Genomic DNA, 72,089 nt, shown 5'->3' on the forward strand with positions numbered 1-72,089 from the left:
TTTTACATGCAATCACCAGAATAATTTGGCTGTATATCATGTTCCCACAACTTAATATTCTACCTACAGATACATGATCAAGAAGAGATTCCTTAACTTTGACAGGGCACATCACATTATACTCACTTTATTATTGGAAATGATCACCCCAGGGTGTAAAAGGAAGCAAAGGCATAGTTTCATCATAGGATTATTTTTTTCCTTAAGCCACATTTACTGCAGTGTGGGGTATTCCAAAGGTACAGAGCGCCACTTGCCAGTGGACACGTGGCTACATTTTACCTGGGTTGTGCAAGAAAGAAATAACTGCTTAATGTAATGCTGTGCTGTGGAAAATTCAACTTCTGGGCACACAGTTCACATCCTCAGTAAGTCACTTTTGGTAGTGAAGTATCATGCTGTAAATACTATACCCATAAATGTACCCAAAACCTCTCCTAGCTATGGTTACACATCCTCCTTGAGACTCAGGAGAGGGTCTGATTCTGGACTCCTGACCTAACATTAAGTACATGAGGAAGCCTTGACAGTTTAGATGCTTGCTAGGAGCAATAAGAAGTTTTTCCCCTGCTTTGATGGTTATTACAGTCTATTAATGTTTCCTATTCTCTAACTCTGCAAAGACTTGAATGCACTCCCAGTTGAGCAGACCAGAAAAATATACTCCTGAATCTCAACAAGCACTTGATACAGTACATTTATCTGGCAACTGATTGATATCACATCTATTTTGGCATTATGATTATTTTTTGTTATCCTCCATATAAATACCCTATTTCACAATCTGGAAGGAAAATGAGCAAGTGATAGCCCATAGCTATTTAACAGCTATAAAGAAAACCTATAAAATAAAAGTGAAATGAATTATCAAACCATAAACTAAAGTTCGGTGTTTAAAATGGGCCAGGGCTTTAAAAATTCAATTATAGCTTTAATAGAAACAAGTTTACTCAATATATTAATGACCTTCTCTCATAACATCTTTTTTCTTGCTTTGCAACACCTGGCATTACTAAGAATGCATGGCAAGCCTGCCTTTCCTCTAACTGCTTTAAGATTGATTAGGAAACAGAAATATTGATGCATTTATCCAAAATAACTTAATTAAAAGAGGCAAAAAATAGCACACGGGAACACATCTCAGTAGAAAACTGAAGTTGATCAAGATTAAGAAAGGTTACATTTAATGTCCCTGGATTTAAGACATTAGGACCGTTAATTGAATATCAGCAATGATGAATACTCCAACTAGGAAAGTTGGTTATTGTTTTCTTAACCAAATGGTGGGCTATTTCCCAAGGTTGAGGTTAGGTAACTTCTGCACTTAGGCTTCCTACCAACACTCAGAGGGGTCCTACAGGGCATCTCGGCTGAGAATATCAGATGAAGTAGTCATCTCAATAGTAATCTGCATTATCTTTGTTGAAGCGCAGATATAAAGCCAGGCTTCTGTTTGCTTGGGTTTGGGGATACATTTAGCAATGGGCTGCCAGCAAAGCTGGTTTCTTATACTCGTTGAGGCTGAATCTACCTCAGTCCTAGCTCTTTCTAGTTTCAAGGAGAGTTTAAGTGAGAAAAACCCTAAAGAACAAGACTGAAGGGGAAGTTATTTCAAGCAACAGCAGCTTTCAGAGCTCTGGGTTTGGAGGGAGTTTTCTTGTCTATTTTACTTTCTTTGGGAGAAATTAGGATTCTGACAAATTCTCTAGAAAAACAGGGAGGTGGGGCCAAATGAACTAGAGAAAGATGGTTTTTTTGCTAGTTTGTTTTGAAAACAACCCATATCTTCATTTTAAACAGCGCTTCTGAAGTGCACAGTAGCACCAGGTCCAAGTCACAATCACATACGTCTAGATGGATCTATGTGGAGCCTAGCTGATTTTATTAGGACACAGCAGGAGCTCTATAGCCTGCCCTGACAAATCCAGCTGAAGAATCAACACCAAAGATTAAATTTAAAGCATTGCAGGTGTAACAACATGGAAAAAAATAAGTGTTTCTGGGAAAAGAGAGGAGCTGCAATTGAAGATACACAATTCTCAAAGCTACATCCAAGGGGAATGGAAAAAAGGTCTTAAAATATTACCCCTAGACGTTTTCCCCCTGTGGTTGCAATTATTCCCAAAGTACCCTGCTTAAAATAGGTTTTCAAACCATGCAAGACTAATCATTGCAATTTGGAGATGTAAGTAGGCACTTACCATGCAATTCACAATTAGCTAAAGATGGTAGAAGAATCTCAGTTATGTTGGCACAGGAGATTAAAAAAAAAAGAGAAAAACATTTCTTTCTTGCAAGAATGACATGTGATGGGAGAGTAGACGAAGATAATTGTCATAACAGAGGGAGTATGTTATTATTTATTGGCCACACTTAAGCACTGGGATCTTGGATTATAGTATCTAGTGACAAATGCTGCTTGAAATTTTGTAAATATTGCTTAAAAAGTAAGATAACGGAGTAATTCTGTATGTGCTCTGCAACCACCATTTTCAAAATCCAGTTCTGGGAAGCAGAGTGTTATTTTCCTCTTGCCCTATAGAAAAAGTAAGATGCAACATTTGAACATCCTAAAATCTTGCTCTCTTTAGGCTTCACCCTACTCCTACTAACTTTGCAGCGATAGTGCTGCTAACTACAGCAAGAGAATTTTTAATGCCAACTACTAACCTTAAATTTTTGGTGCCTTCAATGTATGGAGTACTCTGGACTTTCCCCTTGCCCTCTGTGCTGCTTACTGACAAGCCCACCCAGCACAAGGGCTTGTCTCCACTATGGACCACCCAACCTTGTCGCAAGGGAGATAATGACTGTTCATCTCTGCAGACCTGCCCTCCTAGGTGATGATGAATTTCACCCTGCTGAGCTCAGAAGCATCACAGCACTGAGCTCCTCACAGGATGAGACCATTTCTTTGTCAAAGTGCCAGCTGTAAATAGGCATTCAGGGTATAATTTTCTACATACTTTCTAATAACTTCAGTATTTTAAACTTAAATTTAGCCAAAACATTGACACATTTTACTGATTTGTTGCTATTAATTTCCTGGTTCCCTTTTTACTTTCTTCCTCTTCTTGCAGATTCACTGGGTTATGAACTGCAGTAATAACCTTTCTAAACCGATTTCTCTTCTTGCAAAGCTTTGGAAGGTTTTTTTTAATCCCTCCACTAATGTTAGAATGCTGATTACCCCCCTCCTTTCCTACCCGACACAGCAAACAAAAAGGGGAAAAAAAAAGAAAACCCTCAGCAATAAGTTGTCTGATTCTGGCAGCAAGACAAATCTAGCACCACACAGCAGGCAGGCAGAGAGTGCACTGCTCATCCTTTCAGTTTTGTCAGTGTATGGGAATGCTGGACATCAACACACAGCGAGGGATTCGGCCGAAAGCACTCCTCCTTGGCGTCTGATCCCTGCTGCTTTCACCCCTGGTTGGGAGATACAGGTAAAAATAGAGGAATGCTTTTGCTAACTGGATTCAATGAAAATATAAAGCAGTTAGAAGAAGCCTGGACAGTCTAATCTTATTCTTAGCAGGCAATGGAAGTAAACCACAGTGTACGGGCTGATAGCTACTGTATACATAATACCCTCAGGTACTGTAACTTGCATGAGATTCTTTGCATTACAGCAAATAAATTGTCACAAGTGGCAGTAAAGATCTCTTTTTTGGATACACTTTGTTCAAGTTATCTTTATAAATATTTACCATTATTTATATAATTATACCTCTCTGACAGCAGGCTTTACAGCACCTTTGAACCACAATAAACAGCAGCCTGGATGGCTCTTTTTTTTTTTAGCCAGACTGAATCTATGTGTTATATGTACATCTATTACCAGCATTCTATAAGCATATCACTCATTCATTTCATAAGGTAAATTATGGTTACATTACAAAAGAATCTGTCTGCAAACAGCAACATTGTAATATTGATAAAGCATTTAGGAACAGAACATAAATTTAATGACTCAGATATTACCTAGTATCAATAATCTGCAGGAAAAAGTGTGTCTGTATAAGTAAGCACGATTTATAATAGCTGAAACCTAAAGAGAGAACATATACATTTCTTCATCAGAAACTTTCTTTAAAACAACTTGTCATCCCAAAATTCTTTTCTCCCCCATAGATGTCAGAAGCCAATACAGACAAGGTAAAAATCAAACCAGCAGAAAGTTTTGAACATGACAAGCAAAATATTTCTTGGCTGAAGAAAGGTAAGTTGCATTCCTTGGTTCTTAGTTATTGGTTTGAGTTCAGAGATATTTCTCATTTATTAAAAATTCTTATTTGAAGAAAAAGGCTTATAAGAATACCTTAAAGCTTAAATATGGCCAGGAATTCCTACCACACAAATTCCATAACTTGACTTCTATGAAACAAGCATGTACATTTGCTTACAGTGCAGGAAGGCCTAAATGACCAAATTTTAAAGTAATGTGAAAGCTCATTTTTCTGATATTCTTGCATTCCTGGGAAAGCTTTATTTACCTGAACTACAAACCACTAGAAAGTATGGATCATCTTAATTTTGATGGAAAATTTTTATTAAGTCAGGCTATTACTGACTTGGATTATTTGTTTGATTTTCTCAAACACAAATAAAGATCAACCCTGAATCTATGGATTTGGTAGTGTATTATCCTAGAATAAACCAGCATCCATCAGTTGTCAGCAGTTTATGAAGTACAGACCCTCAGAGGTAGAGAAGTTCTAGAAAACATGCATAGAGTTTTAAAGGCTGAAAAATGACAGGTATTAAGTAACTCATTTGCACCAAAATACTGGTATTTCAAATATTACATTCCATTGATTAAAATACTTTAGAAGAGAAAGACATACGATTGTAAGGGCTTTCTTAGTGCATATCCCTGTGCACATAAAGAGGAAAGGTTCTTAAATATATCTCTCTCTAAAAAAAAATCATTTAATGAGTTAGTACACAGATTATTACACCTTTATGTTTGCTCATCATAGCAGTCACTTTACTGTATTTCATACACACACAAAAAAACAACATGAATTAGAGGCTTAAAGCACAGACTTCCAAGATGCACATGATAAAAACTGAGTATCTGTGATTAAATGTAAATTATAGTTTTTAATGAGAACAGCTATATTCTAATCCTAACAAAAGTATTTTGGGAAGATTCAACAAGTGACCTCATATTATGAAAACATTCAGTAGCGGGGTATTGCGAAAGAGGCCCATTTATAGCTACTATTATGTCATCTGTAAGATGTGCATCACTATTTTAAGCTCATGTAGTACGTTAGATCTTTTAGTTGCAAAAGAGTTTGCAATAAAGTAGATCTAAATTAATGTCTCTGCCTTGCAGTCTTCATTGTTTATGCAGCATTTCCGCAGAATGGAAATCATGCTCAGGCAGAGCTGACTGGCCAACATGCAGACTTTGTTTGGCTGACCACCCAAAATCCTCTGCTTGCAAGGTGTCAGCTAACCTCAGTAAAAACTCTGCAAGCGGATGATTTGCAGTTTGAGCATTACAGAGGGTGATACAACTGAGTGAGATCCAGGTTTGATCCTACAGTATAACATTGCACTTTAACTTGTAAATAGCAAACACCTAACTGAACTGCATCTTTACCCCATCAGAAGAGAGACAAGAGATTTTTGCCTTAGAAAAGGGGTGTAAATGTAGGGAGGATTTTAACTGGTCCACGTCTCTGGGCAGGATAAGACCGATGACATGGGCCCTCAGAGCCCCATATGGTTATTTATCGCCTGGTCCAGACCTACTCCAATAGCCAGGTGGCATCTCTCACACCTGCAAGTTCCTGAGTTCATCTCCCTTAGTGATGCTAATCCACAAAGTTTTCTTTCTCCCCTTCCTAAGGAGAGACACTATCCAGAGTTTCTGCATCATTAGTAATGTTTTGATTGTTTTCTTCTTGGAGCAGCCATAATCTCTTTCAGAAAGAGCCAAACATTGTCTGTTGGCATTTCTTCTCTCTAAAGTACCACAGAGCAGAATTGGGCCTTGAAGGTTTAGTACAGCAGCTGAGTCAATAAATAGCTGAATGTGTCTCATAAGTATATTTTCCTTGAGATAAGAATATTGACATTGTTTTATCATATATTGAAGTTTGCTTTTAAAAAAAAATTGTTATTGTTTCTTTGCTTGAAGCACTTCTGTGGTACACAGTGGATTTCTAGAATATGGTGAACCAAATTGTCTGGAACAGAAGCTTAACTTCTATGTTTAAATATTTTAAAAATACCTCATGTATAGATTTCAGGCATTCCAATAAACAACGAATTGTGGAGAACAGACTTGTACTGTTTCCATCAGGCACAGTAAGAAGACTATATGTTCTTTTAGCATCCAGTGTTAAAGAAAAGTTATTTTTATTCATGGTTTTGTATTGATTATTTGTTCCTTCTAAAAGAAAGAACGATGAACCACATAGTATCAGAAATAAACAAAAAATATAGACTAGGCTGCAGCTTTAGTACCTTTCCTAGACTTCACTTTTTTTAACCAATGCATTGCTAAGTAATAGGTCATGGACTGGTAGTGCAATGGGTCAACATCAAAATAATGTGCCTATTACTACTTTTTTGGTTTTCAATGGTAGAAGCTGTTTAATCATGGCAGGGAGAGGGGATTTTAATCTGGCTGCCAGTTATTTATCTTTCGGAAGAAGATGTTTTGCTTCTGTCTCAAAGCCTCTAAAAGCAGAAAGCAAAGCCTCATTCTGAGGGAAATTTTTTTCCACAAAGCAAAACAGAAAACAAACCAGCCTTGTGGTAAGTATTACAGAAAAACTTGAGGCTGCATGTATAGGATTGTATCTTATTGTGTCAGCAGGAAGAGCATAAGTAGTCCTACTCATGCCTCTACCTCTCAGTAAGTCATTTGCACCCACTGCCACTCTCCCACACCCTGCCATGAGTGCACCAGAAGACTGAGGAGTGTTAAAGGAAAATGGGAAAAAATAATGTTGCATAAGCCAGTACAGTCTTGGAGAGAAAAATCTACATAATCATGGCCCTAGACTCTGTATTTTTTTTAAATGAGCAACAGCATATTTGTCCTCTCCTTTTATTTCTTGCATATCCCACAAGCTTTTTGTTTGGTGAAGGGCCTGAGTTCCTCCACAGCACCTAACAGATTGTAGAACTATAATGGCATAAACAAAATGTAAACAGGGAAGCAGACTAGTAAATGCGTGCTCCAGGTTTGCTAGACTTTAAGTTCTAAACATCTCTGTACCTCCTAAGGCACTTCACACTTAAGTGTGGACAGTGAGATATACCCTGTGCTGAGAGAGTGAACAAGGATGGTAAATCATCACAGACCTATCCCAAGATGTGTCAAGGTGAAGGATATATACCAGCAATCTTTTCTGATAGTATAGCATGTTTCTCAGGACTATTATCTCTAAAGATCACACTACAGAAGAGAAAATCCGTGTTTGGAGGGTATGCATCCGACCATCAAGCGCAAATGAACCAGAACTGGTATGAACGACCACTAGGAAAAGGTAGTTCCGTTTTTCTGACCTTAGCATTGATGAGAACCAACTCAAGGGAAGCCAGGGACATAGGAGTAAAGCCAGACAATGACTCCTATTTTGTGTAGGAGTGGAGCCAGTTATCTCAGCTTGTTTCTTCCCATGGGAACAAGCTTGTCTTTGGAGATGGGAGGCAGTTTTGGATGGAGATAGACTGATCTCCATGCCAAAGTCTACAAAATATTTTGCAAAGAAATTAACCTTGCAGATGATGATGCAGAATCTTCATTTCTGCCCTAAAACACTAAAGCAGAAATCCCCAGCACATGCACTATCCCCACCTATATACCTTTGGCTGACATGCACAAAATGACATAAGTGACAAAGTATATAAAATATGAATATACGTGTATAAGAACGACCAATGCAGCTTGAAGGTAATAAAGAAATGTCCTCTTCGTGGGCATGTGTTCTCACTTGTTTCATGTATTTGCAAGATGTGCAAAAGCAGACCGTCACACCCCAAACGAGAAATCTCTCCAGGCTCCTAACCAAGCATAATTATTAAGAAGGTACTGTGAAATCTGGAAGCTACACAAGTCAAGCCTTTAGAAATGCAGAACCCTGTGATGAGGAACACTCCCAAGGGCTGACTCAGAGATGCTCCCACCTTACACAGACAGCTACCAGCACAAAGCTGCTTCTTCCACATGGACCAGGGCCTCTTTCCACCATGGTGGTGATTTAGTGCCAGATTAGCAGCCATCTGGAGGGAAGAGAGGTCAAAGCAGAGCTAAATTCACACCAGCCTCAGCATGTGGCTTTTGGAGTTCCCTACAAACGAATCTCTTGGTATCACTTGATGATTACAGCCATATGGATACGTGGGAGCAGGCAGGAGCTTATCTGACTGACATAAAGCTGTAAAAGGTGACACTGATTTTGCACAGGGACCAGCAGTGGTCTGTTCACTATTTCTACATCAACTGCAAAAGAAAATGTGTGAGGGCCTAACACTGCCCTCCTACGGCTTCATCCAAAACCAGCCACAGCAGCCCAGGAACTGCAGATCCAAGTTGCACAGAAATGAAATTTCATTTCAGGATATTTTCACACAAAGCCCTCCTGTTTTATGCTGCCCAGCTGTGTACACAAATGCCCTCCATATATAACTTCCAGTGAAAAGTTAATGAAATGCCTTCCTTGCTCTCCTGCCAAAAATATAACTGAAATTCTAATCTCAAGACTTTCTCCGAAGTAGCCCCTTTCTGCAGTAAAATTCTCATAAATTAGAAACATTTTTTTGTCTAAAATAAGCATGTTTTCATTGTCTTGAAAATAGTAAAAAGTCTAGCCCCAATTTCTTCAATCCACTGCTCTAGCCAGCAGATTTTTGCTGTAGGGTGAAATTCAGCCCTGTACTGAGGGTCAATACAAGGTCAGCATTTAAACCATAAAATAGGGCTTAAGTGGTAAATAGAGCCTCTGTTCAGGATTATATTTCTCCATTTCAGTTCATACGAAAAGGAAGATCTACTCGTATCATAGAGCTGGCCATAGTGACATTATTCACATTACTCAATATCTCATTCCAGAAGTAATTCCATTGGGTGAGGTTGTGCCACATTTCTTAGTGGCACCTCCCAGAAATCCAATACAGGGGGCTATTCCTAACTGCACCATACCAAAACATCCCACCGCTTGGTTCTTCAGTTATATTCTCGGGGGTAATGGCAAAACCTGTACTTCAGCACTCAGAAATGTCTTTTCCCCAATACGCCCCTCTCACTGGTTACTCAGGGGCTTTAAGATACTTTTACAAGTAGTAATAAAACAGGAAGGACATGATGCCGTGAGGCTGGTTTTGCAGGAGAGTTGTCCTGGAGACACGCAGGGCATTTCCCAGTTCTCACAACCTGACAGTGTTTTACCCGGTTTGTAGATGCTGATGTAAAAGTACAAGGCTTGTACTTATGAGATTATTCTCAGGTGAGAGTTCTGATCCAGCTTTCAGCCCTACATTAAGGGAGCTAAATGCCATTTTTAGAATTCCTTTGTAAAAACTCCAAAGGCAGTGAATGCAGTTTTACATACACATTTGGACACTTGCTTCCTGAATTTTGCTTTTTTCACTGTTTTTCCAGCCTGAAATAAGTCATTGGATTGAAATGCTTTATAGAGGACTGATAACAAAGAAATACCTCTCAGCTTCATGTAACAGAAAATGCCAAAATGCTTTTAAGATGAATGCTGAAATCCAAGCAGACTGCTTCCAGATAAGAACACCACACACACATACAAAAAAAAAAAAACATTCAAAAACTGATGACAAGGATCCCAGGGGGCTCAAATTCCTGGAAGATGCCCTGTCAGCTTCAGGACTATGACCAAATGAATTAATCAAGACAACCCTTCCTTTAAGTTGTAAACCAGCAGATTTAAAGACTCTCTTCCAATGCAGAGGGAGTATATGAAATCTGCAATGGTCCCAGCTCACCACTCCTAATTATAGTTTTATAAGCTGAGTGGTCCTTGATCTTTGAACTGGAGGGCCCTTGGAGATATAAGACTTTGAATACTGCCACAAAAGTGGAATGGATGTACAGTAAAGACAGTGATACTTCTCTGGGTGATAGGGTTAAGTTTAAAGTTATACTTCTCTGCTAGATATCGACTGCAAAAATTTAAGTGAAGGTTTATTTAGCTTTGATTGCCTTAAGTAAATTTGTTCCGCAAAGGAAGAAGAAAGTCTATTTCATTCAAGTGCCAATGCTGGGGAAGACCTGTTTCATTCACCCCTGGAAGCATTCCAGACCAATTCTATTCTTTACTGTAGTTGGGCAAAAATTCAGAAATTTGCCCTCAGTTGCATCAGTAGAGAAAAGATGGAACAACAGTATAGACCCTCATTAGTAGTTGACTTTCACAGCAATAGACATGCTAGAACAGAATATACATATCCAAGGGCTTCCACAACTGTTCCTACTTATGATGGCAAACTGTGGTGCACAGAAAATCTTAGCCTAAGGGTCAGTATCAAAGCAGTGATTAATTCCATTAAAGCTTAATTAACAGAGCTGCATTGGCTTGCAAAAGGTTTCATTTGTCCCACTATGTTTAAGAGAGATACCTGTAATCATCTTAGGGCATCAATGAGGCAGAAGCAATGAAACCACATGCCTTATTTTAACCACTTCAATTCATAAAGGGAAGGGTCAAATGCCAAATTGGTCTCCTAGATATAAGGTGTCACAAGCCAGAAAGCTGCCTGTACTGAATAGAATAAAGTAACCTGGATGGTAAAGAAAATTCAGTACTAATAAAAGCTATTAAGTATTTCAGAAGCTTCATAGTTTTCAATGTTTGACTGTATGTATAACTGCTCCCCATTAAGGCTGTTGTTGGCTTTAGATTCCAACACATGTATTCCCTTCTCAGAGTGGTTTACCTGTCTTCAAGGTAAATGGAGCCCAACATTGTTTTTTTTTTAGTGAACTTTACCCTGAATTTCTGGAAGCTCAAAAAAATTTGTTATTATTAGTATTCTGTCTAATCTGGAGTAGTAATACAAATGTCCTCTGTGTTATAACCAGTTTCTTCTGGAGGGAGACAGTAAGACCTTTGTGTCTAATTTTGTATTAGATATTTAAAAACTATGAAAAAACAGACATTAAAAACCCATTAATGAGCATTTAGGTCATTTATAAAACTTAATTCCTTGATAGAAATCCCATCAAGACCACCACTGTGCAGGCCTGATTTACCCTGAGCTTGAAGGCAGGATAAAGATGGGTGTGAGCAGTTCAGTGCCATTTTCATGACATTTTCAGAAGGTGTTTTATAGGCCTGTAAGATTATATATACACTGATACACATATCCAGACTGACAGTCACAGAGGTGTGAGAAAGCCCTTACTATTGAAGAGGTTCAATTAAATATTTAGACTAAGAATAATTAAGTTATGAAAAAATAGGCATCCCCTCATCTCATTGAATATTTGCCATCATTCTCCAAAATACAACTGCTTATAAGTACTCAAAACAAAACACAGTGGGATGGGCTAAACCCTGGCCATGCTGGTTGTCTATTGCTGATGGAAGATATTACAGGAAAAGTTGAGAGGAAGATCAAAAGTGGAATTAGTTTTAATGTTCATTGTTAGCTGAGATTCAAAGGAATTATTTTTCCATCTATTTTTGAAATAACTGTTTAGAATTAAATCCAAATGAGAGGACATTTAGACATTAGGAGTGACTACCCTAAATGTCTAATAATAAAATACTGGACATAAACTCCTTATCAGAACAGTTTAGTGATTAGTAAGTAGTTCTTGTGACTTCGTATCTGTGCTGAGAACAAATGGTTGCTTGAAAAGACTCCAATTCACACCTTCCAGAAGGAAACTCTCAACCCCAGCTATCAGATACTCTATGTAATATTGTGGTTAGGAGATTCCTAAATGCCTATGGGTGGACTACTTAAAGCTGGTTGGTCCAGAGAGAAAAAAGCACACTATAGCCCAACAGGCAAGACACCTGCATGAAGGGCAGGAAATTGGCTCTAGCTCCTGCTAGAGATTCAACTATCCAGTAAAAGGTAGAAACCCTTTGACAAGTGGTCTCAACACACTGCTGAGAGCAGCCAGAGAGGGTTTTGAGACTGGGCTATGCTCAATCCACCAGCTGCTCCCACCAGCAGCTATCTCGCTCAGAGGCAGGAAAAGACTAGAGCATCTCCTGCTCTGCCTCAGGAGCAGCTGTTGGAAGTCCCCAATGCAAGTGGGAAAGCCATACGTACATTGGGGTGGTCCCTTCTCCCTATTTCATCTAATAGTTTTCCCACTTAAATTCTTCATGTTTCCTCAACTCTTCCATTAGCTTATTGCTCCTAGTTACCCAATCCTCTACATGGGCTATACAGAAAGTTGGATCTGGGAGTCTGGTGCCTGATGGGCAGAAGGGCATATGCAAAAATTAGGTGCTGAAGCCCTCAATGTCACATGAGTTTCTTGATGGCTCTTTCTACAACTGAGATTCATCTCTTTGAAGAGAATTGCACAAGGCCTCTTTACCATCTAAGCGACATTTAAGTGTTGCAGAGATCTTTGCTATCCCCCTAAACTAAATTAATTTTTATTTTATGGGAATCACACAGTCTCTTAAGGTCTCTTAATTATATAGTCTCATTCTAATTTCAGTCTTTAATCTGAATAAACATGTTAGAAAAACACAGACAATTAACTTAATCATAAATTCAGATGGATTGTTTATTATCTGTCTACTTAATGTGCTTATGATTGTAGCAGTTAAACATGATAATATTTTCTTCTCTCACACATAAACGAATATACACAGTACTGAAATATGTGCAGGAAAAAATTCTGCCTGAAAACATCAGTAGGATCCAGAGATAGAGAAATAGATGCACTGCTGACTGTTGTGCTCTACAGAAAAACACAAACATTGCCATCGTAGTGTTGAGACATCCGAGAACTGATTACTGACAAATTATGTTCTTCTTGCTGAAATATGTTTGCATGCAGTATTGAAAGAAAGAAAATGTTATTGCATTAGAGATGCAGATAGGAATACAATTTGGCTATACCACTGCACCTGTAATTTAAAAGCAGAAGCGCATATTTTGAGTAAATAAGATCACTTGAGTTTTTTAAATGCAGGTCAAATCAATATCTTCCTACCGAAGCAAAATCATCAGGCAGCAGATTTACAGAGAAGAGTTTTCAGCTGTGTGATTGTAAAGATAGTTGTCTTTAAAAAGGGGTTAAGCCCTTTTAACACCTAATTGTCTGTTTTGATACATGACCACGGCAACTAACATGTTGCTATCATGTATCCACAAATACTTTGATGCCAAAATTAGAGTTGGATTATGATTTTTCCTGTTTCCACAACGTATTGAAAATAAATATAATTTCAAGCGTGCATTCAGTTAGAAGAGTGATTATTACTCAGACATTTCTCTTTCATTAGACTAATTTTTTTTTTATGGCCATATATTATGGCATGATGAAGTTATATTTGGCTTTGAAATAATCAAGTTTCAGCTAAATTTAAAATGTACTTCACTCCCCCCCCCCAAACAGGAATCATTTATTTTTGTTGCCTCGCTCTTGGTTCTCAGATAAAGAAGCCCCAACCACATGTTCTTATTATGCACCATTAAAGCTAAATTCAGACTGATATTTCCTATCTCTAGCCTTCCTAGGGTTTCAGAGTTGTGTGTCGACAGTCAGAAAAATGGTCTTCAAGGTTAACTTTACTCTCTTAACCCACACTTCATGCTCGCTTTCTGCATGAGACTCACTCTTACTAAATAGGCCTTAGGAATAAATTTAGAGGAAAAACACCAGAGTACATCCTCAGATAATTTCAGTTTTGTAGGGCTTCTTCATGTAACACACTTCTATCAGATGCTGATCCTGCAGCCTTCCACCCTGCTGCATTTGCTCTGTACACTCATTGAATCCAAAGTAGTAAATACTAAACCAAATCACAACTTCTCTCTTATTGGTTAACAGAAGCTTAATAAGCTGGGCAATACATGCTATTACATGTATATCAATTCTGAATTTGACTCAAATCAAGCTGAATCTTAATGCTTCTTAGGACTATCATATAGACATGTCATCTGTGTCAACTGCTGGTCCTAAACTTACATCATGGCTGACAAATTAGTCAGTATTCCTGACAGAAAAGAGTTCACAGCAAAGAGAAAGAAGGGAAAGATAAAAGAATGGAAATCCAAAAGTCAATTTGAGCTCCGTTTCGCTTTGCTTCTCAACAATTTCCCTCACATACTACGAAGCTAAATAAAATTATGCAATAACCTTCCCCCCCCCCCCCCCCATTAAAAGAAAAATAGAGGTTGTATGTTACTGGAATTTTAAATCTCTGAAATACACGTTTATATTCCAAGAGTGGGCAAAACAATAGATGAGATAGTGAGGGGCAGAAGTCAGTAGAAACATAATAAAAGCAACTATGGCACCTGGTAGTCATTCTGATTAGATGAAGTTGCGACCAAATGCATTGCCTTCAGATAGTTTAAATGCTTATTATTTAAAACAAATACTATTGCTATTATGAGACATTTTAAAAAAATCTAGCATAAGGTATTTGAAATACACCCATTTCAGCTTTCAGTAAGCAATGATTTTTTTTTCTAGTTTATTTATGATTTAAATAGTCTGTGAGCTTCAGGTAGATATTCACTTGACTCACACACTTGGTCCTAACTTTGTTATCAGCCATGCTATGTCACTGAACAAAGAGTCCAAACACCAGAGGAAGCTGCCCCACCTCTCACTTGGAGAAATCACCAACAGTTGTAGAGGGATAGAACAGTCTCCATGCCTTTTTTTTTCCATGAAAAATAAATAAAATATAAAACTAAGCAGCAGTTTTTACAGCATGACACAGCAGTATTACTTGCATTAGGCCAATTTACCACTTATGATAGCAGTAATAGCACTAAAAGGCAATAAAAGCGGTCTGTTCGTTCAGAGATTGGCTTTTATGGCTTATTCTAAATATTATCAAGTGAATCAAAAGCTGTCATTATAGTGTCTAAAAAGCCTTCGTACCTTGTAAGCAAACAGTGTGACTTTGACAAATAATCATTAATATGCCTGTGTGAGACCAGGCTAAAAGAGAAAAAAAAGGAAAACCCAACATTTCACTTTACATAAATCATTAAGATCATTTCAGTTAAATTTCACACAAAATAAAACAGTTTTATATGTAAAATGTCATAGTTTTCCCAATTTGTTTTTCTTTTAATCTGTGAACATTTTCATAAAACAAAATCTTGTCAGATAAGTGAGCAACGAATGACTGAACTGTAATAGTAGATTCTTATCAACATTCTGAAAACAAAATGCACGTGTCTTGGTAGCTCCTTTTGGACCAGGATCTAACCTGATCTTCCCTTGGCTTCCATCTGCCTTCCAGAAGCCTCAGCAAACACAGCACCACTCCTCCACTTCTTCACCAAAGGTATGTTCCTATAGAGCTAGAAAGGCGTAATTATCTTCTGTCTTATGCCTGGCCAGTTACTCTTACAAGAAGCTCAGGGGAGAAGATCCAAGGCTCTGGCAGATTTTAGTTGTACTCCACCTACCTCCTGCCCACTTGGATGTGGAGTGTCCAGAAAGAGACCTGTACTCTCTATTGTATGCAGGGCAGACACTGGATACATAGGATTTTCCTCTTCCCAGCATTTCTTATTGCTGACCAGCAATACTAGGGCAAGTCCTCTTCAAAGTTGCACAGACCAAGTCACTACCATTTGCCATTTCTTATCTTTGAACACCTTTAACAGCACCGGCCAGAGTGCAGTCACCCAAAGAGGTTCAGGTTGAAGATTTGGGTCTACTGCTGGCTAAGACAACTACTACTGGAAACACTGGAGTGATTCACATGCAACTTTCTGAAGCTGAGTTTGAGGAAGGGCAGAGGCAAAGGGACAGACAGGAGAGCACATCCTTATTTGTATCCTAGTACTGATGTAAATCAGTGTCCAACATTTCTTCTTCCTGCTTTCCTGCTTCATAACCTGGTGAACCTTACAGAAGTGTTGGTCAAGTGTTACACCTCCCACAGCTAGATAGCTCTCCTGGCTCTATAGAAGGGCCCTCATCTGGTTTTTATCACTGTGGGTAGGTATTACCTGGGCTACCTAGTGACAGGGTAAGATGGACAAGGTAGAAACACAGCAGGAGCTTCAGGATGTCATGCGGCATGGGACATCACATGTGGGCAGGGTGAGCTCACACCACCACGTAGGAGGGTAGGTACTGGGAAGGTTGAGCATGGATCATACAACAGTTCTGACTAGGTAGTCATGGCTTTTCTCAATTAAAGAGTTTGGGCCATTAAAACTTTATCAGAACTAACAATAAAACCTTCACTGTGCACGCAGTACATCCCTTCAGCCTGTAGAGAGATCTTTCAGTGCAATGTCAGAAAGAGGATTTGGGAACCCCAATTGTTCTCAGCACATTGCAAAGAGCCTGGCCTTAGGTCTGCAGGATGCAGCACTTCTTCAGCCCCCACATAAGCCGCAGCAACCTCTTAGCCATGATGGCAGACATTCAGGCTCTCGGCTCAAGACCAGGCTATGCAATAACAGCAAAAGCCTGAGACAAACCAAGTGCCCTGGGCCAGGCATGGCCACCTGTCAAGTTTCCTGCACTGACTGCAAGGCTTGGGCAGTTGGCTCCAGCATTCATGGTCCCACAGAGAGTGCTGTGTCTCAGGGAGTTTTCTTGCCTATTGCTATTTACATTTTTGGGAGCCCCACTGGAATGGCAAGCTAGTGTGCTTGCAGTTGACGGTGTTATGTGATACATCGTGCAGCTGCACAGAGTGCATGGGCTAGCAGAAACATGTGGTGCTGTGTTGCCAGGGGAATTATTCCCACAACACAGCCCTTTAAGGGCCAAGTGTGTTTTGCAGGTAATTTATGTGAGCAGAAAACCAACAGACCTCCCATTCCAAGTTTATAATTTCTTTGGCTATTTTTTTTCCAGAGATTAAAGAACTTTCCAGAAACACTACATTAATAGTGAGGTAAAAAGATCCCAGGTAGACTGAATGGTAGGAAACCTGCTTGGATCCTCCACATGCTTGCATTTATCAAAAAAAAAAAAAGGTGTATACAATTCTATAAATCTACACCCAGTAGAGCTGCTTTCATAAAAAAAAAAAATCCCACTGAATTATGGTTTTGATTATTTCAGCCCAAGGAGTGAAAGAGTAGATAAAAGTTGTTTATTTACTCACAAGAATGAAAGGACTTTGGTTCTCTTGGATCTCCTCTTTTAGGCAGAGTGTATAGCAACTACCAAGCTCCCTCCTAGACCCAGTATACAAACCGAACATCTGCTTTTCTGTGTCCAAGCATAAGATGGTTCAAGAGAGGGTGAGCATTGAAGACAGAGAGAGCATAAGCTGCTCACTGAAATCAACAATGCCAGTGTTTCTCTTCCATTTACACCAATGGTATTTTGCAGTATTAATTTCTCTCTCAAGCATTCCTATAAAACGGTAAGAAAAGATTATGTCACACAAAGGTTCGAGTGGTTCAGCCTGTTTGCTTTCCATGTCATGGGTCTGCAATGCATGTATTCATCACATACTGTTTTCCTGTATTATTTTTCCCAAGGGTTCAATCCCCCCATATTTTAGCCCCACCTTCATCTCTTGTCACACACAAGTTATTACTGTTGAAGAAAATCAGAGCACAAAACTTTATGGGTTGCTGTGCAACCTGAAACAACCTGTGCAACACTGACAAAAGAAAACCCTTGGATATGATTCTTTTGACCAAGATTTCAAGAACAAAGTCACTAGAATTACTCATATGCTTGAAGTTAGGCCTGTGCTTAGGCATATTGCTGAATCTGCTTCTGATAGAAGAGAAAGATGAAGTATCCTTTGGCCTAGATTAGAGGCCACATCTTGGATATAGTGTTGCCTTGCTTCTAATTGCTAGTGTAGCCAAGAAACTTTATCCTTCCCTCCACTTGAGACACCACCTGGAGAAATACATTTTTCCCCTCAAACTTTGCACAAGAGCCCAAAACTTGGCTTTAATACGATACATATTTTCCATTCTCCCCCCTCTTTTTAATGAGATGCACTGATTTTTACCTGCATGTACTGTGTTTTGTTAATGGGAAATGTTTCAAACACTGTGTGGTAATGGACTGTGGGATATGGGATTATATAGTTATTAATCTCAAGAGCACCATGTATACTGTACCAGTATGTTACAAGCAGACTGGCAGAACAGGGTTTGAATTCTGGCAGGAGATCTCTTCCAAGTTTGCCTGTGCTTTAAAACTTTATACTGAGCTATAGTTACTTTGGTAAAAAGTGCTACAAACAGGCTGTGCTGAGCACCCTGCTGGTCACACATGTCAAAACTAGGTGACCTGGCAGCCAAGAAGATGTGCCTTGTGCAGCTGACCACTGCTATTTGTTGCACAATACAGAGAACACTGTTATACCCTGACATAACAGCAAGAAGCATTAGGGGGAAAAAGCCCTCTCCATCCATGGAGATCATATTTATACACAGTAATGTCTAAATCTATTGTATGCAAGTTTACACAAGCATGCTACAAGTTAAATACACCCTCACCTTCTCTCCTGCCACAATAAGTCAGACTAGATTTTACAATGTGGTGGCTTTTATAGAAATGAAAGGCAGTTTTTGCACAACTGAAAAACTGTCATTTTAAGATGAAAAAGTCTGCTTTACTCCTTGAGGGAAAGTTGGGAAAAGTTTCATGGATTTGCCCTTTGTAATATTCTGGTCTGTCTGCAGCAAGAGGAGGAAATAAAAACTAATGGAAAGAGACAATTCGTCTTGGATCAAAGCTGAACACTTCCAAGAATGCATTCTCAGACTATACTCAAATACTTAGAGGAAACAGTTGCTAGATCAAATAATTCACAATGTCCAGCTCTGCTCAGGCGCTTTATCAGGTTAAAAAATATCTGACAATTTTTACTTTATTTGGGAATCTCAAAACCCTTTCAGCCATTAACCACTAAACTGGAACCTATTTGCTCCATGAAAGGGATTTTTAAACTTCGGAACAGTTCAGTTCCCAACTTTCCAGGTTTGCTTCATCTTCCCCTACACCATCACTTACCCTGAGGAACTGAGGCAGATTGAGACAGTAACAAAGCAAACTTCTATACCCAATGCTAAATTAGATATACACATTAGATATATCTCATGATCAGATATTCAGCTTTCCCACTAGCTGAGACCCTTGACTGCAATTGCCAGTGCCCAGCACTTAATGAAGATGAGCTCTGCAGCTTTCCAAGAAATAAACAGAAGTAACTGTAGTACCCAAAATTAGTAGCTGTAGATGAGGTAAAGATCATAAAGGGCTGCCATTGATTTTAATGACAGAAAGGTTGAGCCCTTGATAAAAATGCCAGAACTGAATTATTGGAATCTGTCTTTCCCTGATTCTCATTTTCTAGTATTTGTTTTATTACTCTTCCAATTCTCTTACAAAAAAAAAAAAAGAAAAACAACTGGAAGCACCTTCTTTTTGGCCTTTGATAACCTAGTTTGTACAATGCCAGCCTGCTCAAAATCTTCCATTTAATTTTATGAGCTCTGGACTGTGGCCCTAGAGTTGGCTTTAAAACAACTAAACTTTCCCTCCAGAAAACACAACATTTTTGAGACAGCAATGCTTACAGCCTCGTACATCAGATTTAAGAGGTCTTTTTGGCCACACCGACCTCCTTCTCCCATTGGTGTCCCACTGGAATGCAAGTTGCATGTAAAATTAGAACCAGATCCTGCAAATATCTCTGAGTCCTCAACTCCCTTGACTGCCAGGAAAATGACATTAGTGATCATCAGCCAGGTACAACACTTGAGGTATTAACATGGAACTAGCCTTGAAATGTATGTAAATTTACTCTAAAGTTATTTAGACAACTTATTTGCAGCTAATTTCTTTATCTACATTGTTCATAACGTACATAATAAAATCTTTCTTTGCCCTGTTGTGAACAGTACCTAAACTATGGCTGGATAAGAAGTCTGTTTGCTTTGTCTAAATAGTGAAAGCTCTCCCACATCCAATGCCTATTGGAATTATCCTGTGATCTTTCAGCTTCTAATACATATTAATTTGTATTATACAAAACCATTCAAATAAATAATCGTGAAGACTGAATAAAAAAGCAATTTAAACTCCCCCCCCCCCCCCCCCCCCCCGAACTGGAGACATTTTTTACAAATAGTTCTTTTAAGTAGTCTGAATAGTATCTCTTTAATATTGCCATTAAAATTCACCAGAGTTCAAGAGCAGAGCAAATTTACATCTGTTAAAATAATGGAATTGACACTGATATTACATCATTGCTATTTTAAATAATCATTCTTCATAATTCTAACCTACTTGCTTTAGGTTGTAAAAAAGGGCTTGTTCCTACTTTCATCAAAGTCGGTGGCAAAACTCCCTTTAGCTTTCAGGGAGCAGCACCTATCTTTAAAGATTGGGTGCCACTCCTGATATGCAGTGGCTTTTGACTGCATTCAGTAATGCAGCAGAGAATAAATCCCTCTGAAAGAACAATTACTGACGGCTGTTCTATGAGCTCCAGTCAGACAGGATAATTGTACTGGACAAGCCTGTTCTCCAAAATCACAAAACTCTATAGACTATTCTGAATACCAAAGTAGTTACAATTCTTCTGCTTACTTTCACGAGAACGCAACATTTTATATAGGTGGGTTTTGCCAGTTTAGTGCAATTTTGTGGTTTTCCTTCCTTAATATTTTGGGAGAGATTGTTTGAAGAGACGCATAATGGCAACCCTCACAAATTCACCTTCTCTTGGGAGAAGGTTAGAAGTTTCACTAAAATTACTAAGTGTTATTTCATGAACAATTCAAACTGAGCCTAAAGGACTTAAAGAGATACACTATACACAGCTGGAAAGCCACCTAGAAAGTGAATCAATGCAGTTATCTCCCTGGTTACAGAAGAAAACAAAACAAGGATTTTTAAGACATAGAAGTGATAAAGGTTAAAACTAAGACTATTTAAAACTGGAGAAAAATACTTTTTTTACTATCCATCTAATACTCAAAAGAGCAAAGCTTGGTACCTGGCTATTCCTAGGCTTCCTCTTCAGAAAAAAAAAACAAACCAACCCAAAAAGCCATGTCCACACAGCAGCTTATCATCCATAAAATCACCTTGATTCAGCTACCTACACAGACCTCAAGTTTTCAGGGACAGGAACACTTCAACTCTATCTGCACTGAGCATCTAGTTTGACAGATTTATGGTCAGGTCAGAAATCACCAGTCACTACAGTTAACTTTTGACTAACATGCTACTAAAATACGTTGGATGCTTACTGGACAATAACCACCAGCTGAGTCTTAACCATAATTGTAGTGCAGTATAGGGCCTGTTAGATGTTATCTGGGAGCCAGAGAACTTTATTAGTGCTGTCATAAAAGCTAAAGCAGAATTTATCCCTTGTTCTATCACTGACACTACCTATTATAAATAAAATGTCTATCAAATCTTAGCAAATTTAGATGCTAACTAAAATGGCAGTTACTGTGGTGTCTTTAAGAGCAATTTGACTTTAGAAAAACACAACGTAGAATGAAATGCTATCCTGTACTGTGAAGAAAAGCGTAAATAAGCAGCACGACCAAGACTGGGTGGGAAGCAAATTATTCCACAAAAAAATCAAGTTTTGAAGAACCTGCAGTGCTAACTGCTTTACTTCACTTGGAATTACCCTATTACGTATCTTTCCACTTCCACAGCAGGACACCTGCCCTCATACTTACTTGGGAAAAGAAAAAAAACATAACTTGGATGGTAGGGAAATATCTTCCAAGCAAGGATGATTAGGCAATGCTCTGCCTCAGGAAACGTTTCAGGCACTGTCACTTGATGGTGTCTAAGAAGAAATGAGAGGGAAAACACCTAAGGGGTTAGCCTACAGAGATATTCTTGTTATGCAGGCTGGGACTAGTTGAATTAGGAGGTCTTTTCCAGATGCATCATCTGTAATCCTTTCTGGCACCGTTCCTTCTCTTTAAAAGATTTCATCTTCCCCCATGCTAGTGGCACTAAAACAACATGATATCTAGTGCAACTAAGCCTTCAGGATAGCCTTGAATCACACAGCAAACTAGTGCTATGCAATTAAATAAGCTACAAATACGGCTTTTGTAAGCAATTTACTGTTTTGTAGCTTTCCAACCACACTAAAAGAAGGAAACAGCATATACCTACCATGAAGGATCAGTTGCTGGTACATGTTTTCATCACTCAGGGAATGATGATTATTCAGATATGTCTATCTATCCCTTTCTAATCAAACATATACATTAGACTATTTTTCTATTATAGTCTAGATTCTTCATTCCAACACTATTCATTTCTAACATTAGAACCTGCTTATCTGAAGACTTCACATAGCTGCAGAAATCTTCATGGGAATAAATACATTATCATGTCATCTATTTTTGGCTTTCCATGCCATGACAACAGAGGCTGGCCTGGTGTTTCTATATATGAATGCCTTTCAGGTAGCAGAACAGTTACTGCAGATTGATTGGCACCTGCTCGAGGATGAGGTGAATGGAAAGTAAAGCAAAAGTATTTTTATTTCATCAAGAACATCTTGGCCAAGCCCTTTTAGTAGAAGGTGAAAACTGAGAAAACTGCAAACCAAAGGTACTGTTATCTTAATATTTTGGGAGCATGAAATAGTGAAATCAGAGTTCTGAACTTGAAAAGGTTTAAGATGGAGTGTAACAAAAATAGCCTTCTCAGAATAAGCATTTTCAAGACCTGGTAGTTACATTTTGTTAGTTCTAATCTTCTTTTAGTAAAATAACTTCTGAAAAGAGAATATAAAAATCAGGAACCTGAGTGCCAATAGAAACATATTGTAAGTATGATACATCACCAACAAGTCTACCGTTGCTGGGTTAAGAAAAAGCCTGATGCACTTAAAAGTATCTTCTTTTGCTTTCTAATATAATTTTTGGAAGATCTCAGCTTTTTTTTTTTTTTAATAAAGCTGCTATTAAGAGAAACTAATTATGATTTGATTTTTGAGGGCCTGGATTTTCTCTCACATGTATCATTCTAACTCAGGAGTAAGCCCATTCAAGCAAATGAGATGAGGTTGGTGTGAACAAATTTAAATGCGATCAGACACAGGCCCCAAGATATTTATGGATAGAATGAGTCATTCCTGTTCTGGTTGGGTGATTACATCAGTGGAGAATTTCATCACACAGGGCCTGAGCCTCCTTTCTTACATCACCATACATCAAGCAGCACTGTGTGGAGCTCATCAGTATTTCACTAGCCTAAAAATCAACAAGATGAAAGAACTGAGCCCACAGACCCAGTCCCCTGTACTAGTTTTGCATCGGCTACAAAGACATTGTCCCCGTTTAAATCAGCAGATCATCTGGTCTTTCTTCCTTGGTCTGCTTACCTACTAAAGCTTTCATACAAGTTATTTTAAGACCTGTTTCTCATTTAAAATATTAAGTAACTGTGGTCATAAAAGAGCACATATTCTTTTTCTGGCAACATATTCAAGGAGTAACTTCTCTTCCATTGGTCTCCAGTGACACATCTATAGGGATGGTAAGGAGAAATTGAGCAGATAATGTAAATTTGACTACTCAGACTCCCTCTACACCAAATGCAGTTCTGTGAGAAATCTTTAGCAGTTCAAGTCTGACAGAAATTCCTGCAAAATGCTCAAAGTAAAACAACTATGCCAGACCTGACAGTAATATTCCATTTTTAGGCACACAACAGGTTTGGTGGTGCTAGAACAGCATGTGATCAACCTCTCTTATTCTAAGAATAGGCAATACCAGCTATTAAAGAAGCTAGCTCAGGAAATGCTGTGGTGGACTGCTGTATCCAGAACAGATTAGGGGGATGGGGGGGCGAAGCTGGAATGCCTCCAGCAACCTTTGGAGTATCTGGGAAGTTTTTCCCTCATGGCAATGACTTTAAGGCTAAGTAGAGGCAGAAAACCAAAACGGCAGCCTAAAAAATCCCCAGACATCAGGTGTTTACCAGAAAAATCTGTTCCCCAGCCACACACTGTCCCTGATCTCAATGGTTTCATGGGCTTCTTCCTTCTGCCTTCCCAGTACATCTGCACAATGTCTCACTTCTGGGAAATCGGGGGGATTAAAACCACCTTCGAAGTGGAGAAAACCCAAGTGTGATCGCTTCTTGGATGCGGCTCAGCAACCCCAGAAACTGAGAACCACAATGATGCTTTACACCAGCTTCTCCATTCGTAGGCAACTGCAGAGCATTATGTTTTGCTGCTATCCCATCCCTGGCCAGTCAGTGGCCCACCAAGGACACTAAGCTGGAGAATACTGGGTTTAATTAATTTCCAGTGCAGTTTTACTTCCTACCATTACACCTTTTTCTCAAGATATTTAAGCAGCATTTCAGGCATCACGGTTTCATATTCATGTTATACTTTGCTAATACCATGTAGAATTTCTCTGCATCAAGTGGTGTAATTTATCTTTTCCCACAAATGAGAAATGTCTGCACCATAACATATCCTATCTGCAGCTCTTTCATACCTAAATCCCAAGGATTTGGGGGCAAAAAAAAGAAGATTATGTATTTATTCAGAAATTAAATGAGATTAATAATTTTGAAAGTAATTTACAAATAGCAATCAGCCTCTGCAATGAAGGTCAAAAGAAAAAGGACACATTAGCAATTAAACATTTTCCCTCCCTTTAAAGTTTTAATACTGCCTACCTGTTAATAATGGGAAATACCCTTTCTCAAGAGTAGCATTTTCAAAAATTGTTAGGTTCCTTTAGCTAATTCTAATCTTCTTTTAATAAAATAATTTGTTAAAAAGGATTATAAAAAAAGCATGAAAATGGAATGCCAATAGAAATGCACTATCTATACAATAAATAGATCATGTATTTTCTAAATGAATGATTAAAAATAGCTATTAAAGTAAAGAGAATGAGCTTATGTTTCTAGTAATGACTTCTTTGCCTCAGAATGAAATCTGTAAATCCCTGATTGCAATTTCACATCCCAAAAGAACAAGCAGTCCTGGGACCGATGCTTATTGCCCTTACCACTGATACTAGCATACCATATATGTGATTTTTATATCACTGGTTTGAGTATTTAGATTTAAAATATGAAGCATGTACAAGTAGAAGTCTCATGCAGCTATTCTGTCACAAAAATAAAGCTCTCCAACAAGGCTTTTTTGTAGGTACATGCATACATGTATACACAGACTTTCAGTATAACTACAATTTTATTCATAAGAGTGCATAATGATTCAGGCTGTGATTGTTAATAAAAATGCATTTCTAACCATCAAATTTGAGTCTATTATTCTAAGTTAATTGCATTTGCCCTAAAGAGACTTGCGACTGGCTGTCAGCCTATTTGTGTCAGTTCCATTTTATTCATCAGTCAATCTTGTCTCCTCTTTTTTCACATCCCATATATTGATCAAATAGATTTGTTAGCATGCCTCTGCAGCTTTAAAAAAGTTTTTTGTTATTTGTCAGGTTTATTTGATTACTATATTAGTTTGTGTGTTATCTTAATTGTTATTTCAATAGAAAATAAATGCCCTTTGATAGTCCCACAAGATTCCCATTAAATATAACCCATATAACAAGTCAGTGGATGGAGTAAATGTGGTAAGAAAATAAACACATTAAACATATTTTAAAAGGTGATACTAGTCTGCAGCTGTATTGTACTTGATCCAAAAGACAGGAATAGAAATAAGTACAGTGTGAAACAATTTTGATAAACATCAGTGCCGTATCATTGCATATTATGCTATGTATAAAATACTTTAAGGAAAAGACATGCAATATAAAATAAACTGAGGTCATATCTGGAAGAATGAGGTTTGTGGTTAAGTGTGAAATGGAACCATATTATATATGGCTTTAGACACTAAAAATTCTGCTAGAGAGGCAGCAAGCAGAGGTTGATGGAAATGCTGTTACATGGGCAAATTTCTGATAGGGACAAACGCCAGCTTTTACAAAAGTATTTATTGGAGCAAAAGATACACACCTAAGCAGCCAGCTTCTTCCTCTGTAAAGCTATGATACACTGTTTAGTGAAATAAATAAGAGTTTAGCTAGATTTAAAAATTGAAACAGCATCCTGCGCACATTTGTTTTTATAATTATTTCATGAAAACACATTTTCTACCTCTACCTTCTCAAAAGAGAAGATGGTGCAACCCGTTTTTCCATACCTGCCTGATATCTTCATTATCAGCAAGACTACATAACCCTGGCTCCTTGCTTAACACTGAATCTGGGATCTCCCCAGTGAGTTCTTGAGCTTACTTAGCATCAGAAATAAGATCTGTGGGAAATCAGCAATCATGTGCTTACCATCTCATAAAGATATGAGAAGTCCATGTGTCCTAAGATAGGCACTCAAGACAGAAGCATTGGTTTAACGAAAATTTTATGAAACAAAATACACTGACCAACCCCAGTGCTTTCTGGGACTGAAATGTGAAATCTCCAGCTTGCTTTTTTTTTTTTTGCAGATTTTGAGGGGAAAGTGAATTTCTTTCTATTTTTTGGGCTTAAACTCTTCTGTCAAGATGGGCTGACTTGCCAGCAGGGCAGGTTTATCTCTGCCATTGATTATTGTCATTGTTCAGGCCAGGCTGAACACCTATCATACCAGCTATGGCTGATATGATGACCACCCTAAGGGAGACTTATTATAACCGGAGCATCTTTAAATGCTTATATCTAGCTGTGGACACTTGAAATGTCCAACTCCTAAATTGCTGTTTTTCATCTGGAACCTCTTTAACTGTATTTCATACTAAGCAACCATGCTAAAGCTTCAGATACCCTAAAATAAAGCTCAAATTTGCAATTGTCCTAGAGCAGTTTGCAACACTCCTGCGGTTCAGAAGCACACGGCATGATGATAGTTTCAAGCTAAACTGTTATGACCAGCTAGTATGGAATATAAACAGAAACAGATGAGAAGAATACAGCCTCAACATTTGAGGCAACAAAGAAAGAGTGAAATGATTGCTACATAAAAGACATTTCAAAGACCTCCCAGAAAAGCAGGCATAAAAATCCCCAATAAAAAGGCTCAGCAAGAAAACTGTCACACCCCCTAATCCTCAGCAGACTTTAACAAGATGTTCGCATGAGCCAGAGATTGTCTCCTTCCCCAGAAGACAAAAGGCACAGAAAACAATACTGTCTAGCATAGGATTAGGAGGCAAGAGATAGATAAAAAGGATTCCTTCACCTTACAATTAGAAATCCTAACTCTCCAGCCAAAAGGATAATCAGAAACAGACTGCAAACCTGTGTCACAATAATTGCTGCATCTTTCTTTACTCTTTGAAAACTGATATTTTCTGAAGATTTGTTTTAATTTACTGCCACCCCCAGAAAGGTTTTGATGGCCACTTAACTACAAGACAACGGCTGCTACCAAACCACAATTCAGCACACATGGCAATAGCCTTATTTCCCCATTGTTGTTATTTCCACCACCTCCAAACAAAAATCAGATTACCAATGTTCATATCAACCTCCTAGTAAATTGTATAACTAAAGGCAAATTTATATGTAATGCACTAACAAATGATCAGCTTAGCATGCCCCAATCAGACACACATACACAGATTCCTCATGCCAACTCTGGCATAAGCATATGCTCTGATTAAAAAATAAACAACTACCTTGTTATAACAAGGATCTTTAGCTTTATTTGTTATCATTAATGCCTTTGAACAGAAGGCAAGGCACTGGCAAGAGTAGAAAATGGACATGGGAGGGGGAAACCTATAGGCTGTAAAGAAACTACAGCCTCCAAAGTTTGACCTTCCTACTGTAGCTAACTAGAGACATCAGCTGTAATAACTGCAGAAGTTTGCATAAACATTTAAGACTTCTCCTGAAGCTGAAGAAGGTGACCCTAAGACATTGCAAACTCCATTTACAGAGCACATATTAACTTATAGACCTGAATTCAGCACAGAAACAATCATATGGTTAGGAACTATACATGCTCCCACTTTACAGGAGATTGAGGCACACAAGAATTAAATGGTTAGAGCAAGAACTGATTGAGGGACAAGCAGGATTTAAGCAGCCACTACCTCCAATAGGCAGTTGGTGTTGCTAGCCTTTTCCAGTCTTACTGGTACCATCAGAAAAGGTAAAGTCAAACAATTTCTTTTTCTCTTCAGATGCAGCACACTCAAAACTATTACTCCATGCTCTTGTGATTCTACTGTCTAGTGGACCTTAATTTTTCCACCTTAAGCTAATGTTCTGTGGACTTAAGTGTGCAAGCTAGACACTACTTCTGAGCTGCGTCATATTCTGTGACAGCCTAAATAATCCCTCTTTAAGTAAACTATTTGAAACTACTTAGAAAGAGGTTGGCAGAGATGCAGCCTTAACCATTTTAATTTGTTTTGGAAACACATAAACAAATCACACTTCCCAGAAGAATCATGGCTTGAAATAAACACATAGAAAAAGGCATATATTTCTGTTCTCTTTCTGGTAAAGCTCAAAGGAAGCAGAAAGCTTCACTTACTCATACTTGTACGAGATAAAGGAGAAAAGTTAGCTATAAACAGCTAAGTAAACTTTCTGGACCTTGGTCCAGATGAGAACTAGTGATTCACAAAGTATGACCCCAAAGCATACAGCTAGCAGCATACCAGAGCACTACAAGGCGTGAATCACTGCAGGTTAGAGGCAGTCTGCATGGTGGCATAAGCACATTAATCCCTTCTCAGACAGTGCTCCAGGGACTCCAGACCTTGCTTGTGGTATAGCATCAAAAGACAAAAGCCTTCTCCTACGGGCACACTTGTTCCCATGCCATGAGGAGATCATTGATCTACTGCTGAAGGGCAGCTATGCTTGAATCAGGAGCATTGAAACAAGTCCATGCACCCTGTCTGTTGTCTGAAAATTATTTCCAGATGATAATTTCCTCATTTTATAAACAAACAAGCTTCTAGTTGCCGCTATTACAAACACAACTTGTGCTAAAATACTAGCCTGCCATATAAACCTCAACTTGCATTCAGATCCGGATGCACAGAACAAAACATGCAGAATATTATTTCTTTGAGTGATCCCTGTGTGGCACAAAATCCCACATCCACTGGGATCACAATACCACCCAAGTACTCAGTCATTTAGATGAGACCTCTATCTTCCCCTCCCAGGAGGGGAGAAATGCACGTGCTGCAAATACCATGAAGTTTTTTTTTCCACTGATTTTGAGACACTCAGATACTATGGTGGTGAAAGGCAGTGCAAAACCTTAATATATGTAAAAGCATAGGAAACATTGCCATGCTGAAACAGAAAAATAAAGACAGCTGAACCCTCACCATATCCTAAAACCATGGTTCAGAAAACTAGCCTGAAAGTATTACAGTGGTTATGTTTAATAATTTACATTGATAGCTTCACAAACTTGAAGTCCAGCATCTTCATATGTAGGCTAGGAACAGGGATAGGAACAGGGATGCGATGAAGCACACAGTGATGAGGTCTGTATTCAGGTTCATTACCATTGTTTTCCTCAGTTATAATCGCTTTAATGAATATTTTGACTAATCTAGACTTTCATAGGAAACAGATACAACACCTGATAATATAGTATGCTGTGAAGCCAGATATTTCCATCAGCTTTAATGGGCATTAGGATGGTGCCTTATGGATCAAGACAGAGCGATTTCACTAGCCAGATGTCTTCATGCATCTGACAGGATGCATCAGACAGGAGCCACCAAAAAGAAATAGCAAACGCCAAAGTTTACTCACTCAGAAGTTCAGGGATGAACACTGCATTAGTGAGTCAGGGTCCTCAGGCAGCCTCTGCTCCTGTGGGTAAGACGCGTTGTGTTGATCATATGAAAATTGTGTCCCCTAGGGAAAAAAAGTCATCTCAGTGAGAGGCCAGAGGACACTGGATCCTTAAAGGGAAGAGGCATCTCTCAACTTCTACTAAGAGTAGTTTTTCCATACTTGTGAAGTCAATCAGGGGATTAAGTCTTCAGTTCCAGTCACTTTTCTCTTTGCTCTCATAACAATAATTTTGAGGCATTTATGAAACACTAGATCCTATGGGGGATAACAAAGCCACTTCACCAGCTGAGGAGATTTTCCTGCTTAGTGAAGTCTTCCTTTCCCACTCTTGTTTTCCAGAGCTGAACAACCCCATCCTACAGCCCCTTGGAGACTCAGGTAAGTCCCCTACCTTCTCCCCACAGTGTCCACCTAGGGCATGGCACTGCATTTGTGCAGCTACTGAAATACCACATTTCATGGAAGAAAGCAAACACAATTATTCTAACTCCATGGGGGATGTGAGCAACATTTTTTGCCTTAATATTGACTCATCATCTGTTTGAGCCCATCTTTAAAATGGGACTATTATTTGTATTAATAGCTTAAACATTTTAAGGCTTACTCAAAACAGGAGAACAAGCCTAGAAGATCTGTGAGCTAAACCTGCAAGCTTTTGAGTAGGAGAATAAAAAGCTCTTAGCCCCATAACCATTGTCTTCTCAAAATTAAGAAAGAACCCCAAAAGGGTCAGCCTATGAGCCGCACAAAGTCTGCTTGTCTCACTAAGATCTCAGTAGATTACTTTGGGACCAAGCAACCCCCAAACTGACACCTTACAAGGGCTGCTAATTCTGCACCTTACCTAGAGAACATCTGCAACTTTCCTCTCTTCCTCTTACCTGTATTTGTCTGCCAAAGAAGGTGGATGGTCCATAGGGCCCTCCCTTTGCAGCTGAGGCTGCTTTCCCTGAGTGGGGGCTCCCAAATCAATCTGTGCTACCTAGAAACCTCTAGAACAGGGAGAGATGCCAATTTATCTGCTTTCCACTCTGCCACAGCAGAAGTGGGTGATGCTTATCTGCTCCCTTGACTTCTGATGATGATCCTTAATTGGAGCCTGCTGAAGCCAGTCTGAGAAACCTCTCAGATCTTGGCAGTGGCCCTCAGCAGTCCTCACCATGACCATTAATTGGGGTGTCATTGATCAGCAGATGAGCGCACCCACCTGGATGTGCGGAATCCACAGGCTTCCAATAGGCATGCACAGGCTTCCAATAACCATGAACTGGCTGTGTCAGAGACCACATCACCCAAGATAAAGTTTAGAAAGCACCATGCCCTCCATTATGATCTTTCTTCATGGGGCACCCAAGACCCTGTTGTTGCAAGCAAAATGCCTGCACCCAACAGCTCTGCTTTTGTACTGTAAACACACATGATGCAAACTTTCTCTGCTAGTTAGGGGACAGTGCTGGGGCTTTGGTAGGCAAGGTAGACAACATTAGTCTGCTCTGATAAAGCATGAGGAGGTAAATTATTCTATGCAACTCAGAAGTCATTCAGATGGTACTTTTGGCATTTCCTCCCCCCCCTCCTTGCTTTTGTTCTGTCAGTCTGAAGAGAACAGCTCGTGTGATGTAATTTAGAATGGAGCTTTTTTAAAGCTTTCACTCAGGAAAAGCTTTGGGAGCTCTGGGGGTATAGCTTAGCTTCAAGAAATAGAAAGAAAGCAAGTTTGCATTGACAGCTTGATCCCAGAGAGAGGTGGCTGCCTGCTTGTCTAACAGGTCCTCTGGGTCTGGATGAGGCAGAGACAGAGGAGCAGTCATATTAAGTGAACGTGCGCTGCCAATGTTAAAGGAACAATTACCATTATTCTGCATAGTTCACTGTTTGCTACTGCTATTTCCTTCAATAAAACCTCTTTTCACTTGCCAATTGGAGCTTGTCATGTAACAATATTTCTTATGCACAATACACATACTAAAATGCCCCTGTGTTTTTAATACATTTATAGTTGTTAACAATAGTGGTATAGTGACAGAAAAAATGTACTTGCTTTGAATACAGAACAGATTGCAAAAAGAGCAAACCAGAGGCCCTGCTCTAAAGGATTAATGGGGGTTAGATTTTGCCTAATCTCTGTTGAAACAGTGACACCTCTTCCATTTCTCTCACTCGCACTTTTTCCTCTCAGAGCCTGGACTGTGACCTCCTTGCTTGGAAGGGTTTATATACCGAAGCCTTAAGCAAAGGCTTCAGTGGAAGTTTTGATGTGAGGAACTGGTGAGCCCTCCTACCCTTAATGCTCAGCATGCCTCTTCTGGGGCTTTGGTGAGCTCAGTGTGCTGAAGGTTGCCCAGCCAACCCTTTGATCCTTGTGCATGGTCCACAGACAGGCAGGAATGTGTTGACCAACCATCGAGCAACACCTGAAACTTCTGGTGTTCACATCAGGCACTAGCACAACTCCTTAGCATTGCAGTTCCTTCTAAAGCAGGACCAACAGCAGGCGCTGGGGAGAGGATGGTGTTTCACTGAGGTTGCAGGAGCTCTGCAGCTCTCCTCTGAAAATCTGTACAATGAAGACATTGTGCTAGTATGGCACTTGCCAGCATCACAAAACCAGGTGGAAATGACCACAGAGAAGGTGCCACAGTGAGAAGAAATTAAGTGTTTGTGCTTGTGAGCAGGCTGAACCTAATATTTCATGCACCCAAATGAACAAGCAGCTGCTTGGAAACCCTTGTAGCACACCCATGAAAGAAACTTTCTTCTGCCATAAGATTCTTGTTTTCTAAGAACACTATTTTGTTCTGAACAAGTTAATATACACAGGAAAAGACATCTTGAGTGTTCCTGGACTCTCCTACACTATCCAGGAATAGTGATAGACTGTGAGTTTAAACACATCCTTCCACTGCACAGCAAGAAAAGTGTATTTAATACTGTGAGCAGAACAGTTACCATGCTTGCCTTTGCCAGAGCTGGCAAGAATACACTGTCCTAAAAGTACTTGTTACATAATTAAGAAACAGTGGATGTCATCTGTGTGCCCCCAGAATAGGTGTTCTGAATCTTTGGTGTCCCCTGAGAAGACAAATGTTTTGTGAAGATGTATAGCATGATACATCCTCTGCTTCAGATATTGCTGATTGCTTTGGCTATGACTTTCTGAGAAAAAGAGCAAAGAAACCCAGAGAAGGCTATTGGAGGTTATTGCAGGTTGTTTTGGAGCCTGATCTGCTGAGCTCCCTGGAAGTCTTTCCATAGACACCTGGTGATACTGGATCAGGCCCTTGCAGAGCTAAATAAATGGTTTCCCATCACAGTCCAGCAAAGGCTTCTCCACAGCACCTCGGGAGGTACTCACATAGCAATAAGATTCCTAATGTTTGCTATAGAGGAGAAGTCCGGCTCCCAGTTGTGTTCCAGTATGGCATTGAGAGATTGAAAAATCTAAGTGTTTGCTTGGAAGGTCTTTAGAAGATGTAAGACTCACAGATTGCCACTTATCATTGGATTTGAATCAAAGAAAAGCTTTTATAATTTACTAGAAGACATGGGGTTTTGTAGTCATACATTATCACTTGCCAATTTACCACAAGCAGATCTTTAAGGACCATCTCTGAGAAATGCTGCATCTTCTGTGATTTGCAGCTCTATTTGACAGCGTTTAAAATGTTTGGACATATTTTAAGGAAATAGGTGGTTTTGGTGGTGTTTCCCCCCACCAAATCAGAATTCTGACAGCCTCAGAGTTCCTCTAGCATTAATGTTGTGCAAGGATGTATTTGTGACCATAACCATGTGTAATACCTGCTTTGGGAATAAGCTCTCTACATAACTTCAGTGTCAGTCAGAAAGCAGCACAATTGCCAAAGACCTTGGAACATGAAAGGAAGACACTGTGCTGTCTTTTCATTGGAATGTTCACAAATTCTGCCTAGTGATCCCTCTGATATTTTCACTTTTCAATAGATAGTGCTTACCAAAAATAAAACAGAATTTTAAGTGCCTTCCAGATTAAATGAGAGAGTTTTATGTAGGAAAAAAAAAAATCTTTTGTAATAAACTCAGTGTTTTCTGTTTTACATTACCTATAAAATTCACAAACTGAGCAGTGAGCAATTACACACACAAGCATGTCCGCAGGTGAGCCCCACCATCAGTTACCGTGTCAGCATCTTAAATAAAGCCCTGTCCACTTCTGGCTACTCTGTTCTGATTAGGATTTTATTTCTGAAACTTGATCATATTGGCAGACAATCTTAACCTCAGTGATGGGGTGAGTAATTAACTGTGAGAGGAAGGAAGGAAGACTGAATTAATGCACCAGGGCTGTTGAGAAAAGGACTATAATAATACTAAAGCTTTTTTTTCCTTTAATTTGAAAACAACACAATCAAATCAGAAAAGCTAATGCATCGAAATCTCCAGCTTCACACTCTGCAGCCAGGAATAAAGAAAGTTTAAGAGCTCTGAGTTATCCCTGCAGTACAATAAGCAGCTGCCTGTGAGTGTTGGGATGGACCTGCCTCAGCACATGGTGCAGGGCATCCATGCAGCTCCAGCAGATGTGTGTGGCGTTGTGCATCCCAAATCCCCACAGCCAGGGACTGGCGCAGCTCTGTGGTGGCTGGAGTGGCCTACTGACATTAATGAAAATAAATAGATGTTTAGTTTTCCACTTGGAGGGGGAAGGACAGGGCTGTGTGCTTTAGGTTCAGGTTCAGTTTGAAAATGACTTGCTTTGAGTTTAATTATCTCTTAGCAAAATGTCAGGAGTGCAGCTTTGAAACAGAAAGAAGTAAACAAAAGAATATGGAGCTTTATTTTTCTTTGCAAAAGCTTTTCAGGGTTGGTTCATGTGATAGAGCTGCCACAGCACCTGGAAGATCCAAAAACCCAACCTGAGGCTTGAATTCAACTTCAGAAATAGCCACTCCTCCCAGAGAAGACGATCTCTTTCAAGAGCTGCCGGAGTAACAACAGGGTGCCAGGATGCCCCGGAGGAAATTAATTCAAAACAGGAAAAAGATAAAAAAATTACCCGTCAGCAAGCAATATGTGAAATGCTGGGAGAGCCTGCTGCTCTCTGGACTATCCCCAGTTACTACAGTGAATTTATTTCACAGAGGCCGTTTCATACAGTCACAACAGCCAGGACAGAAATACAGACCTGAAGAAAACCTTTGAGGAAAGAAAACAGTGGGTGAAGGAGAATTTGGAAGATCTGATCTAGAAACAAACCATGGTGGCTCCAGCATGGCTTTCTTGGAGGATGCACAGCTGTAACCTGCACCTTGACCCGTGGATTTCAGTGACAGCACTGCCTGTTGACCAGCTGTGGTTATGTTTCTGCTGCAGTTGACACTTAATACCAAAGCTGCGAAGTTCCTGTGAAAATCTGGTGATTTATCTTGGTGCTTATCAGCCCAGGGCTCCTGAGGACCAGGCACCAAGTTCTGACACAGAGCAATGGGAAGTGCAGGTCTCTTGGCAAGCACCTGTAAACTGAACGTCCACTGAACATGCTACAAAAGCAGTTGTGAATTTTGTTATTGTGTTCATTGAAAGCATGAATTACATGCAGTGTCTAAATGCAGATGATGATGTCTGATGCAATAGGGACGTTAGAATTAGCGTATAAAAACCTTTTTTTTAAGCATTTGGTCCCACTTCTTGCAAAGTCCATTGCAACTCTGAAGTGTAAGTGACAACATAAAATTCACACCGATCCTTTCAATACTTTTTTAAGCATCCTTAAATCCAGCTTTTTTTTCTGCTGTACATCTTACTTTTTATAGTTAAAAGTAATTTTAAAGCAAAAAAGAACATAAACAATATACACTGACTCTTGACACTCCATTGCTTTCTTAAAGTAGAATAATAAAAATTTGCAAATGAACAAAAGAGTGGGAGGAAGATATCTGATTTACAATGTTTTTGAGATAAAGAACACTATAAAAAAAGATCAATGTGAATAATAAAGCATTGTTAACTGAGTCATGACATTTCTATTCTCAGTGAAGATTTGAACAGTAGAGCTCTGCAAATGAGCACCTTGTGCCATTTTCAAAGTGGGAGGAAGACATATAATTATAATTTTTAAAGTGAAGAGAATTTAAGAAAAAAATCTCTCTGAAAAAGTTTATTGAAAAACATATCGACATATCAATATGACATAAATTACTTTGATTTTATTAAACTAGGAGGGGGGGAAACCTCTTTTTGAAGACTGGCTGCAGAAAGCATTCCTTGAAAAGAATTGTCTTTATTAAAAACTCTTTTGCTAAGATGAAACAGCACTGAATGTCAGCACTACCGTATATTTATTCTGTAACTCTTCCAACAGCTGAGATCTATAAAAGAAACATATTTTCAAAACAGTTTTAACCTCCATTGTCTTGATCGTTCGTATTAACATTTTTCATGTCACCTATTGAAATCCCTTAAAGGAACCGTTTATTCAGTCAAAATTAATGAAGCCATCTCCTTAAACATCCTCCAAAAAGTAAAAAGGACATAATGTTGTGCATTTTATTTGACATAAGTTTTCTGCCATTTCACTTATTCCTGTGATGAGAGCAAAACTTCATATTTATGCTATCAAATCTGCAGAGTAAAGTGATTTTGAGAGAGAAGAAAACTAACTCTGCTCTTGCTGTGTGTGCAATTTAAATCCACGGTGAAAATACAGCATTGATCAGATTACTCCAATTGAGTCATTTAGTGCTTTGGCATTCCTGAAGTGAGGACCCAGCTGTGAAATCATACTTGGGGCCAAACTTTCCTGCTAGGTGAGTGCACATGGCTCCCATTTTCTTCAAAGGGAATGACACACATGGCCAATATTTAACTTTCACCTCTCCCATTCTTCAGCTAGCAAAGCCAGAATCAATGGACTATATGCAGGCAATTTAATAGAATTAAGAATATAATCAAGATTTTCCAGGACTTACTAGTGATTTGGGCTATATAACTCCATACATCTCAAAGCACAGATGCTCAGCATATTCTGAAAATCAAGCCATCTCAAATGTCTTAGTTTAAGCAGGTAAAATCATAAATCACTTTGAGTATTTTGGCTATTGGCTCCTAACAAACAGGGTGTAGGATACTTTTTCAAAATCCTAAGTTTCAATTTCTGGGTTGGCTGGGATGCCAGGGAGACTTACCGCATCCCAACACATTTTGGGTACTGCATTTGCACACATTTATCCCCCACCATTACCATTATGGGACTTAAGCAAAGTGCAGGCACCCTTCTGTAGCAGCCATCCCCTTGAGAAAATCCCAATTCTAGTTCTGCACATCCCCTGGGATGGTCTGGACTGCTGGGATGGCCCACAGGACTTTGAGGCATAAGTGCCACAGAAAAAAAAAAAGCTGCGTCCCAAAATCTTGCTGCCCCATGGTGTATGCAAATCTTCAACTCAAGGTCAAGTGGAAAACTTTCCTACCATCCTTGCTGACTCTCCGCTTCACTTTCCCCCGATTCCATCTGTTCCTCACCCATCTCCTTCATTCCGCACTTGCCTCCCTCTTCTTCCTGTGTCCATCTGTTCCCTCCTTCCTCAACACAAGTCGGGGAAGGGAAGTAAATTCAGTCATTCACTGAACAGATTTCAAGATGAACCCCCTCCCTCTCCAGTTCTAACTTCATTCATCATGGTAAAAATTATAATGAATAGAAATGTTGAAGGTGAAAATTTATTAGGGATTTTGTTGCTTTCTTACATCAAAAGCAGTTAAAGCTGCGTATAAACATTGGCTTCATTCATTTTTCTTAATATATGGTATAATTAGCGAGAAATATTAGTGGAAGTGTTTGCTATGCAGTCCATCAACACATGCCTGTCAGAGTTTAGGATCTGGGCCAAAATTTTTTGCCAGTCCTGTGATAGATTTATAATAAGCATATAGAAGGCTTTACAGTCAGCTGGGTCACTAATTCATAAAGTTAAAATGCATGCAATGAGGTCAAAAATTCACTATTGATAAAATACCCCCTCCCGGGATTGCACCATTAGATTTGTTACTGCAACAGTAAAATAAAATAAACCCAAAGCTCCTGTGAATTGCCAGTCCATCATCATAAATCAAAAAAGAAGCACTTGCACAAGTTCATGATGTCATATGAAGCCGAATATATATTTATAGTCTTGTGTACTATTTCCTGTTTCCTTACAACAAAAATAAAGTCTCTAAATCCCCTGTATCCTTATGCCTGTGCTCAGCAAAATGTAATGGGCACGAAACTATGAAAGCATTCATGATATATTAGCCTAGGCCAGCTTGCTTCAGGTCGGCTGTGACACCCTCTCTCCCTCTGGCCTCTCCTACGTGGATGGCAGCAGTTCCCATGGAGTTTGCTCCACCTGTTGCACTCACCATAGGGATAGTCCTACACCTCTTCCTACTTTGCCTCCCTGACCTTGGGAGAGAGAGGAAGGTTTAAGCCTCCAAGCCCTACATGTGGAGTGGATTGCCTGGCAAGCACAGCAGAAGTGCAGGAGCTCAGCACCCATGTGGGGACCTGGGATTGCCACAACATGGACCCTGGACATCTTGTCTGTCAAGGTGGCTAAACCACAGAAGTTTTAGCTTGGGCTGCAATTTCCTCTCTCCTCCTTTGCTTATGATTTGGGAACCTCATTTAAGGTTTCTGGGGTGTTTGGTATGGATGATTCCCCGCATTTCAACGCAGACCTCCCAGCCCTCACATTCTCTGTACCTACCTGAAAGAGGAAATTCTGTGTTTGCCAGCGATCTTCTTCCCCTCTTCTCAGATGAAACTTTCTTAGGAATTTGTTTTATTTTGGGCTTCCTTTCCAGAAATGAGACAGAGGGTAACAGAAACAGTGCACCATCCCATGTAATTTCTATCTGCAAGGAATCACACTTGTTTCTATTTACACCCAAAGCAACAACTCTTGAAGTCAATGACTAAGTGTCTGGGGTGATACACATGTCAAACCACATTTATTTACAGTGTTCTTCTGCAATGTTGTTTTGTTCTTCCACCAAGACAGCTGCACCAGCTCCCTGCCTCTCCCGGTGCTCCCTGGGGTGACTCCAAGCAGTGAGGACCAGCCAGGTAAGCAAGATTCGGGCCCCACACGTATTTCACACCATGCAGAAATACCCCTGACATCCCTTCCCATTGCTGTTGGCAGACAATAATGTCCTTTAGAATGGCAAAAAAAAGGTTTTTTTTGTTTTCTTTTTACTTTTTCTTCTTTGAAACATGGTCACTGAAACTTGGGTTTTGGGTTTCATTTTACTATGAGTCTTTTCAAACCAAATGAGTTCTGTTCAAGCCTTTATACTTACAAGTTATCATCCATCAGGTCTGATGTAACTCTGCCTGCTTCATCTTAGGACTGAATGGACATGGCACACAGCTCTTTCAGTGATGACTATGTGATATATTAAACAGACAGGTAGCGACGGCAGTGCAAGGGATAACAAATGGCAGGGAGATCAGCCAGGAGTTCCTTTGGTTCTTTCACTACACTGATACGTGAAGATGTCTCATGGTGAAATGAAAAAGTTACACATTCTAGACTGATAGAGTTTTCCACAGCTCACCATTAACCCTTGGGACTCCTTGCCACTGGGATGAGAGGCAAAGGGCCACTGCCAGGATGGATTGGGAACAAATGCCACCAGCCACAGGCTCCCTTCTTCTTTGCTTGCAAGATGCGTATGAGATCTACATAGGGTGATAAATCAGTTCTCCTCCTTCTCTTTTAGTGGCAGCTCTCCCTAACCACTTGCTCTGAACAGATCTTTAGTGTTACCCATGTTGCTGCAGTCCTCGTCCAGCAGAACAAAGCAGAGCAGTCAGAACAGAGCAGAACAGTCCCTTGCCAAAAACAGACTTAGAGCGTTTATATGCCACTATATAAATTTGCTTTCTAAAGTTTGCTAGGAAACTCTAGCCATCCATTCTCCAGGGCTGCAAGACCCTGGGTTGTGCCTAAATCAATGAAGAGAACCAGAGGTCAGGGGGCCTACTGTAAAATGCCAGTCCTGGTATCACTGTTCCTCACTATTAACCAGAGGGATCTGGGGCAGGTATCAGTGGAAAGTAAGTGATTTACTTTGTGCTTTCATGAATTTAGACACTATAGTCAGCCACCTGAGTCACCCAACTAAAAAAAGAATTTTGTGTGAGTCTTGAGACTATGTCTATCTTTAATACAACCATGGGTGAACGATTCCAGTCCTACTGCAACAGCCAAGGCAAGCCCAGCTTTCTTGTATGAGAAAGCTGCTACTTCATGATACCCTTTAAAAATGGCACATTGTGGGGGTTTACCTCTAGCTGCCTTTGATAACAGTTTAACACTGAATAATCTGAGCTTTCTTCATCATGATACACTTATTTTCCCCTTTTAATTCACTTCAGTGGATGATTTCTACACATTAAAAACACAGACATTAGTGCATAGTTGGGGCTGAACATAGGATCTTACAAAACAGTAACAAAGTTTGACCTTCTGCCCATCTCTAATTGTAATTTAGGGGGTTTTGTTACATTCTCATTTAGCAGTAATCTTAAATAATATCAGTTGTGCATAATATATTCTTAAAGCTTATTTTCTGCACTTATTTGTTTCTAACTCTCAACCTATATGTTCCATACAGAAACAAACTATAAAAGAGAAAAAAGTGCTAACTACTTTTTTTTATGCTCATCTAGCATAATCTTTATTACTTTAGACACTTTGTGCAAACATTAAATTGATAAAAGACATAATGTAGATGGACCCACAGCTGAACTGAAGGTAATTGTATAAAAATGAAATGGAGACCTATAATTGTACAATACTTTAGCCTCTATCGCACTGTTTTCTGGATGCAAGGATCTCGCTTGTCATAGCAAGTTGCTTGTTATGGTGATTGCATGAAGACTTGATCTAGCTGTACAAGACAAGTATAACATTACTGAAAGGGAGCTTTTCAAACTAAGAGTCTGACACTAAAATGTACTGTATTTTCAAAGATGTAGTATGCTTTAACAAACAGAAGAGTCCTTGAATGACAGCTTTTGTTACCCTTTTGTTTGATGGTGCTGCATTGAAAAATTCAGGTTATGTCTGTGCCTTTCTATTTCTGGTTTTGATTTCTCTTCAATAGCACTTCAAGAATAAAAATTGACTCGAAGCATGAATAGTAGAAGTCAGTGGATACAGTAAATGTTAGTCTGGCATTTACTGATTACTTCCGTCTGATTTTTTTCAGTCTCGTCTTTTGAATGCTTAAATGCATTCTGTGGGCTATTATATTGTTGCAGAAATGGGGAACTCAACAGATACATTGCAATTTAAAATGTACCCAGTTTAGACCCTTGGGCCAATTTTGAAAGTGGAAAATTATAGAAACCATCATTCTTGCCTAGGTCTTTCAATCTGATCTGTTGTATTCAATGGCTCAGCCTGTGTGTAGCTCTCAACCTGGACAAACAAGATCCATTGTAAGATTAGCACCTGAATAACAGGTGGGGCATGTGTCTTTTGGGCTCAAAAATCGATTATTATCCAACAAATCCAATGCATAAGCAGGACACTGCTTCCTCTAGAGCTCTGCTACTTCAATTAGCATAATCTTTATTACAACTTTTTCTGCAGACACTATGTTGATGAATGAAAGTGCAGGAAAAAATGTGGTATGTCATTGACTTAGAAACACTGGAAAACAGTGGTTACTGTGCATGTAAGTACATCCAAAATGCAAGATTTTCCACAATTTGGTCTCAAAAGGCCAGCCAGGATGTATGGGCAGGGGTGGGGGAAGCTTCATTTACTTACTCTGGAGAGAAAACCATCAACAAATTATCACAGATAGGTAAAATCAGACTTAGCTTGCCAAGGATGCTGGTTTCCTGCGACCCAGTGTATAATCTGCAGGCAAGCACTACTGCACTTTGCACTGCTGGTTCACACCCGGAGGAGCCATCACTTCTCCTGCCTTTTCCAAGTCTTGCCTGTGGCTTTCTTTCATTGTAATGCTCACAAAACTTGACAGGTATGGGTTTCTGAGACCCCTCTGTGTGCCACTGCTTTTTCCTTCCTTCCACTTCCCTCTATCTCGCCGGTCGCTCTCTGCCTATGGCCAACCTGTAAAGTCTCCAGGACAGGGAAGATTCACATTTCCCTCCTAGTAGACTTAGTCAGTATTGCAAGTTCTAAATCAAGCCCAAACCTCTGCCAACGCACATTTTAAAAGCAGTGATTTAAAGATAAAATGAATACGATAGCTTAGTATTTCTTATTATCCTCTCCCAACATCTTACTCGGCTAAATTTTAAGCGGCTTTTCTGCTACTACATATTTCACCACATGAAGATGATCTAAAATGGCATGAAATCTGACTATGAGTAAAAATTTAAATGAATTGCTGACTCACTGTGTAAGTAAATAGAATCATAGAAATTATAGAGAAATTAGCTTGGAAGGGACCTCATCTGGCCTTTCCTTCAAAGCATGGCTAACTCTGCAGTAAGAGCAGTTACTGGAATCCATACCCAGCTGAGCTCTCCACGCTTCTTCAGCCTTGCTGGGGGCTGCCCAGGTGCTTTACACCTCCCATGATGAAGAATTTGTACCTGTATACAATCCCAATTGCCCTGGATGCAGCTTGTGACAGTGGCCTCTTGTCCTTTTACCTCTGTGCACTGCTGGGGAGAGCTGGGGTCTGGCTTCTCCACTACCCTGGTTATTAAGTAGAAGACAGCACCCAGCCCACTCTTTGCCTTCTCTTCTCCAGGCCAACCAAGCCTAGCTCCTTCAGCCTCTCCTGATAGATCAGATGCCCCAAGACCTGTCACCACCTTGGTGGCTTTCACTGGACACCAGTTAGACCTCAAATCCTTGCTTTCCTCCACTGTGAACCCTACGGTCGCAGTGTTTTTTCACCTGTCTTGCAATCCACCCATCTCATCCACATTTCCTCCTTTTTCCTACAAGGATACTGGGGGCACAACTGCAGCCTCGTCAAGATTTCACTCTCCAACAACCTTTTCTTGGCTTTCCTTTAATATACGTTAGGGGTCAAAGGTACCTGAAAAACAAGAGATATGCAGGCCTCTCTCCCAGCTCCTTGCAGGAGAGCACGCACTAACTACTTTAGAGCATTCGTTATTCCTCTCAGAAAATAGTGTTTGCAAAACTGAGGTGTTTGTAAAGATTGATTTTCTGTATATAGCTCAAGAGCAAGCATATCACACGATTTAAGTAAGATAAAAAGTGAGGCTGTGCTTGATGTGAGGTACAGGAGTTAATCAGCTGTAGATAAGAATTGATGAGGTTTTATCACCCCACCCATAGAGAGAATGACTGTATTTCTTGGCCTCTTGATCACTTCAGAGAGTAAGTGAAACTATATATCAGTCCGTGTTTATCTGTGCCTGAGAAGTTCTTCAAGAATAAATTGAGCTCAGAACTATTCTTAACCTTTCCCCTAGTTGGGGCTTAAAATTAAGCTCTCCCTCTGGTTTCTGAGCTGCCTCTCTGGCACGCTGACAGCATGTGAAGTATCCCATCTTCTAGTTGACTTCCAGGCCAGCGGCACAAGTGCAGATGAAGTTACGAAATAATGAATCTGGATGTTAAAAAGAGACCATCTGGCTTTCTTTGCTACAAGCTTATGAGCCATGGAGAGCTGGCACATCTGCATCTAGATACCACCTACACGCACATTGTTGGCTGTAAATTCAGGGAAACAGAGCTGCTGTTGAAAAATAACAAGATAATTGTTTTGTCTTCTTTCTTATCACAAACAGAAGTTAGGATATCACACTCAAAAGAGATGTCAACTGAGGCAATAGTTCTGTTCTCTTTCCATCCTGATCCCACCCACTGGAAGTGAATTATTACTTCGCCTCTAAATCCACTGGGATTAAGAGAAAAGCTTAGAATGCAAGTTCACAAATACCTACGCTATGAATAAACTTTACTTGCCCAAAGAGACTGAAATCATTAGGTAAGAAAGGTTAGGCCTTGGAAGTAAACAATTGTAGGCTTGGAGATTCTGCATGTTATTCTTTCAGATCTCTGTCTTGGTATCACAAACAAGTCTTTTCTTTTTTTGCTTAATCCCACCAGATAACCATTTTACAAATGAAAAACATACAGATGAAAAGCCTATGAAAGACATGGTTATGAGCTCTGTCACAGAATTCAGCATCACAGGTGCCTCATCAAAGGGTACCAAAAATGAGAAGAAATTCTCAGATGCCAGCACATCATCCATTGCTTCCCTGGAGAAATGCAGAGAATTCACTTACATTGAAGATGACGCATCAGTACATCAGAGAGACAGTGATGGTATGTTTTATAAAACAGATCATATTTAAGCTGATTTCTAAATAATGCCCATTGCAAAAAGCACTATGTGTATCTAACTTAAAATAATTGCTTACGTGCTGAACAGGAGGTTCAAGAACATAGCCAAAAGCAGCATTAAGTTGCCCTGCAATCACTTTTGTGATTGATGAGAATCTGCAGAGGATGACTTTAAATTATCAGTGATATTAAAGTCGTAGAAGAGAAGCTTAGACACAACAGTACATTTGTACTTATATAGTGAGTGTTTGCACAGAGGTACTAATGTCAGTATCAGATAAACAGATGGACACATTTCTCCCCAGTAGCAGAAGCTCCTGCTTTTGCTGTTGGTAGTACTGTGGTTGCTGAACAGATGCTGTGTTTGGTGGTCAACGTATTACTTCTACAGACTTGTGTGTGCAGTTCCTTTATGGACCCTTACATGGAACCCTGCCATTCTGTTGACCCATCACCAAATCCTCCCTCTGCTGACTATACTGCAAAACTCACATGGATCAGGGTGAGGAACTCTCTTCATACTCTGCTCTGCTTCTGCAGAAAACTCTGATGACTGGGCCAGGTGGATACACATGAATAGGACTTCTAGTTAGCTCAGTATGCTCTGTGTTTTGAAGAAGCATATTTGAAAACAAAGTGTTGTGAAAGGTAATTGTAAACCATGACTGCAGCAGATGCCCAGTAGTTCAAGTGCATTTTCACAAATCAACATTGCTAAAACATAACCTGCTCTGGGGCTAATGATCAAAGTGTCTTACCTTTTCTGTAAAGGAGCTGATCCTTTTTATCATGTAAAAGCACAAGTTAGAGCTGGATACCTGCACTATTTTTTGAAAGGGTTTCAGAGGCAAGAGTATAACCAAGAGCCAAGGAGTAGAACAGGCTGTGGACACTCATTACAGACCAAGGGGTGTGACTCCTGTTGATCTAAATTATATAACACCCCTGATTTTAGTGGAATTGTGCTGAGAACCAGCTATTCCTTGTTATGTAACACTGGATGTGATAAAAGGGGCTTCTGCGAAGCATTTTTGAAGTTTCTTATGTGTGCCTTTTACAATAATGGACTAGTGTGCTATACCAAATGGAACTGGGATCTATCGTGTCTATCATTTAACAATTCCTAAATAAAGAATTTCTATATAGATAATCACAATAAACCACCATCCTCTTCAGGAACCATTATCATCTCTATTATATTACCGATCCTGTAATAAAAGGGATGTCTCTGATACATCTATTAGAATGCATTTAATTTCAATGAAGGGTCTGAAATATTTATTTTAATTAGGGGACTCGTTTTCTAGTCCAGACACTCACTATTTTCTCAGTTTGCTGACTATCTGATCAGGCCCTCAACCATTACTGGCACACAGGTATGTACCATGTGATGCAAATAACAGATTTCATACTCCTTAAAAAAGCTAAAAGTGAAGGAAATTAACAAAGAAACCCCAAACAATCTGTGCTCAATTAAGAATGTTAAAGGCTGGAAGGAAGCCAAGGAAACCAAAGGAAGCCAGATTTGTGGCTGTCACTGCATGCTCTGCTCACTCTACTCTGACAAGTTACTGCTTGTTCCACATACATGAGGCCAAATCCTGTTTGCTGGTGCATGGAGAACCTCTGAAGGCAGAGAGGTAGCTGAGGAAATCAGCAATTATTTTGTTCTCTGTACTTAGAGAGGAGCAGATCCAAAGCTCACAGATCTCACCAACAGTGATCGTCCTGGGTTCAGCGAGCTTTGGGCCAGGTTTGTTCAGGGCATCCTCTACACAAGCAGAGGGTAAGCTGGCAGGCATCAAACCAGAGCAGGAAAACTGAGAGATGAGGCAGACTAGCAAAATTGTTAGAAGTTCTTCTTTTGTGCTAATTACTCTACTAATGTAGAGAATGAGAGCTGAGGTCATTGTTCTCACCGAGATAAATGCAGTAATGCCGCTTCACAAACAGCAGGGAAAACAGAGGAGAAAACAGGAGATTGCATCTTCTTTTATGCAGTTTGTGGCTAATTTATTTTCAAATATATAAATGAATGCATAGGAATGGATGTTTAATTGCTAATATCTATTATTTATATACATTACCCCATTTAAAACAGGACAAAAAAGTCTCACACATGCAGATTTTTCGAAATGTGTTACATCCATTATCACAGTTCATGGTGTGTGCTCTGATGGGAATTTAAAAGCATCTTTACTGCACATAACAGACTCTGTGCTGAAACATTACTTTATTATGAAAATCTTGTGCTTTTTGTGTGCTCTTTCCTGGATGAAGCCCTACGACTCAGATCTATTCTCTCCAGATTACATAAGCACCATTATGGTTAACACATTCAGGAGAAAAATACATTATAAGAAAACAGATCTTTGGAGAGAGGAAAAATATTAAAAGATCCTTAATTGGTATATAATTTTGAATTTCATCCCTCGCATCTATGTATAGGAAGGAAATGTCATAAACATAAGATACCTAACAAGAATAATCTTAATTACACCAAGGACTACTGGATAAAATGATTACATTTTCTACAGCGTAAATTTCATACAATTAAATGCAGCAGTGTCACCTTATTAAATGTTTCAATTTTATAATTATTTCAGTTCATTTAGCTAGAAAAAAATATAAGCATGAATTTACTAAGTATCACCAAAATCTAGTCACTCTCATTCTACAGAACTGACTTGGAAGTTAGTTGTGCCTGTCTGAACTTAAATAGATTCTGACATATCTAAAAAAGTATTAAAACTGATAACATCGGTGGTGCTACTTAGACACAAGTTCAACCACATGTTATTTATTCTTGCTACCTGCTTTAACTGCTTCTTTTTTTATATGTATAAAGAAGCTGGAATGATTCTTTAATTTTGTTTTTCATCAAGAAAGCTTTCTTCAAAAGAAAAAAAAAAAGGCATAATTCTGGAAAGTTCCTGGCAGTGAACTTTATGTTACGTGAGATAGAAAATGCCACAACAGAACCAATGCAGTTGAATGAGTTCACAGTTAGTCATCCTAGGGCAAGAAACGTGGTTATAACCATATGCTTTCCTGAAAGAACCAATGAAAAGGCATTCATATTGTTGAAGGCATTTTTCCTTTCCAAAAACAAGGAGGGAAAAAAAATACAAATTGAAAGGTCTGGGTCTTTGCACTCCAACTGGATTCACACAGTCAGAATCTCACACCTGCTCTGAGCCCTGCTGCACCCGGAGGCAGCTTCCCCAGATGCTGTAACTCAAACGGTTGGGAGTTGATTAGTTGTTTTTTGAGGGAAACAAATATAACACAAAGTTTTTGTCACAGTGAGCAAGTTTTCAGGAATATTTACTGGCTCCAGACACACATCCGGGATGATTCCAGTTTCCAAACTTTTCTCTCTGTTCAAAAATTTACAAGTCTGTGAATGAAGAGGTGAGAAACCCATTTTGGTCAGGAAGTGGAAGGACTCTGGGCTGAGAATCAATCAGCGCACTGCCCACTGTAAATGCTCTTCTCCTGACTTGCTTCTCCTGCCTGTCTTTGTCTAGGTAATCTATCTGTCATTTAGATGACAATCATGTCATCAGAAACATGTGGGCCGATCCAAAGGAGTCAGTTCTGAACCCTATGTATGCAGGCAAAAATGCCCTTAAAAGCTATTTGTTTGGAGTTTTTTCTGCTGACTTTTTTTCTTTCCTAGAATAGCATGACCATGCTGATGATTTTTATCTTTAATTGCAAATTCTTGTGAAAAAGAAAATAAGCTCCAGTGTCATGTGCATTAGTGTCCTGATTTAACCCCAGGTGGCAACTAAGCACCACACAGCAGGATGGGGGTGAGAATCAAAAGAGTAAAATTAAGAAAACTCATGGGTTAAGACAAAGACAGTTTAACAGGATAGAAAAGAAATAAAATAATAACAATAATAATAATAAATATTAGGATATACACAATAAGTGATGCAAAATGCAACTGCTTACCAGCCCCTCCAGCCTTCTTTCTGTCGGCATGAGAAGTTGAAAAGTCCTTGACTTGGTATAAACACCTCTTAGCAACAACTAAAAACATCAGTGTGTTATCAGCACTTTTCTCATACTAAATCAAAACACAGCACTGCACCAGCTACTGGGAAGCAAATTAACTCTGTCCCAGGTGAAACCAGGAAGCTTGGTCAGGTAGCACATGTGGCACCATGAAACAGAAGCACTTGTTCACTCCTGGAAGGCTGCAACCCCCTCCACAGAGCATCTCTGATTCATGAGGGTCACTCTTGTAATGAAATTTACAGCCCAAACACTTTAAGAACATAAAATCATAGAATCATTTAGGTTGGAAAAGACCTGTCAGAACAACCATAAAGGTGGTTAGAGTACTTGTTCCTCTGAATTTTACTGCCACGGAATATTTTCATCCAAATCAATTTCATGCCACTGTTGTTTTTCCAGAGCAAACAACATAAAAAATAAATCCTTTCATTTGACTCAATGGAAGTACTTATCATCAATGTATTTTTTGCCTGCCCTTTGTGCTGCCTTGCATCTCATTTCTGTGTAGTGGCAGTCACCTAAACCTAGGTAACCAAGCATGCCCTTTTTCTTATGTCTCGCTGCTTTTCCTTTCTCTTAGATGAATGTGCGACACTTATCCTGGCCTGCTTGTTCTGCCAGTTTTGGGACTTTCTTATAATGCTGCCTGATACCTGTGAACATTGGCTGATAGATACCTGTTGTCCATCCAATAGATACTACCAGACCTCAGATGAAGACCACGCCAACAATGACTGCAACTGTGACTGTGACATTGATTGCAGCCTTTTTGAGTCCTGCCACGAGACTGGTGAATGCCTGGAACTTGCCATGGAGATTTCTGAAGTCTGCTATCGCTAATAGGGAAATAATTGGCAAAATCCCTCAAAACTACCTGAAAGTAAACTGACAGAGTACAAAGGAGGGTTTGTTGGGGTTTTTTTTAGAGATAACAATAATAACTAGAGTGTTTGCCAACCAGGACTATGTGCATCAGGCTGCTCCCACCCTGGAGGTCTGTATACATGTACTATTTTGGTTGTGTGATTTCACAAACTGCTGAAACCAATAAAGGGTTTAAAGAAGACCAAAAAGGGTCTTCTCCTTTGCTGTAGACAACAACAGAATTCCTAAGTGCCAAGAGTGCTCAATGCTTTACCCACTGTCAGTCCAAGGCTTTTATAAACCTCCAATTGCTTTAAACATGGATTTCCCCATTCATAAACACAGGACAAATTAGGATGTTATTTTAGGACTGATATATATTAGTTCATCTTCCTAATGGATTCATACCTAAACATATATTACACATTGTTGGTTATTATTAATAATGTATGATATAGCATCATTTTGTAATTAAAAATTTATTTATTCAATCTCTTAAAACACACTTATACACTCAGTTTAGGTAGAAAAGAAAATTAAATGAATTAGAAACCATGCTAGCAGTAATTACAGCAAATGTCTCTAAAAATCTCCAGTGAATTTTGTAGAGGAAGCATTTTAACAGGGTAGTGCAATTCGACAGTGTATTAATGTGCGTGCCTATGGTTATGTAATAACAGGTTATGCCTATTGTTCATTAGTTATAGGAAAGGGCTCCTTAAGTGTAATTAGCCTAAATGGGAATTGACTGCACGCTTCCAGAGGATAATTACCCCGTGGATAGCCAGTAACTCCTTTGCCTGATTTTCATTTGTAAGAATTCTGCAAGCAGCAGAATATTGCCACCCATTCTAGCGGAAACAGGCATCTCCACCTGCGCACAAAAGATTGCAAAATGACAGTATCTATCCTGGCTGTGCATTCAAAACTCCCTCTATTTCTTTTCTGATGGCAGGTCTGATTAATAAAATGGAAATACATATTTCACATTACACATATGACAACAAAAGCATGTAAATTCAGCTGCCTGAGGGTGCAGAATGCACGTACTAAGCACAGAGGAAAACACAGTGTTGCTTGCTCACATTAGATATTAATAGACTAACACCAAAGACAGTGTTTGCTTTGTATAGGCACTGAAACTTCTTCCTAAACCCCACTGATCTCAGTGCATAAGTGTGTGAGGAATCCCAGACAAGAATCCTGAATAAGATGCTGGGGTACTCAGCATTGTTAAAATCATTGGACTCACTTGTTTAATAATCCGAGTTTCAAATCTGTGTTCCTAACAAATGAATATTTAATTGAAACACAAATTTATGTGAATTTCCTGCTTTTTTCCCCCCAAGTTCTGGAAAATTCATGTTTTCAAAAAGTCAGTAAGTAAGAAGTAGGTAGAACTACTAATGATCTTATCTTACAAAGGTTAGCGACACAAGGCCAACAAACATTAGAAATGCAAAGAGAAGGTCAGCACACCTTGTTTCTGTGCTCCTTCCAGAACATCAATGGGGATTCCTAGTTTTAACTGAGATACAACATTATGAGTTGTAGTCACCTGAAGGAACAAAGTCATTAGTCTTTAATTGCCGCACCCGTGCTAGCTGGCCTGCTCTGTCTGGACCCAGCCCCAGAAAGCACTAACCATTCCTATCCCAGAGGATCTGGTTTTGCACACCCTGGGCTGGGAAATGCTGAGTGTTAATGCTCCAGTTTGCACTCTCCCACAGATTTTGACCTTAAATTTCTCAACAGTGAGTCTCACGACTAAACTCTCAGCACAATTTATCAGGACATCTTATCAGAGGCTTGGTTAATTCCACTTTCCGTCATAGCTTGCTCTCAACAAAGTGGCAACAGGGCACCTATGAATAAAGACACTAACCCAAAGCATTTTAGAGTGAGAAAAGGGGGAAATTTGCACCACATACCATTTCATAGAGAAGTACCAATAGAAATGCATGCTGGCCATTCTTGTTCTTGATGCTGCTGTCTAAAAGGGTAGATTTCGTATACAAATGGCTGGAAGGAGCCCAAGAGAGGAAACCAGAGGGTGGCATATTTCAGAATGCTGCCACTGAGGGATGCGGAGATAGGGAATTTGTCTTGCAAACCAGAATGTCTCCTTCCAGCTCTGAGCCTTTAAGGTAATACATACTGACCACTCTGGGATCAACCATGGCAAGTGAGGTCTCCATATATCAGCTATGCAGCTGAATTAAGGAATCCTGGCACAAACATCTGGGGGGGGGGGGGGGGGGGGGGGTGGGAGGTGTTCAATTCTTTTCCTAGGAATCATTATTCAAAAGAGCTTTTTTCCATGCCATAATCCATAGGCTGGCAAACAGAGGTCATGTCTACTATAGGGCATGGTAAGGTTGAAAAGAGAATTACAATGGTCACGGCCATAGCCGTGGCTAGACAGGATGTCCCAACAATACAAACTGAATCATGCTGTGGGATATATTGAGAGCTGCTGTTGTAGGGAATGATGGTGTTCTAAATAATGCAGCAATATCTTCTTGCCTGAAGTGTACAATGGCACATTGCTCTGTTTCCTGTTTTAGGAAGGAGATTTTGAGAGGCCTTCTGTATGAACAATGAAACCTACAATGTAGGAGAAGCAGAGCTTATGATGACTTTGTTTTCTGTCACAAAACTGTTGATTTCAACATTGCATTTTCATGGCACACAGGAACCCTTTAAAACATTGACACAGAAAAAGCCAGTCAGACCTTTCCATTAACTATTCTAGAAACTTGGTTTCCTCTTTGTAGAGCCATCCTATTCCCACACTAAACTGACTTCCTGGGCCAGATAAATACCCATTTATCAGATTTGAACATGGGTAGACATTCCAGTGAAACAGAAATGATTTGAAACAATTCAAGTCTGTCTCTGTATTTTCTATTTACCGGGAAGGAAGGAAGGAAGGTCTGAGCGCTTGAGTGGGAGGCGTTTGGGTGGATGGCTGTTCCGAACATGTTGGACTCAGCTGTGCTCCCGGAGAGATGTCAGCTCCACAGTGTGTGAAACCAGCTCCCCAGAACAACAAATAGAAGTTACCATTTTGCAAACGGGAACATCGCTCCGACACGACGCCTCTCCTCAGCACCATAAATGCGCTGACAGATTGGCTGGGGGAAGAGAGAGACGGAGATCATAATGAAGAGCTACATTGCTACCTTTTACAGGAAGGGACCATGGGATGCTCTCTAAGGATCTCCTCTTGGAAATGACCCAGCAGTCTTATCCTTGAAAGGAAAATGTCTGTTTACCTGCTTTCACTGGGCTCTCAGGACACAGGACAGATCAGGACATAAACTCTTTACAGCAGAAATTTTCATTCGCTAAATATTGTACTGCACACACAGGACTGAATACAAATGGCCTCAGGGTGCTTCCAAAAGTTTAAAGACCAGTTATCTCTAAGAAATGCAATTCTCTGACTGAACATGAGCCCTTCCATGAGGCTGTTCTGGTGTCTTACACTCCATGCACATTATGAGTTATTTTAGATACGGGGCTAACAAAAATTAGCCCATGTACCCCCCAATTACAGGGATGGAACATACTATATTGCCTGCTTTGACTTTCCTCTGCTTCCTAGAGCATTTTGATCATTCATACTCATCTAAGCAATCACAACCAGAATGACCAAGACCTTCGAAATGTCAAAACATACAGCTCTGCCTTAACTCCATTGCTTAAGGATTCAGGCTGAGTGCTACACCTGAGCTCTGGAAGAGTTTGGTTCTCAGGAAGAAAGCAAAATACGGGAACAATTAAGATGTTTGCAATTGTATTTCTCATATTGTTATGCTTGTACAGTACCAAAAAAAAAGTTCAACAGTAATGGACTAAGAATGTATGTATCTATTAAATTTTCCTTTTAGTTACATGAAATGGGTGGTTCCGTTGCTTTAATCTTCCTCTATGTCAAGATATATATGAGGTGTCTTAAATACAAAAAAAGTTCCCTATTATGCAAGGAAAGAAGTTTACCAAACAGACTGGGATTTCCAGGCACTGCTCCACTATAATTCACAGTAACTGAGTATTAATCATGATTAATAATCTATCATTCCTGTGGTTTGGAAAAAAAAAAAAAAAAGAAGGAGGGAATTATTGAGAAACTGCACTTTCTCTTAGCATACTTCACATAATTGCACAATGGAACAGTTCTATGAAGCTCATTGTTCCACTGGCAACAATCTAGTCTTCCCTAACATTGCTCACCAATGGGAATTGTTGCCATCTGATGCATGTTCCATGGCCTGTGAAAAATGAGTTGGTGGGTGCAAGCCAAGTCATAATGGATGTGTGCCCCTATCACAAAAAACACCATTATAATTGGTACCTTAGGAAAAATGCCAAGGTCTGAGTATAAACTGAGCACTTTCTGTCCTAAGAGCTAGCTCTTCCATGGTAAAAGTTGAAGCAAAGCACAATAGAATGATGCTGAACTGCATCTGCTGCTTCTGTAAAGGGCTTCACCCTCCTGAGGTGGTAACTGGCATCTCATATCTCCTTTAAAATAAGGAGAAAACTCACTCATTGTGGCTCTTGTCCCACACACCTATTAAAGTAATCATGGAGGTTGTGCAAGCATAAAATGAAACAGAACCAGTAGCTGTTATTGTCTTGTCTCTATATTCCAAGAAACAAGAAAGGATGGAGAGTGGTAGATACCTTATTAAGTATATAATTTGTCCTCTTTCAAGCTATATGCAGAAAAAAATAATGTATTGTCACTAAATAAAAATTATCTATTTGCCGATTGCCATTTGAAATACAAGGAATCAACAAATCAGAGAATGGTGAGAATACCTGACCTGGTACTTTCCAGTGGTGAGCCCACAATGTCTTTGTATTGAAGAGTGACCAGTTCACAGGCCACTAGACCATCTTACTAATAAAATAAAAAGCAAACAATGAAGATGTCTGATGGATATTCTGCTGATGTCAGTTTAAGTTACAAAGTGTATTGGAAAAATCTGTTTCCTTTTTATAGAATCTTGCAACTGAAGTCATTCACTTGCTCATGCCACAGTACATTAAAATGACCATGGTACAAAAAGAGAAAAATGAAAACCTACCTTATGCAAGTGCACAGGAAAATCACCATCAATATCATTAAAATGCAGACTCAATTTATATTGTTAGTTTTGCCATGATTTCTATAAAGTAAAAAATAATGCCAGAGAGCACTGAAGAAATATTATTAGATCAACTGTATAAAAAGCATGAGTGATTCCATTAGCAAGCACAGCTGAGAGAAGACAGGATTTAGATCAAATCTAAATATGATGAGATTATACACCCAAAGTGACATGTCCATTTTAGAAAACATTCTGAGTAGGGACAGAGGAAGAAAAACAAAAGTAGAATGTTGGTTTTATGTTGTGAAACATTCCATCTTACACAGCATTTAAAAATCTGATGGAAACATCCTATTAGCTTATCAGTTTTATACTGTACTTCTTCTAGGTAAATAACAAGTGTGCAGTTAATTTCCAGGGACACCCTTTGTTCATCTTTATTGCAGTGTATTTGCATCATTCATCCTCTCAGAGAGTCAATGTGCCTAATCACTCGATACAGCCATCATACACACAAGCTCTTCTACTCAGGAAACAGCAAAGCTACACACAGAACCACAGTTTCAGGTGCTAAAAACCTCTGGGGTGTGTTGTACTATGTTTTTGCTCTACATGGAGGGTGAACCAAAATGTGCCAAAGGCTGGTGTTAAATGGGATGGTCAATCGTTTAAAATAAAGGGATCAGTTTTTTCTAATCTGTTCTCTTTTGGAACAGGAAAGCTCACCCTGCACTTCAAGAGACTTTTCATCAAAAATATAGTCAGAAAAATGTCCCTCCAATAAGTGTTTTTTGCATAGTGCAGTGTCTTAAAAAGTCATAAATAGAGATATGTAAAGGACTAAGAAGCAGAAAGAGATGGGATAACTTTGGGTAATGTAACTGATGGTAGTTGTTACTAGCTCATGATCTTCAGTGGCTCCCTATTCTTTGTGATTTCTGCTGCACCAGAGGCAACGAGTAGGAAAGCAGGACAAGCAGCAGTGGGGCCTTTGCCCCAGCTCTTGGAGATTTCTGCTCCATCACACACTGCCCACTCCTGTCCTCATTTAAATCCATATGGTCTCACTGAAATAAGTTTCATTTGTAAGGGATTTCAACTCTGTTCAAAATGAGGAGTGGAGAAGGACAGGCATCAATATTAATCTTCTCAAAGATATAATCAAATATTAATTAATTTTAAACCCCTTGATCTTACTATGCATTTCAATTTTTCCTATAATCAATAACCCATACACGCCATAAAGTCATCACTGAGAGGGAAAGCTGGAAAAATCCAGCTACCTTTCCAAATGGAAATCAGGAGATATATTTTTAGCTACATTAAGCCAACTGTATGCAGCTCTGCACACTTATGTAATTCCAACATAAAAATAATCCATAATATTCCAGAGGAACAAATCCAATTCTTAGTCATATAAATTTTCATGTAAGTCCATCAAAACCTATTCCAAAAATGTCTCAGTCTCTCTGAGCCCTAGAGTTGGAGCAAAAGAACAAGTCCTTTAAAATGCCTTTGGAGATTCCAGGGAAGTTAAATCTAATTGTCCTTAGCATAGCACTGGTCCACAAAGGTTTAAGTCATGGAAAATGTATGTTACCTTTATACAAGACACACTAAGCAAAGTTTATCATGGCACAGTAAAGTCAGATCTAGCATACTTCGTGCAAATTTCAGACAGAAAGAAGTTAACCTTCGATGCTTCACTTTGACTAATAAGGATGGAAGACTGTGTCTTCTCATTGCAGACATGCAACATTATATGAAGTTATATGACATATTATGGTATGATGTGATGAAACACCCATTTGTGCACTTGAGCGTTTATGTGTATGTGGAAATCCACGTTTAGACTCACAGACATTTATAGCAATGTTTCTATGTTCCAAGAAGCAAGAAAGGATAGAGAGTGGGCAAAGATTAATTGTGATAGATACCTTCTTAAGACAAAGCCAGACCCAACATTCTCTGTTAACACCTTTAGAAGCTGTATAATTATCAGAGCTAAAGTTAAGCAGAAATTCACCAGTAATACTGTTGCTCATGTCAGAGTGATCATTCACTAAAGCAGACCTTGCAGCATCACAGGCAAGGCAGTGCTTGGCACTGCTTATTTCCCTGAAGGGCTCCATGGGGCTTTGGCAGCCCACAGAAAGAAGAATGACCCAGGAACTTGCCTGGGAGACTAAGAAGTCCTTGAGACTCAGGTCAACTATCTGATCCATTTCATTAAAATATGAAATAGGAACTAGAATAGAAAAATTACATTTGTTTGTTTGTTTGTTTTTTCCAGAATGAGTTTTCTTTGACAATCCTACATGAGTTCTTTCATTTTCTATCTGAACTGGTGTTTTTCCCCAAACTCCAGAATCTCTGGTAGAATAAACCCCCAATCTTTGTCTGTAATGGCTCTGTCGTGACCGGTGTTTTATGGGAGGAGACTATTTCTGACTCAGAGAGCTCCTAATTTTAAAGACAAAAGAGGGAGAAGTATAAGACTATACACCCTGCAAACAGGAAAGCAGAATAAAGGGAACAAGGGTGGATTTTTTTCCTCCAAGAACTTTATTTCTCAGCTAGAAATCTAATCGGGGATGGGGGAGAGGGGGGCAAGGGACAAGCTGTGTTTATAACACAGCCAAGGACGCTGTTCCCTTGGTTCAGTCCCCTGGCATACTGAACACCGCTAAACTGTGTCTAATCTATAAAGGCCCAAGGAAACTTAAACAGCCTTAAAAGAAAAAAAAAAGAAAAAAAAAGAAAAAAGAAAAAAAAAGAATCTGCAATGGCACGTCTTCTTAACCAACATCATGGAAAAGTCACGCTGCTCTGCATATAGCCTTCAGGATTGTGTCTGTAACACTTGAAATCCTGCCCAAGTCTGGCTTCGCTCACACTAACAGGTACTCTGTGTGCTTCTGCATCTTTTCCTACAAGCAAATGTTGCAACTTTCCTATTGCGACAGCTGTAATAGGCATTCACTTTACTCTGTTTTTCCTTAACACTCCTGATTCCTTTTATATCTAGTTGGGAATACACTCAAGCGCTAATGGCACTTGTTCAGCCATCCAGAGAAGGCACAGCGTCGCCTTTCTAGCTATTTGTATTTCTTCATTTTGGAAATCTGAACTTTGCCAAGATCCAAATGCCTGATATTTAACTTAGATTCATCCCTCTTAAGGTCAGAAGGCACCATTAAAATTACCTGGCAACACAAGATCAGCACCTACTTGGAGAAAGAAGGCTTTAAATCAGTCATTCCTTTTACTTCTGTTTGGGCAGTAAGAGGATTCCAGGTGCCAGATAATTAAGTCACCGCTGACAGATGAGGCAGGTGATAGACCTGCATCCATATGCTATCACTTCAAGTTTGGTAACCTCGAGGGATGTGGCTCATGCTGCATGATACTGATCTGCAGCTGCTGGTGTTTGCTAATCGGTCAGCACAGACGCCTTCTGCCACCACCTTATGGGAAAGTCTTAAGGGGCTGAGCAGAAATGTAGCTTTTAAGGCCCCAAGGACATCATTTCATGGAAAAGGACCTGCTCTGGTGTTTCAGACCGTAAACACTTTCTGCTGTCAGCCCTACAGTGTGTAGGGAACAGCATCAGTGCAGTCCTGCCCAACAACACATGGTCCGAATTGACTTTCAAGCCACTTCCAAACCTTTGAATCCATGTGTGGAAGATGGCTTGAATGGTATAAGAAGAAATGTCATTATTAAGCCCTATGGAACCCATTGGTAAGGCAAAGGGAGAAGATCAGTAAGGGAGCTAAGAGAGTGTGGTGACAGCCAAAAAATACAGAAACTCCTTCAACAAACAGGGAGAGAGACGTACCACCACCCAGGCAGGTCTGACATAAGGGTTTTGAGCAGGAGCCTTCAAAGTTTTATTACTAGGCTCCTTTTTGTAAGGCAGGGCACAGCAAATACTCCATTTAAGGCTTCTGTGGAGTAGAACCAGAAATATCCAGCCTTGCAAATATCCTCACCAGCCAAACGCGGAGCCGAGACATGCAAAATGAGCGCCCGTCATCTCGGTGCCAGCACAACAGAAGGCAGAAGTGCTTCAAGGAACTTGTGACAGGTTCTCTGGATGCACCAATTCGAGACGGGCCAATCCCTGCTTGAAATGTGCAAACTCTCACACTCCTTGGCATGACCGCGCAGCCAAAATGCACATTTTTTAAAGGATTCAGAGAAAACACGACCAAAGGGACAGGAACGCAGAAGAATTTGGCAACGGGAAGCAGATGCTTCCTAGGGAGGAGACAGGACTTCATTTGAAAAAGGTTCGAGGGAAACTTTATATATAGCAATGAAGTTGCTGGAGTCTATTTTACTGCAGAGTATCTAACTTGCAGGGAGGACAGTGCTCTAAACAGTCACACCTAGAGAAACAACTCTGGGGAGATTCACTCATGGAAGTAAGGCAACTTGAGTGATATAAATGTCAGTGCTCTGGTTTACCTACAGCAGCTACTGCTGGCAGGCACTGCAGCCGTCCATCCACAACCCAGGTTACCCAGGTTTTGTCACTCTCTATCAACCCCTCTGAAACCCTAGAGGTGACGTACCAAGGATGCCAACAGCGAGAGGATGAGCTGGTGTGCAGGGTTGGAGCAGGAAAGAGAGAGGGGATCAAAACGCACAAAAGGCACAAACCAGAAGTACAGAGACTCAAAATGAACTCCAAAGTTGCTGGCAAGAAAGAGTAACATGAGCATCAGTTTCAAGAAAGGAGGTGGTACAATCCAGGCTTGTTCCTGTCTGGTGGGATACAGGCTTTTGTTGAACTTTGTCTGTGAACTGCAATGAAACAGAAAGAAAAGGAAGGACAGGCTGACTTGTGAGGGATGGAGTAACCTATCTAAAAGAGAGAGAAATGACAGGTCTGAGGGGAAAAGGCCCAGGACAGGGTATAAAGTGCTACAAGAGAAGGAAGAGAAAGAACATTTTCTCCTTTATTGTACTAAAAAAAGGTCTTGCATCCATCTAAAGGGACCTTAACATTACTTTCTACTCATAGGCAAGCATGAAATACATTATCCCAAATGGACCTCAGTTACATCTTGAGCTGAGCCTTTGCATCCTTCAGTTAAAAGCATAAGGCACTTGCGGTTCTCTGGGCTTCAGTCCTTTTCATACTGGTGTTAATTTTATTTTTCAGGCTGAACAAGATCACTCCTCATTCACATCTTAGGGCCTCCTCATAAAAGAAGCCTGGGAAAGCCAGACAATTGGGCTGAAAGTATTTTGCCTTGCCTTGGCTTTGGAACACTCCTGAACCCCTTGTGTTTCCTTGGAAATACTCTCCCTTTGACCAGACGAAACCTGCTCTATTTCCACTAAGTGTCACAAGATCGTACATCCCTCCAGCGGGACCAGAGAGGTTTCCTTCCTATAAAGCTAGGTTTAAAGGCCAGCTGCTCTCCCAAGGCTTCAGCAACAGCCTGCAGTCTCCAGCACTCCACATGCCAGAAACCAGCATCTATACGGGCTCACAAAGGCTGTAAAACATCTTGTGCAAAGTGGGGAAAAATCAAATGAAAAATGCCAAGGAGCTTTGCCAAACGCTTTCTGCTTGTTTGCACCTATGCCAAATGCTCTGCAGGCTTTCGCAGGGGGCATCAGCAGCGGCCCTGGGAAGCAGGGGTGTCCCTTCTCCAGTGCCCTTGGAGAAGGGCTGGAGCAGAGCTCGTGCTCCCAAGGAACTGAAGTAGTTTTGAGATGGCTGCATCTCAAGGAGATGAGATTAGGCTGTCTGATGCCCTAAGGGGAAAAACTTTCATCTGAGGTGCAATTTAATTCCAGTCCTGCCACAGAATCTATTTGCAACCCTGCTGACACACACATGACTCCTGCCTCAGTTTCCCCATCTGGAAAAAATGTTAAAGTGTCTTTTACACAGCTGCCTTGGGCTCTGAAGGGACATCCACTTCTGAATCACGTAGTTTGGAAACCAAGAAACAGAGAAACAGGGAAACACAGGATATGAGCTGCTTTCATTTTGAAGAGGACTGGAGCTTTGCACCAGTTTGGCATTGCTGCCCACACTGTCCTGTATGGATCTATGAGACAAGCACTTCTCCACACCTAAAAAGAATCTTTGCCTTCAGGAGAAACAGCTTTTCCCAGTCTGAGATGTAGGAGGAGGTCCTAGAGATAAGACATTTGTTCTTGCCCAGAATGAGCAAAGCTTGGAGAGAAAGTGAACCAAGGAGGGAGCTCCATTGGGCTGTGCTCTTTTTTGTTTGAAAGGAGCTTCATTTGCCTGTTGCAGAGAGAGAAGAAACAATTTTAAACACAATGATCTTTAAGCAGTAGAGGAAAGCCATTGTCCTGGCTGGAATGGTGATGGGAGCATCCTGTACCATGCATGGAGCAAAAGAGACAGCAAGGCACCAGCCAGCCATTGGTCAGAGCAAGGGTGGTGAGGATAAGCACTTTGCAGATTAACAGACACCCCAGTTAATTTTTCCCCCTCTGTATTTTGTTTCCTTTACTCATGGTCATTCCCCACCGGCTGGTCCTGGCAGCCTGTGGTGAAGCACCGGGTGCTTTTGCCTTAGCAGCTCTTCCCCTGGCTACAAGGCAGGCCCAGCTCCTGGTGCTGCACTGAAGCCTTTTATCATGAAAAACAGTAATTTCTGCAACTGGGGAAACATTCAAATCCACAGGGAGCCACACAGACATCCAGGAAGGCATAAGCCTGTTTGAAGAGCTTACAACATATTAAGGTAACAAAAACAACACAAGAGTAATGATGGGAGAAGTCACAAACAGAGGGATGCAGGATGCTCTAGGGTTCAGGCAGCCAGTCATTAACTCCTTACTTCAGTGTGGTTTTACTATTTCTCTGTCTAGTTATTTGCTTAACCAGCCTCAAGTCTCCAACTGTTAGCTCCCCTTCCAACTTGAGATAGTGTTTTGAAGGGGAAACACAAAGCACAAAGGTACCTTCATATCTCTGAGTGACCTTAGCTTCCTGTCAGAAAAAAACAGGCAAAGGCAAGTCCCAGATTGCTGCTTTCAGAGGTCAGCCTACATCTATCCTTTGCAAAGGACAGCTGATTTTGATTTAAGCACAGCTGTGCCTTATCCTTGCCTCCTGCAACTTGGCATCCACACACTGGAGTGAGGGTCTCTGCTAACTGCTGCTGGGGAGGACCTGGTCTTCCACATCCATGGGTGTTGCAGAGGATGCAGAAGCATCCTGAAGGCACAGGACAGATGCTCCTTGCCACCCCACCACCAAAGGGACATCCCTCCCTGGGTGCCTACCATCACCCCTCACATCACCTCCCTCTTGCTGTGCAGGCACCAGAGCAGAATCTGCCCCAATACTGAGATCTGGGACCGTCACTTCCGACATGGGGCTGACTCTTGTCAAAACCTATCATTAGAACTCTGTTTTCCCACTGTTTTGAACCTTCTTACATACAACATTGAAGCCTCAGATTTGTCAAAACATGCAAAGGTGCTGCCAGAGGCTGAGCAACTCATTTTAGTCCCTTTACAAAGCCATTTTAAGGAAAGAAACAACATGTCAGGGCGATGCCAACAACTGACTGTACCAACAAGGAGAGATTTGACGTACTTTTCTATGCTGCGGTGACTGTTATAATAAAAGACAGCAGTGCATTAGTGAAAGATTTATGCTAGTATTTCAACAATGGAAAACATGAGCTTTGCTGTATTCTCATTCACACTGAGACAGGCAGCGAGGGCATGTCATGTAACACTATTTCCAGGAATGATGTTACAGTTGAAGAAACGCTGATTTGCTGGTACAATAAGACAATTCCTGGAAGCAGGACGGACCCTTGTATTATTATCATTGCAGAGGGAGAATTTGACTGCACAGCCTCTTATCCTGAGCTGTTTAGGAAAGACAGATCTCCTGCTCCTGAAGGGCAGGAAGAAGAGGTGAGGCAGAAAGCCTGGGAGAGATGCTGCTCTGCCGTGGCCCCCTCTGCATGGCAGCAGCCTCCCTGGCACCGTCAGAGCCCTCCATGCCAGCAAGCCCGAGTGCCAGCTAATTGAATTTGCTAATGATACATTCTCTCAAAACCCTTCGCGCTGCACCCACCATTTTGTGCTTGCAATTAAATTACAAGCAAAGGAAAAAAAAAAAAAAAGGAAAAAGAAAAGAAAAAGAAAATGCCATGTGGTGTCATTTGACATTTAGATGTCAAAGTAACTGATTGACAGGGAAAAAATCAACAGCGAAAGGCCTGTTCCTGCCAAAGCCAGCGGGGAGGTTGCCAGCGGCATTGGGAAGAGCGGGATCAGGACCCTCGCAGGCCAATGGGATGAGACAAGGTGGTGGGAGAACTGACAATCAAGCCCTGTGCCAGGTTATCCTGGTCCTGAGAGGTGCAGGAGGATGGAATCAGCCACCCCTGGGAGCATCCATCTCCACTCCCCATCCTCCAGCATGGGGGTTTGGTACCCATGGAGGGAGGGAGGGAGGGAGGGAGGGAGGGAGGGAGTAGAGACCCCAGCACCTTCCCAGGAGGGTTGTTCAGTGGAGAGCCTGGGAAGATGGAGCTGTTCCACCTTGTTAAAGGTTGTGACATGTCAGTATTTATCTCTGCCTCTGTTCAGGATAAAGAAAGGAGAGATTAAAAAAATTAAACCTTTTTTGAGCTGACCTTTGGGAAAAAAAGCAGACTTAAAACAAATCACTCATTTCAGTTTGAAACCTTTACTTCAGTTTTTTACCTTACAGAATTTCTACCACTGTGAGCACAAGGAATAAAGAAAGGAAAATTTTAAAGGAAAAGGAAAATTTTAAAATGTCAAAACCTGGTCAGTTTTCCTCATTCAAATAAAACTTTTTTACTCAAAACCTTTTCAAACTGTAGAGACTCACCACGACAGGCCCCTTCCTGCAAAAAAGCCTCAGCAATGGTAAATATGACATTTTTCCAAGGGGATTAAAGGCTCATACCAAGTTTCCAGGTGACCCAAAGGAGGGAGTCCTGCCTCAGGGTCTGTGAGGTGGGAAAGGGGCTATGGGGTTGGGGCCTGCTCTTCACACACATGCACACCCACATGCTCAGCCCCACAGCCTCCATCAGCATCTCCACATGGTCCAGGAGTGCAGAGCACAGCTATAGCTGCAGGCCTCTGGCTTGACAGATGAAAAGAAAGTAGGAAAAGAGGGGAAAAAAAGGGAAAAAAAGGGAAAAGAAAAAGAGTTGCAGTTACATGTTTTATATATCACAGACCTCACATGCAGGTTGAGTAAGTAAGTGAGATCTTGGGTCATCCACTGCAGGCAGCCCCAGATCCACTCGCATGGTACTCAACTGCTGGAGGGATGCGGAGGTACAAATTCCTGTAAGGGGAGAAGAATATTAATAATACAAAATTAAAAGCTTTCTCTCCCTCAAGCTCTTTACATACTTTCTGTAGGAAACAAGGTACAACAGTGAGCATCCATGCCTGTACCATCCCTGCCTGCAGCCGTGGTCTCTTGCAGACCCCATGGCTCACCAATGCCCCACAGAGTGAACTGGGATTTGTGTGTTGTAATGGAATGGACGAGGTATGTACATGGAGTTAAAAATAAAGCTCTGGGGCTTTTTTCCTTCTCTCAAATGCAGGTGGGGCTATAAAACCCTGCTAGCATGAGTCAGAGAGCCAGACTTGGCAAAGCTTGGCTTGCCACTTTAAAAACAGAGCACTAATTAAATCAAGTAACAACAAGGAAAAAAAAAAAATCTCTTTTTTTCCAATAACTAATCCAGTCTGAAATGAATTAAAAATATTTTACCTGGACTCTATTCACGTACAGAATAAAGCAAAAAAACATGCCCGGAAAAAAAAAGATATCTTGGCAAAAACCTAATGCAAATTGCTCTAGTATGAAAGTGCAGACTCTTTTTTAAGTAGTTTGGGTAGATTTAATCGCAACACTGAAAGACTCCTTCTTCTCTGAAGAGAGGCCAAATGAATAGCCCTCTCTTGGGTAATCGCTGTAAGGGTGAAAAGGATGGGACCATCCGAGTCATGCTGACTACCCCATTACAAACTGCTACTAACAGCCAAAAGTGTAGCCTTTGTTTCCAATGTGTATATTACATCTTACTGCCACTCTAAGAAAGGCTGTGAGTGGGTTCATTGAGGTGATGTTATGGCAGAAGTTTAGGCTTTGGTCTGCTCCTGTATCCCCTGCACAGAGATGTATCCTCACTGGGAAATGCTGTTCTCTGCCTCAGAACTGTCCCTGACATGAAGATGCTGAACTGATCCTTGCAGAACGTCTTAGGGGCACAATCAGCCTGAGAGATTTTAATAGCCATTACAGTGATTTCATTCCTCTGCGTTCCTCCTTTATACACACATTTCAGGAAAATGAGATCCAGTTTGAACCAGCACCAATGCGGAAAAACGTTCCTACTTCCAGTGCTCCAGAGCTCCTGGCACTATCCATACAGATTTTCTTCCAGGGTTTCTCTTTTTTTCAATCGTATGTTGTTTATAAAAAAAAAAAAATAAATCTTCAGAAATGTTGGTATCAGTGAGACAGGAAATTAGTGCGAAAAACACTCAGTAAAAATACTGGAATGCCATGGGAAGTAATCTATTTTTAAAAAGCAGCTAATTCCTCCTGTGCACACCACTTGCAGAATTAGCAACAGACTTCACTCAGGAGTCACAGGGCAATGCTATACAGTTTGCATCGTGCAGGACATCTGATCAGCTCATCAGGGGAGTCACTTGCCTATAAGATTACTTGGGGCAAAGCAATGCAAAAATCCAGCTCACTGTACATGACAGTCATGCCCTTAACTCACTCTAGTAGAAATCTGCTCGCCTGAATAAAACAAGACTTGCCGGGGAATTTCTATCAGCGCAGTGAGCAGTAATAGATACAAAGCACACAGCCTGGAGTTATTCATTCTGGTGACTTACTTTTATTGGGAGCTATTTACAGAAGTATCTGCAGCTGCACTTTGTGGATGCTCTGGCCACCCTGGACCATGGAGCGTTTCCCCAGGCATGATTGTGAGCACAGCAGAAGCACACTGCTGGCTCCTCTCCCTGTCATTATCTGCTGTAGCCGATGCTCTGCACATTATGTGCATGCTTATACCTGCACCCCAATCTGCCATTAACTTCAGGGACAAATCTGGCTGCCGAATAAAAGCGATGCTTGGTCTGTTTGGCTGAATAGGTGGAGTACACATCGTGTGCTACTGCAGGGTCTGCCTTACCCTTGAAACCTATGCATAAATCCCATTAACAGTCGTTAAAATTCCTGGCTGGCATTGGAAGGAAAATAGACATTGATTGGTATGCAGGGGAGTTCAGAGGGAGGGAGGAGGCATTGGGGAATTGTGCAGCTCATGCTTAGGCTCCTGATCTGCGGCGGGGTGTTGCAGGGGTCAGACCTGGTTTGGGTACAGCTCACCAAAGCATGGGACCCACAGCCACAGCAACTCTGGTGGGCATGATGCCAAGCACCATTACAAGTTGTCCTCACCCTGTCCCAGGCACCTCGTGAGAACGTGGCTCCATGATATTTCTGCAAGGAACAGAAAACTCAAGGACTGCGTCTGAAATTACAGGGGAAAAGCAGTGCTGAGGCTTTCCAATTCCCATCCCTTGCATCTTTTCACTGAAGGCATCTTTGGGATTTTTTTCTGAGTGCTCGTTTAAATTACATTTAATAAGATAGGCACGTCAGACTTTGTTTACTGAAGTTTACTGTTCAAGTCAGTAGGGAAAACAAAAATCTATCGACTGTGGCTTTTAAACAATAAGAACACAGATTTTTTTTATTAGCACTTTATTTCAGTGCAGACAGAAACATCACTGACTATCACTGTTGTTTACTGTTAAAGGCACAGCTCCTACTGCCTTTCCACACATAGAATATTCCCATGGCAATCAATGGAAGTTTAGCATAAAAAGCAAAATATACTCCATCATGTTGTCTCTCTATATAGTAAATGCTAATTTCTTGCCAACTATAAACTTGAAAATTTCTTGCAGTACATTGCAACATAAACCTATTCTCAGTGTGTAATTTAAATCTTCAAGATGTGTACGTTCCCAGCGGAGAGTCATTTGTGTGTGTGTGTGAGTATATGTATAGAAGAAATGAAATGTTAATGACTTCTCCATCTACGTTTCTATACTTGTTAGCTTTCCCTACTAGTTTTCTTCTGCCCTTCAGAGTGCTAACTGTGCCTGTAAAAGTCCAGGAAATTTGTGTCATAAATAGTTTCAGCCTATTATAGCCAATGAAACACATACTGAGACAAATATATTGGACTGAATCACAAGTTATTTCACTGAAGTCAATGGGGTTACTCTTCATTTTGCTTTCGATTTGGCAAAGCATGTGGTCTAAAGTTGGTCTTGGAGACGGGAATAAAATTAAGCACATGCATACATACTTGTCTGGGGCTTTTTTAAAAATTGATTCCGTACAGGGAACAGAATTTAGCTAAATATATTAAATACAGATTCCTTCTGATTTCCTTCACTATAGATAATAGCTTATATTAGAAATAGTGTACCATAAATATCACACGTTTGCCAGAGAATGGGGGAGTAGGAAATACCGATACTGCACTTGAATCAGTAGCAGCGCTGATTTTTACGGCCAGGTTATTGTCATCTGGCCATTACTTACACTAGTCAGTAGGAAAATAATGTGCATTTCTGTGTTAACAAATTAATTTTGCAACAAAAAATCCTTTGGTTTCTCAGGTGTTCAGAAATACCATAATTTTTTGGCCATTGTCTATTCTCCAGTATTTTAGGGGTGTCACCCTCTTGGGTGGGTATATACAACCCTTAAAACTTAGCTGCTCTTTTTTTTTTTCTCATGTGGTATAGAATTGTGTGCATGTGTGTTTTTAAACAAGGGCACCTGCATTAAAAATGTCTGTCCTCATTAGATCCATTTTCTCAATTAAATTCAAGTTTCTATGTCCAAAAGGCATAAATCTGGGTATCGATTTAGTCGTAAAATAATGAAACTCCCAGCAGTCTTCTAAACCCATTTTACTTGGATGAGCGTATAAGCTTTTAAAATATCAAGTTATTCCAGTATTTAATACACATAACTGCTTCCAGAGGTCTGAAGGCAATAAGGCATATCTTCCCCACGCCATTTGAAGCAGTGCAGTTAGATCTAGCCAGTCCCTCACTACTGGTTTTAAGGCTTTTGACAATTTTATTCAGTGTAAGTTTGGTGCTTTCTCAATAGGGGCTATATCCCCCAAAGCCAAAATCAGTAACCTATCAAATCAAAGCTCTATAAAATACCAATGGGCTTGTGGTGTTTTGCTCCCATAAATACAATTCAGTTTAACTCTACGCTTCCAAAACAGCCTGATTCTACGTTTGTTGGCCTATTCCAACAACTGTACTGTCAACATGTGCTTTCAAAAATCTCTTTTTAGAAAGCAAATAATCATCTATTCCTTGTGAAGTAAAGAATTAAAACCAGTTCCACTTACCTGTATCCATGAAATAACTCTGTTTCAAGTGGGACAGTATTTTTCTGTGCCAGTGTGTCCTTTGCCTTGTTCAAAGAATGTACCCAGCTGAGCAAGTATAACCTCTGCATGGAGACAGCAGGTAAATCATTGAAATTTCTTGTAGTCCTGTTTCAGGTTAAACTGGATTTCATAGTGCACAGATCAGTGTTGGTAAACAAGCTTTAAAGTACATTGGCCTCTTACTCAGCCCTATCCATGCTCAGGGTAGTTTGAAAATAGAGAACGAAGAGTAAATTGAAGCCAATTTTTTTAAGTGTTCATGTGTTTTATTTGAATGCTTTCCACTCCTCACACACATGCTGAAGTTGCTGCTTGATAAAAGAAAATGTCATAGAGATGAGCATTTTATGAGTGAAGAAACCTTCTCTTCTACCGCAAAGTCAAGTGCAACAGTGCAAGGAGTAACTTACCTTGCTAAATCAAAACAAATTCCACATACAATGTTTTTCCACAGCTGGCAGAGTTTAGCAAACAAACCTGCCCTGCATAATATAACAAACATTCTTCTGATAACTAGGGGCAGCATTTCAAATTCAGTGGGCTTGTGAGGTGTTTGATCTGCTGATGCAAGCTGCAGTTTCTTTCCTTTCCTTGCTTGCCTTTAGCACCAGAAAGCTCAGTTCACTACTGTGTTATTGCGCGATTTGCACTGCTACACAAGTGGAGCAAAGGACCTTTACTGCTGGCTGCTTTCAAATTATTTCAAAGAATCAAATTGTCAGGTTGCACTGAAATTGCACACACAGAAAATTCAAGTAACCTGGGATGAATTATCCTCCAAATATAAATATTTTTAGTATTAATCAAAAATTGGTTAAAAAAAGTCAATTTTTGATTGATCTATTGATTAATTTGTTAATAACGAATGTGAGCTACAATTACTCCTAACAGTTGCTTACAATCTTCAGTCCTGTACGGCAGCAGGACTAGTTTCTGAATATAGCTTTCAGGTCAGCAAGTAAAAAATGTAACGGTGGCCATATTTCAAATGCAGTTGCATATCATAAATCAAAATTAATGCCAAAGCCTTTCATCCAAATCAGTATCTTCTGGTTTTGCCACTCCTCTCTTCTCTCTGATTAACTCCTCTCCCATAAATATAGTGAGGTAGTTGCTAATTTTTTTCTCTGGATGGCATTTACATAGTTCCCATACAGAAAACATCACAGGAACTTATTTGTATATTGAACTCTCTAATGTCCTCCAAAAAGCCCAGTTCTCTAATACTACATTATTCCAGATGGGTCTTTATATTCTTGGCTTTGTTCTACAAAATTAGTAAACACATTTTCTTTTATGTTAATAAAGATGAAAATTTAGAGTGATTGTTCTGACCCAGTAAGATCATCTGGAATAATCTCCTTCCACTATTAATTTCATGTCTGTAGCTAGCAAGGACGATGTCCAGATTTAGAGGGCTGAACAGCTGCCGAGTAGGACCACAACCTTTGTTTCATGACATCTCATGTTTTGACCCCTGCTTTCTGGTCACCAGAGAGATGATTGACTAAGTGCGCAGGGAAGTCCATTTTTAGTACGGTGGACTGGAGCACGGCATGACAAACTGTGATGTCTGAGTTTTGTGTTACACCATCTGGCCTGCCATTTCCAGAGCCTCACATCAGAGTCCTGATGATGTATGTTTAAGCTTGGCACTATCATCTATCTCGTATCTTGTGTTTAAACAGATGCAAGCTGAATATAACAGAAAAGGAGACCTTGATGCAGGAGTCATTGCAGAAAGTGATGCTCTTGAGCTGCTTATAGACTCCAAGATTAAGTGTAAAATCTGTCAGGGAGGATGTGTATTAAAAAAAAATATGTGTTGACACAATGATTTGACTAATATTTTAAAGGCAAAACATCAACTGCATTTCCATATCATTTATAATGTTAGTGAAGAAGGTACTACAAAGCAGGCTACCCCCCTCTGTCACCATCATCTTATTCACAACTTTATTTTACAGATCAAGAATGTTTTAATAAAAGGTAGCTCAGCTGCTGTAAATCAACACAGCTACACTGATAGCATTGGGGTAGCCACATAATGGAGTGATGCCGATTTACATCAGCTGAAGATCTGAGTCCTAATTCTGGTACAGGTTCTTGTACACAGAGAATACAAGACCCTGATGATTAAAATGAGCCCTCAAAATGCCATGGGTGGGAATGCATGACTGCATGGTATGAATGAGATGACTCCATCAGACCAGGAAGAGAGGAAAGGAGAAGGGCTCACCCTGTGCCATGGGGCCAAGCGGTAATGCTGAGTATAGGGTCCCCACTGTCCCAGTGGTGCTCAGAGCTCTTTTCCTTCATTATACATTAAAATACATGCTTCCTTCTAGATCTAGCTCACATAAATCAGCAAATCCAACGGTGGAATGACATTTCACACCAGCTTTGGATACAGCCCCTGAAACTTCAATTAAGATCACCAAACTGTAGAAATTCAACTAATTGCAACATTTAAATTAGCAGCCCAGGTCTGCACTTGTAATCACAGAAAGAGGTAGGCACAACCAAAAGGGGATGAAACCCTTCTAAGATATGAAACATGTTAAACAAGAGATGCAAGTCTCATTTCACTGACAGCAAAGGGAGTGTTCAGCAACTGCATTGTATCTTGGACTCCTGCATCCCGACATCCGAAAGAGAAAATATCCCAGAGCAAACAAACTATTTGATGAAAGCAAATGGGAACTTCTGGGGGAGAAACTGGAGGTTGGAAGTGAAAGAAAACATGATGAACTGAATAACAGAAGAAGGTAATTGAAATGTGAACAGTTTTAAAAGACTGAACTGTACAAATCCTAGATATGTCACCCTCTTACTCCCTCAACATTGCTGTGACAGCAGCACTTCCACGATGTTCATGGGACATCCTGGTGCTGAAGCTGGGCTAGAAGCAGCCACGGTGCTTGGGGGATGAGGCAGCAGCCCCTGAATGACATATATCCTGCAGCAGGTCCTCAGCAGACAATTTTCAGCACTTATTAAAACATTAGCACTTTATTTTGTGAATGGAGTGATACTTTTATTGCATGCACAATTAGCCTTTTCGTATTAGCAACTTCCTAGCAACTCTGTTTCTTAAAATAGGGACTTACAGTGCAAGCTTTTATCTTATATAATCCCTTAGAAAAAGATAGCTCAGACACCTTTTGGGGGTTTTAAACATCAAACCTTCAGCTTGAGACCTGTCTTTATCAAAGGAACTAGCAGCTCTATCTAGGGTTTATGTTCTTTAGAGGAATTCCAAATTGCCTGTTTTTTATAGACTACCTACATAACAACCTCCTACAGTATTTAAATTTTTGTAATTTTCTACTCCTAATGTGATCTTCACATTGAAATGCACACAGATTATTTTACATTTATCTATTTAATATCATAGTTATGTCTTTCTTTAAATGCCTGTTATTCAACAACTTATTAATAGTGAATTTTTTTTTTTTTTAACAGAAGCCATTTAAACTTAGTTAGTTTATGGTGATTTCTTGTATATTTTCAGCCTGGAGAAAAGCCTTAAAAGTCTTGAAGACTGTATTTATAAAACATGTTTGTCTATTTAACCTCAGATGCATCATCATTATGAGAGGACTAAAGCATTTTCCTTGACTTTTCACAGCTCTTTCATTGCTATGCATTAATAAATGTGACTCCTCTGAAGCAGACTTGCTGTTTATCACCGATCCTTAAAAGTTGTTTTGGCATGAAAAAACAAATAAGTTTTCCCCACACAATGTTTAAAGTCTTCTCGGGAAGCTGTCCAAAGATAAAGGTCACAGCAGAGCTGTGCTTACCTTGGCTGTCACACTGCTATGGGGTTCCAATGGAATAGTCTCTAAGCTATGAGCTGACAGACGTGACCTCATCCATGATGGTACAGAGCATGCTGATACCTGGGCAATGCTCATGGAGTGAGCAGGCTGAATATGGCTCAAAGAAATGTCATCTTGTTAGCAAAAAGTATCTACCACCTCTTGGCAGGAAAAGATAAGGGAGGAGAAACCAAGTGTAGTATCATTTAGCACCACATTCCTGCAACCTTCTTACTCTTGTGGACTTACACTTGGATGCACAGGTGAGCCATAATCCAGAGGAAAGCTTTTGCATATGCTGTACCTGAAAAGCAGAAAGGCTCACAGGGTTTCAAGCATGTCCTTGGCCACTGCTCTGGGTTCTCCAGGGGTACACAGCAGAAAAATGTGTGTTTTCCTGACAGGCTCTGGCACACACAGAGAGAAAGA

At 40.1% G+C, this 72,089-nt stretch overlaps 1 protein-coding gene and 1 long non-coding RNA gene across 3 annotated transcripts; one reads left to right on the forward strand and one right to left on the reverse strand.

Annotated features, from left to right (window-relative positions):
- The first annotated feature begins 3,296 nt into the window (after nt 1-3,296).
- On the forward strand, nt 3,297-51,442 carry MDFIC2 (MyoD family inhibitor domain containing 2). Of its 2 annotated transcripts, XM_061456208.1 has the most exons (5): nt 3,297-3,446; nt 4,135-4,222; nt 38,987-39,055; nt 44,070-44,291; nt 48,919-51,442. In XM_061456208.1, exons 2-5 carry the CDS (start codon nt 4,135-4,137, stop codon nt 49,176-49,178), a joined length of 639 nt encoding a protein of 212 aa, XP_061312192.1. In that variant the 5' UTR covers nt 3,297-3,446; the 3' UTR covers nt 49,179-51,442. The 2 variants fall into 2 exon arrangements, with proteins under 2 accessions (XP_061312192.1, XP_061312193.1); XM_061456209.1 differs by lacking the exon at nt 38,987-39,055.
- LOC133270721 (uncharacterized) lies at nt 36,092-39,789 on the reverse strand. Its single transcript, XR_009743882.1, has 4 exons — nt 39,292-39,789; nt 38,697-38,844; nt 37,419-37,527; nt 36,092-36,317 (listed from the first exon to the last, which is right to left on the reverse strand). It is a non-coding gene; the product is annotated as an uncharacterized LOC133270721 (long non-coding RNA).
- Nucleotides 51,443-72,089: the final 20,647 nt, after the last annotated feature.

This window comes from Pezoporus flaviventris, unplaced genomic scaffold (assembly GCF_033815535.1).
Source record: "Pezoporus flaviventris isolate CSIRO_AGI_PZ_B2104156 unplaced genomic scaffold, CSIRO_AGI_Pfla_v1 ptg000021l, whole genome shotgun sequence".
NCBI lineage: Eukaryota > Metazoa > Chordata > Aves > Psittaciformes > Psittacidae > Pezoporus > Pezoporus flaviventris.

What these genes read in the sequence shown, in the direction of transcription:
- MDFIC2 (XM_061456208.1), top strand. Translation starts at nt 4,135, where the DNA reads ATGTCAGAAGCCAATACAGACAAGGTAAAAATCAAACCAGCAGAAAGT. An exon ending in TATTTCTTGGCTGAAGAAAG is followed by an intron (nt 4,223 to 38,986) that starts GTAAGTTGCATT and finishes TCTTCCACCAAG; the next exon opens with ACAGCTGCACCAGCTCCCTG. An exon ending in AAGCAGTGAGGACCAGCCAG is followed by an intron (nt 39,056 to 44,069) that starts GTAAGCAAGATT and finishes TAATCCCACCAG; the next exon opens with ATAACCATTTTACAAATGAA.